Source organism: Cavia porcellus, unplaced genomic scaffold, assembly GCF_034190915.1.
Source record: "Cavia porcellus strain 051 isolate PalLab524CR breed Dunkin Hartley unplaced genomic scaffold, mCavPor4.1 scaffold_25, whole genome shotgun sequence".
Lineage (NCBI taxonomy): Eukaryota > Metazoa > Chordata > Mammalia > Rodentia > Caviidae > Cavia > Cavia porcellus.
In genome coordinates, this window is record NW_026947508.1 from 34,715,418 (window position 1) to 34,787,506 (window position 72,089).

At 44.3% G+C, this 72,089-nt stretch overlaps 1 protein-coding gene and 1 long non-coding RNA gene across 2 annotated transcripts in view; one reads left to right on the forward strand and one right to left on the reverse strand.

Annotated features, from left to right (window-relative positions):
- Positions 1–32,114: 32,114 nt before the first annotated feature.
- LOC134472837 (uncharacterized) lies at positions 32,115–55,032 on the reverse strand. Its single transcript, XR_010042813.1, has 2 exons — positions 54,717–55,032; positions 32,115–32,947 (listed from the first exon to the last, which is right to left on the reverse strand). It is a non-coding gene; the product is annotated as an uncharacterized LOC134472837 (long non-coding RNA).
- Positions 55,033–70,967: 15,935 nt separating this feature from the next.
- Positions 70,968–72,089, forward strand: part of Cited4 (Cbp/p300 interacting transactivator with Glu/Asp rich carboxy-terminal domain 4) — a 1,316-nt gene continuing 194 nt past the window's right edge. The window contains exon 1 of the mRNA XM_003461619.4: positions 70,968–72,089. This exon is cut by the window's right edge and continues 194 nt beyond it. Within this exon, the coding sequence (XP_003461667.2) occupies positions 71,238–71,789 (552 nt within the window). The 5' untranslated portion in view covers positions 70,968–71,237 and the 3' untranslated portion in view covers positions 71,790–72,089.

Consider the following 72,089-nt stretch of genomic DNA (forward strand, 5'->3'; position numbering starts at 1 on the left):
TCTTTGGTCCATTTTGACTTACTTTAGTGCATGGTGATAGGCATGGGTCTAGTTTCAGTCTTCAGCATGTGGAAAGCCAATTTTTCCAAAACCATTTATTAAAGAGGCTATCCTTCTTCCAGTGAACAAACATGTTTAGCCCCTTTGTCAAATATAAGGTGGCTGACTGTCTTTGTAGTTGTGTTTGCATCTTTTAATCTGTTCCATTGATCCTCAGGTCTATTTCTTTGCCAGTACCATGCTGATTTTATCACTGCAGCTTTGTAGTATAATTTCAAGTCAGGAATTGAGATGCTTCCTGCCTTGCCTTTGTTGCCCAGAATTGCCTTTGCTCTTCTAGGTTTCTTCATTTCTGAATGAATTTTAGGAGTGTTTCCTCTAGATCTGTGAGGTATGTTAATAGTATTTTGATTGGGATTGCATTACATCTGTATAACAGTTTTGGAGTATGGCCATTTTCACAATGTTGGTTTTTCCTAACTAAGAGCAAGGAATATCCTTCCATTTTCTAATATCCTCTTCATTGTCCTTTTTTAGATTAGTATAATTTTCAGTATATAAGTCTTTTACATTCTTAGTTAGGCTGATTCTTAAGTATTTCATTTTTTAAAGATGCTATTGTGAAAGGTGATATTTCCTTAATTTCTCTCTCAGTGAGTTTTTTGTTTGTGTACAGGAATGCTGTTGATTTTTGAATGTTGACTTTGTATCCAGCTACCCTGGTGAATTTGTTTATTAACTCTCGTAGTCTTTTGATGGAGTTTTGGGGGTCTTCTATGTAAAGTATTATGTCATCTGCAAATAGTGATAATTTAACTTCTTCTTTTCCTATCTTTACCCCTTTTATTTCTCCCTCTTGTCTGATTGCTCTGACTAATATTTCCAGAACTACATTGAATAGGAATGGTGATCGTGGACATCCTTGTCTTGCTCCTGATTTTAGAGTGAAAGCTTTCAGTTTTTGTACATTTAGTGTAATGTTGGCTGTTGGTTTATCATAGATGGTGGATACCATCTATTTTGAATTTCTGTAGGGTTTTTATCATGAACGAGTGTTGGGATTTATCAAAAGTTTTTTCTGCATCTATTGAGATGTAACCCTCATCTCTTATGTGGAAGACAAATCAATTTTTTGCTAATATACATAATGTTCCTTCTTGTTTGTCATTTACTTTGTTACATTTTTCCCACAACACAAGATCTGTCCATCATGCTCTTAATCACTTCTGAGATTTGTGTCTTGTTTTATAGATTTTCTCCACCATATCATAAGTATGAAAATCTGTTCTGATATTTTCTTCTAGTATTTTTATGGTTTTATTTTATATCTGTGCACATATAATCTATGTGAAATTTATTTTAGTGATTGCAATGAGTTAGAGGTAGTTTTTTTCCCTACTAAATAGCTCATCAATTATCCTAACATGTATTTTTCCCTTGAATTTCTGAAATATCACCTTATCATATTCCAGATTTTCTTATAAGTTTGACTCTCTTTGTATATTCTGTTCCACTTACCGCCCCATCGCTACTTTCTGAGACAGTTATACACTTTGAGCATTGAAACTCATAATATGCTCATACTGCTTTCTAAACCCTTCTCATTGTGATACTACCAGATCTGGTGAGCTGCATATCCTTTGTCTGGATATGTCATTGCCTTTTGAATAAACCCAACCAGGTGTGGGGATATAGCCCAGTAGTAAAGTATGTGTTTAACATGCACAAAAACCATGCACTCGACCACACTAAGAAAACCCAGTAAAGTCAAACCGTCTTCTCAAGGTGACCCTGCATCTCTCTGCCATGTTCATTTATTCATTGCATGAGTACTTAGCACCTACTTTGTGCCAAGCCCTGCATGTGATCAGCAGAGATGTCAGCACTGAACCCTCAAGGCTATGATTCTCAAGTTCCAGGGGCACTTTACTGTCAGGGGCTCTTCAGGAAGCTGTGTCCACGTCCTGAGTCTTTCAGATGCCTCTGATCCAGGCTGAGCCAAGGCCAATGACAACCCAGCCAAAAGAAGGTGAATTTTAAATAAAACCAATTTCCTTTCCAACATCATTAGATCCTTATCTGGTTCAGGCTGTTCCCATCAGATAAGAAAAAGCCAAACGGAAGAGGACTGGGAACTATGAGATCCTGTGAGCTTTCAGAAGTGCATATGTGTGTGTGTGTGTGTGTGTGTGTGTGTGTGTTTAAAGAGAAGGAAAGGTAAGAAATAAAAACAGAGAAGGCTAACATCCAGGAAGTCTCTGGGTTCTAGCAATGAAGAGGCGGGATGGGGTCAGCCTGTTCGTGTGACTGGGAGCATCTCATCTGCTCCCTCTGGGCTCCATTCACAAACACAGCCTGGACAAACAGGTGCTGTCCTGGGAGCTTTTCTTCTGCACAGTCTTACTTGATCCTCAGAAGGTTCCTGCAGGTGGCGTCATTCCTCCTGATTGACTCAAGAAAACCAAGTTTCTAAGGGGAAATTGACAAAACCAAGGGCATTTAGTGAGAGGAAGCAGACTCAGACTGAATCTGAATTTGCTTCTGAATCCCTTTTCCACCTGCTTTGCTATGCATTGGAGATGGTCCAGCTTCTCCCACCCCAGGTCTGACCCCTCTGAAGGACAGAAATCAGGACTCACAATGGAGTCAGGCCAGTTACGGCAGTGGGTGTCTATCCCAGGACAAACCGGCCATGCGATGGACCAGAGAGATCAAAGTCAGACCCACAGGAGGACGAGCCTTTGTTGTGGGGGCAGTGATGCATGACACTGCAAGGATGGACCAATACATGGAGCTGGGAAAAATAACTTCCCAACACACACAAGGACCTACTCTAGGTGGCTTAGAAACTTAAATTTCAAAAATAAAACTTTAAAACTCAGAGTAGACAATATAGGTATTTACCTATATTTAGAGCGAGAGGTAAAGATTTCTTAAACAAGCCTAAAAGGGATTTACTACAAAATGCAAGATTAATACACTTACTGTATTAAAGTTGAGAACATAGGTTCAACAAAGACACCTTAAAGAAAGCGAAATGGTAAGTTATGAGAGGAGAAAATCTCGGTAATATAAACAACAACAGTGTGGAGCGTTTGCTTGCTTGCTTGCTTGTTTATTTTTGAGACAGGGTCTCACTGTGTGGCTGAGGCTGGCCTAGAAATTTCAGTAAGCCTCCCCCTCAGCCTCCCGAGTGCTGGAATTACAAGTGTACCACCAGCCCAACTGAGAACTTATAAAGAACTAAATGCAATAAGAAAGAAAACTTTAAAAAAGAAAGACATGACATGAAATGAAAATGGATAAAAAGAAACACACACAGTCAAGAAGTGTGAAGAGATGGTCATGGTTGGTAGTGACCCGGAAAATGCAAATTGAGATCTCGGTAAAACACTATTTAACATCCATTCAATCTGCAGTGTTTAAAGTCTGATAACACTAAGCCCCGGAAAGAATGTGGACCCTGAGACATTCGGCACATTGCCAGTGGGAATGTAAGTCAGCAAAACCATCATGGAAAAGTCTGGCTTAGAGCTGAACATTCACACAGCTTATGACCCAGCATCCTCACTCACAGCACTGTTCAAGTAATAAAACCAGAAACCATCTGGGATTGATTGCATTATTTGTTCATAATTATTCCCCTCTTCACCCGTGCCAGGCTGTGTTGGCAAAGATTCTTCCCTAGCACAGCCGCCTCTCAGCTCACAGAGTGCAAACTGGAAATAAATGCTCATTGCTATAAGCCATTGAAAATACTGAGGTTGTTCGTCCCTTAGGAGAGAATGAAAAATATCCATCCCTGCGAGGAGAGTGGTGCATAGACGCGATAAGCTCCCACACAGCATACAATAGACAGCAATCAGGATAAATAGACTACAGAGACATGCCTCCAATACGAATCCATCTTGTTGCTCTAATAGTAATCAAGACAAGTGGATCTCACAAGATTAAATACCCTGTGCTGTCCTTTTGCAGAGTTAAAAAACAACTAACATTAAAAAGATGCTTTTATCCTGTAATCCCAGAAACATGGGAAGCTAACACAGGAAGATCACAAGTTTGAGTCCAGCCTGGGCAATTTAGTGACTTAACTCCTGTCCCCCCAAAACATTAATTGACTAATTAATTAAATAAAAAGATGAGGATGTAACTTAGTGGGAAGGCCCTGGGTTCAATCACCAGTACCACAATAAATAAATAAAGTAAAAAATAAAGATATGCTTTTAAGGAATACACATAATTGTAACAAATTAGGATATAAAATAGAAATAACGGGGCACGCTATTGGAGGCCTGTAATTCCGGCACTCAGGAGGCTGAGACAGGAGGGTGGTAAGTTCAAGTACAAGCTAGGCTAGATATCAAGACCCTGTCTCAAAAAACAAAAGAAAACCAGAAATGATGAACACATAACATGAGGTGATGGGTTCTTCATGTGCAGAGTGGGGAGGGTCCACTCATCCATTAGCACACTAGGTGGCCTGCTTAGGTCTCTTATACTTAAGGCGCCCACAAAAACAATCTATTTAAAATCAGGAGAAAAGAAAAAAATCAGAACTGACTTCTAAATTAAAAAATATTTTCACACATTAAATGCATATTTTATACAGTACCAATGCAATCATAAAATCCACATGTGTATACATAATATGTATATATGCATGTGTAGGGAGAGGCTCACAAAGATAAAAGTGTCCAGGATTCATGAAAGTAAAAATGCAAACCAGGCACAGCACAGAGAGCTTATGGCTATTTATGGGTGATGACCACAGTACTGGCTTTAGTTTTCGATAGTATTATTTAAAAAAGAAACTATACTGCAAGCATAATATACATGAACCAATGGAAAAGAGTGTGGCATACACCAAAAATTATGATAGTCTAATTTCCTGTGCTTAATTCCTCTCAGAAACAATCAGCAAAACCGTTAAATGGTGACTTTGTAAATGCTTCTAAATAAAACATATCAAAATATTCACTTAGAGATTTGAGTCTGTTTCTGTGAACAATGAACTTTTACATCAGGTGTTGTGTTTCAAGCAGCAACACAAAACTCGTGGTCAAAAGTTTAAAAATAACCACCTCTATAAATTACAGCCATTTAAACACTTACCACAACTGAAATTTTACTCAAAGAATGTAACTGTACTCCCCCCTCTAGTTTTTTTTTTTTTTTGTCATAAATGAAGTGACCTGAGATGATGTAAGTGGGTTTTGAATTCCACAGAACTTCATTGTATCAAGTATTTCCAAATACTAATGAGGCTCTTACATGCAAAAAGCTCACTGTTAGAGCAGTCAATCTGCAGTTACCTTGGGCATCATTGGAAGGGCATAGCTACCAAGAATAGATGTGGGTTTTGTGGAAGGCTGTGGCTGACACAGTCTCAGGGAGGGGGTGGGATGTGAGAGGTTCTTTAAGAAAAAGATTACCAAACACAAATTACTGTCACGGGAGAGAACATTAATGGGCCTTACTCTTCACCTTCTTGTGCCTGCAACTTTGCCATGAAACCTGGCACTTCTGAAGCAGAGTGTATTTTCACCTTGCCTCTGGGCCTAGCTGTGGGATTTGCTTTGGCCAACAGAACTGGGTGAAAGTGACAGCAGGAATACAGGTCTGGTCATCTTGTACTTTGCCATCACCATGCAAAGGACACTCCTTGGTGTACATATCAGTCCAGGTCACAAAACGGGAGACACACAGACCAGAGTCATCCAACTGGCCCAGCCCCAACAACCTGAGCGCCAGCTACTGCAGCCTAAATCTGTGGATCTGCAGATCTGTGAAAGGAAAGAATTATGGCTGAGACCCCCTGAATTTGGGATCAGTGTGTTACACAGCAGTATCACACAATAGCTAACAAGTGTGAGTATAAACGTAAAGGTCGGTTTGTAATAAAATAATGCATCATGATTGAATATAAAATTTTAGCAGCTGACAAATAGCTTGGAAGTCATAGAATACAGAAAAACCATTACATTCTTATCAATTATCTATCTGATATTCCTAGATAATTTCCTATACTGGGTTACATTTTCTTTGGTTGCCCCTTTACGTGTAACAACAATTTTGTGATTTTGTGTTTCTAGAGAGACAAGAGAGATGATTCAGCCTTCCCTCCAGCATAATATATTGAAGCAAACCACGATAATTTTTAAAAGTTTATTTTAGTTTTAAACATGTTGTGTAAATTTTTTGGATTGTTGTCAACGTGCGAAAACTCTGTTAAATTTCTTTCAGAATATTTAAAATTTTCTTGTGTAATGACTAATCCTAAATCCTCCTTTAATTGGTATTATCTAGTTTGTCATTTATGTCCTTTTGAAGTAGTACATTGTATGTTTCATGCTTTCCTAGTCAGCTCAATAATCTGTGTCAAATCAATGAAACATTTAAATATTTTTTCCAATGTGTGAATATGATCTACTCGTTTTTAAAATTACCAGAGACTCCAGGAGGCACTTCCTACCTGCTTCTCAAATTCATCCATTTCGCTTCTGGAAGGATCAAAAATATTTTAGTTACCATCTTCTTCTATTTTTCTATTGATTTCAACTGGTTTCATTTTTCATTTTTATTGTGGCTTTTATTTCATATTCTGTTAAATTTTTTTTTTTTTTTGTCTTTTTCTTTTTTATCGGTACCAGGGATCGAACTCATGACTGCCTGCTTGCGAGGCAGGGCTTATGCCACTGAGCTAAATCCTCAGCCCCATATTCTGTTAAATTTTAAGTATGCCAATCATTTAACACAAATTTAAAAGTGACAAAAATATGAAGGTAATTTAGACGTTTTTGAATCAGAAATCTGTTGATTTCTTGATTGTCTTATTTAAATTCAAATGTCTCTCCTTCAGAGAGGCCTGGGTCACTCAAATCACACAACTCCTCACTACTTTTTAATCTTGAGTCTACTGTCTTTCTCTTTATGGCACTTGAAACAATCTCAAATGATGACATGATCACTCCTGGAGTCTTCCACAGCAACTAAGGAATTGGAGGTCCCTACTGTGTCTCCAATGCCTAGAACATTGAATGAATGTTACACAATCATTTGAATACATACAATTTATTGAACGGATGAGTGAATGAATGAATCTCCTAAATGATACCAGAGTGTCCCCACTGTGATTTCTGTTAAGATGATTTATCCACCACTGGGTCGATGAAAGCCATCACTGACTGAGTCTACTGTGGCCTCCACTCTGCTAACACTACCTCCAGACGGCTCCTTTGTTCTAAAACCAATCTTCATTTGTAACATCTTTCCCATAAAAATTTTTTCAAAACCGGTCCAGCACTTTTCAGTAATAAAGCACAAGTGGGGCCAGGGATATAGTTCAGTGGCACAGCGCCTGCCTGGTAAATGTAAGTTCATGAGTTCAATCCTTGGTACCAAATAATAATAATAATAATAAAGCATAAATGATCCCTCTCCCCTCAACCTTAAGTCTCTGTCCAACTTATGACTATTTCACCTATTTTTGTTTCTTTTCTTTTCTTTTTTCTTTTTTTCTTTTTTTTTTTTTTTTGACCAGGGATTGGACTCACAACCTTGTGCTTTCTAGGCAAACACTTAGGCCACTGAGCTAAATCTCTGGCTCTTTTCTTTTCTTTTCTTTTCTTCTTTTTTGTCTTTTTTGAGACAGGGTCTCTCTTTGCAGTTCAGGCTGGCCTTAAGCTCACTTTGTAGCCCAGGCTAATCTTGAACTCACAACGATCCTCCTGCTTCAGCCTCCTGAGTGTTGGGATTACAGGCGTGAGCCACCACGCCTGGCTATTTCGCCTACTTTTGTATTCTTAATATAGTGCGATTGTGTTATTTTTATTTTCTTAATATAGTGCTATAGTGCTCTTTCTTAATATAGTGCTGAATGTGTTATTTTTACTCCCCTTGAAAGACTAACGCCATCTGCAGCCTCGAACTCGGTGTGTCCCTAACTGAAGCCCTCGTGTCCCCAGTGTCCCCACTCGGGGCAGCGCATCTCCTGTTCGCCTGCAGTTGCGCAGAGCATGACTCCCACGGTCCCCAGCACCTTTCCTGACATCACTGCCCATTGCGTGGGCAGGAAGGCACTGTGGGCAGATGGCGGGCCTAGGTAGAGCACGAGGGTGGGAAGAGGAGCAAGAGCAGTTGGGCAGAACACGAACAGGGCTCCACCATCAAATTGATCTGGGGAATTCTGGATTGAGCAAGGTTCCTCGGCCACACTGCTTCCTGGAGGGTTTCTCTGAACTCTGCATATGTGAAAGTGCCTTGGTCCACAAGACAGAGATTTATGAGCGACATTCCTGAAATGGCTTACTAACTTGACTGCGTATTTGTTATAAAGGAATGGCAGAAAAGCCGGGAGGTGGGAGGGCTGGAGGGAGAGGAAGCAGGTTCCAGATGCCCAGCTGAGGAATTCTGACCTCATCTGACAGCATGCTGGAAGAATAAAAGGTTGTTAAACAGGACAGTACATCCAGGGGCTGAGGGCTGAGTCTGTCTCTGATGCCAGCAATGGGATGATCTAAAAACAGAAGGAAGGAGCTGGGCATGGTCACACATTCCTGTAATCCCAGCACCCAGGAGGCTGAGGCAAGAGGATCACCAAGAGCTCAAGCCTGAACTACATAAGCAAGACTCTGTCTCAAAAGGGGGAAAAAAAAAAAGAAGAAGACTGATACTTATTGTGGCCTTCTAAGCTCTGTGCTGTACTAGCACTGTGCACACATATGCACCCAGAATCTTCACAGTTCTGCAAAGGTAATGTGATTTTTTTTCTACGCTGAACTTAAGGGAACTGAGGCTCAAAGATGCTTCTGAGCCACCAGTCCCAGAATGGAAAGTGGCAGAGCCAGTACTTGAGTCCAGCCAGAGAGCAAGATGGTGACCTGGCTGGGCAGGGGCACTGGGTGAAGGGCAGGATCCTGAGGCTCTGGTGCTGTGGCCTCTCCAGGTTGCACCTCCTGGAGCAAGTTGAACCTGAAGGTGCCTGATATGAAGAACCCCAGAGGGAAGCTAGCAAGCGCCATTGGGCAGCATGCTTCCCTCACAAACACACCCCCATGAGAACACAATGGGAGGCCCCAGCCAGGGTTGCAGAGGGGGACCTTTCTCTGCTTCTTTCCCCCTCTGTCTGCATATGAGGGTGGACAGTCACGTTTCCAGCCAGCTCTCACCACCCTACTGGGTGTTCTGAACAGATCTCCCCCTTCTCCGAGCCTAGATACCCCACATGTCAAGATGGCCACTGTTTCTTCTCCCAAATCCCAGTTCCCTTCTCAGAACTCCTATCCACACCAGTGCTGTGTCATAGGACCTCCAGCTCCTGCCCTTCCATAAGGAATTTGGGGAGCTGCCTGTCAGGTGTCTGACCAGCCTGGCCCCATCTCATCTCGCCTTATTTCGTCTCATCTCGTCCCATCTCACCTCACCGCTCAACACAGCTCTTCACCGCGTTCATCACTGAGTGTTTGCCAGGAGCCCGCCCTCTGCAGGCGCTGTCCTGAGAAGAGCTCTGTTGTCGCAGAGGCCCCACCTGTAGGGCAGACGCTACAATGACCCTCATTACCCCCCTCCCCACAATGAAGGCTTGTCCAAGTTCTCACCAGCGTAAGATTTGAAATCAAGTCTGTCTACACTATGACCTCGCTCCTGTCCACCCTGTTTCCTGTCAGTCACCGAGTGCCAGGGCTCAGGGCCCATGCCTGTGCCTGCCACAGCAGCCATAGGGAGGGGACAGTGCAACTGACGACTTCAATTCAGTGAGGGTGTGAGTCTTTGTTTGGTGATGTCACACAGTACAAATCGCTTTACCCCCTGAATCTCAGCTATCCCACCTAGGCAGTGGCCCTAACCAGACAGACCAGCTCCACAAAGTTTGTGGGAGAGGAAGTGACATCATGCATATCAAACTTTCTACACAGTCAGGATCCATTTCTCACGGTTTTAAATCGAGTTTCCCCCAGAATGCCCTGCATCTTCCCATGCTCAGTTCCTTAGGGCTGCAAAGGGGGGTCCAGCAAAAAATAGATAAAGTGATTTCTGAGGTTGTTTGAACTCTGACACCAGAAATGTGCTGCTCTGCGGGTCCTTTTCCGGCCTGCTGATGGGGTTGCAGACTGGCATTCACTGAGCATATAATTAGCTCGAAGAACTTCCCTGCATGCTTTCCCACCACAGCTCTGGACCCAGAGCCAGGATTTAACCTGGGCAGTTTGACTCCACAGCCCATGCTTTTAACCACTCTATTCTATTCACTGAGTTTAATATAAACCTGTGTGTAGTAGACTGTGAGATTCCAGGGCCATGAACCGTATCTCACCCAGGGTCCAGCACAGGCCAGACCCTGAGGGAGCTTCAATAACTTCATTCATTCACTTTTCACTTAATTTATCCCATCAACAAATATCTATAGAGCACCTTTGAAATGTCAGGCACTGTTCTAGGAGTTGGGCATAAGCAATAAAAGCCACACGGTGGCCCACTCGAGAAAATCTGTTCCCAAGGCAGCTACATTCTGGTGGGGATCCAGGCACTCCATCAGGAAACAAATGCACAAGCAAGAAAAATATCAGTTAACAATTCATGCAGATTTAAGAGTGACTGGGTAGCTGCTTTCAGTGAAGGGTCAGGAGTGGCCTCTCTAAGAAGCTGACATTCTAGCTAAGACATGGCTGATGAGAGCCAGCCAGCCATCTGGAAGTCAGTTTAAAGGGTGTGCAGACAGAGGGACCAGTAAGTGCAAAGGCCCTGAGATGGGAGCAAAGTGAGTATCTCTGGGAACAGAAGGAAGCCCTGGGTGCAGGGTCAGCTGGTAGAGGAAGGCACAAGACACAGACCACATCATGGAGGCTTCACAAGCCACAGGGAGGAGGTTTTTGTTTTTCAAGAGACAACGGGAAGCCATGGGAGGATTTTTAAATAGGAAAATGACATGATTCGATTTTTTTAAAAAAAAATTTAATAGGTGTTATTTTTAGCCTGGATGTAGATTTATAGAAAGTACAGAGAATTTTCTCTCAGCCCCTCCTCCAATCCTGTTTTATTAGCACCTTGCATTAGTGTGTATATTTGTTCAACAATACATTATTATGAGCTAAAGCCCATACTTTACACCAGGGCTCACTCTGTGCAGCTCACGAGTTCTGACAAACATGGTCTGAATTCCCTTGCTGAACCAGACGGGATCGCTTCACTGCCCTACAAACCCTATGGGCTTCACCTTCTCATTCCACACCCAAATTCCTGGCAACTGCTGATCTGTTTATAATCTCCTTACTTTCTGTCTTTTCTGAAACATTCAACAGTTCATCATAAAGTATGCAACCTTTTCAGACTGGCTTCACTTGATCGGATTTTTTAAAAGGACCACATTGTCTGTTTTGAACAGAACAAATTGGAAGGGAAGGAGAATAACAGAAGAAAGCCAGGGAGACGATGAATCAGGCAGAGCTCCGTGGCGTGGAAGAAGGACGTGCACTCAGGATACAGCACAGAGGGAGCTGTTGGAGCTGATGGGCAGGCTGCTGGGAGGTCACGGACAGACCTGAGTGAGGGCCACCTCACAGGATTAAACCAGCCTGAGGGGGTGGGGCTGTAGTTGTTGACACTGCCGTGGCTGTGAATACTCTTGATTTCCTCTTAGAACTGGAGACACAGGTCCAGAGAGGTCCTCCAGCACGCCTAGGACCACACAACCAAGCTCCCAGCTCGGCCTAGGTGGCAGATTTCCAGCCCCTCCTCCAGGGGTTGCCATCAGCTGCCCACTCCCTGGTCCCTCCAATGTCTTTGTAAGGTATTTTCTCTTCTTGGTGGTCATGTTGTTGCATAATCAATAAACCACTAACAGAAATAAAAGGCTTCCAGATTTATATAATGCTGACTCCCTGCCTGGAAACCCTGCCCCTTTGCCCTCCTTAAAATTCTCCTGGCTTTGTGTCACATCAGAGAGGAAGACAGCCTGGCTTTGGATCCAACAAGATGGCTTACCCTGGTAGGCTTAACCTACCCTGACTACTGGGTTAGTTCAGTTCATTTTCAGAAAGAAAATAAATAAATACATGAAAGCCATAGGCATTTGGGAGTGGCACTGGGTTTCTCGGGAGGCAACAGATCCAAGAATGAGGAGGTGAACAGACTCTTGGTATGACGGATGAATCAGGAGGTTGCTCGGGACTGCAGTAGGAAAAGCCTGCTACTACAGGGGACACGGTGGCCCCAGAGGCTGCCCTGTTCCACTACCCTCCACAACCAGAAGGCACTGGATAGGCCAAGCTTGGGCCAGCAGGTTCCTAACGCCCCTGGTCATGCAGGTCTCTGAGGTGAACACAGTGCCATGCGATAAAGCATCACAGGAGGGCTGTGACCCTGTGCTTCCCAGCGAGGGCAATGTCTTTCAGGGAGAAGGACCTGCTGGCGACCTCCAGGTGGTCTTGGCCATCCATCCTCAGCAACCTCACAATCGGACCAGAGCACTTCCCGGATGTTTCTCCTGGCCCGTGTTTCTCTTCTTGGACAGTGGACTCTGAAGGTTGTGCCCCTGACTTTATTTGGGATGCTGTGGCAGTAACATGCCAGTTGCTGTCCTCTTCCTCTAAATTAATAGCTAGGATCGTGGCCTCCCAAAGGAGTGACATGCTCCAATCTAAGTTGCATCTGGGAGTGATCAAATTCTGCTCAATTCATAGAAATGAAGGTGGTGTAAACAACTTCAGTCAGACCCTTCTTGGAAAAGCCCTCCCTTGACGGGTGTGGGCATGGCGGTGTGCACTTTTAGGTCGTGTGGGAAAAAGTAACTCCCTAGGAACAGCAGAACCATCAGATTGAGACCTATGGTACCTAGTCTGAAGATGCCATATCAGCCTTGAAGTGTTTCTGCAAGTCAACAAAGCCTCTTTTAAGTCTTCCTGCAGCCTAATGTATCCACAGTAATAATCATGCCTGACTTACCTAATGCTCAATAAGTTATGGTTGGATTAAATCAATTACAGAAAGAGAAACCCTGAATTTCATCATTTGACACATTGACTGCATTTTCCTTCTCAGCTCTGCTTGACGTGCAGATGATATTTTTTAATAGAAATATAATTAGAGCAGAAATAGAATTTTTCTATCTAGCATTTTTCCTGTAACAGTAATTGCATAATAAGTATTTTCCATGTTAGGTCATATTATCATCATTTTAAGTGGGAGTGTAATTTTCCACCAAAGAGATCAACCATAATTTATATAACCACTCCCTTATTGCTTGATACATACATTTTCTCTGTTTCTCATAATTACAGAGAATGCTGCAATGAAGTTGCTTATGATTCTAGTTTTTAGCCTCTTCCTTTTGACAGTTCACTCGAGAACGGGACTGTTGTCTTCTCTAACGCCTTAGAAAATCCTTGACCTTCACCGATCACTCTGAAGCTTTATAATTTCCAATTAGATCTGAGCATGTTGACAGCAAGATTAATAATTACAGCAGCAACAATGGCCCATTGCTGATCACTGTGTAACATGCTATGCTGGGCTCTTTTTCTGTATCTGCCTATCAAAACATACTGATTTATCTGCATGACAGGGCATGACAAGTACTGGGAAGCACTTATCCTAAAGTCATGCTGAATTTAAATCTCAGTTAACAGCCCCATCCTTCCCCAGTCCTGGGGATTGAACCCATTCACAATGAGCCCTATCCCCAGGCTCAGGATGGTAAAGGGACCTAGCAGGAGTGAGCAAGTCTCCTAGCAGAATGGGGAATGCACATCTAGTGCCTCACAGTCCTCTCCCAAGTTGCCTGGGAGAAAGGTCCCGGGGACTGGGAAGGGCCATGCTGTGACAGGACAGTCCTGCGTAGCACTAGCATGATGCCTACTTGGGCCTTCTGGTCCCTTAAGGCCCAAGACCCAAAGCAGGGCTGGAATCCAAGATAGATCTGTTGTAGGAGCTTTCCATGCTGCCCCTGAAATAGCCCAGCTCTGCCGCTCCCAGTTCTTGCTCTGTAGCGGCAGGCACATCCCAGAATAGCTCTTTCCTACTGCAAGGTGACCTAGTTAGCAGGCTTCTCTGGTCATGTGAGGTTGGCTGAGGAAGACATTCACCTGCGTCTTTCTTCCCAGAGCAAGCCCAGTTCAGCACTTTCCTCTCCCCTCTCGCCGTGCAGTTCTGATTCTTCTGATATTCTGGGCATCAGCAAGTGCTTCCTGGCCTCGGAGCATGTTCACAAACAGCCTCCCACTTGTCAGAGCTGGCCAGGGAGAGAGGATTATCTGTCCGTTTCATAGTTGAAGAAATGAAGGCACAGAGAGGGTAGAAAACATGAGCAAGGATACACAGCTCAGAGGAGGTAGAGCCAGCATCTCGACTCGGATTTCTGAAGCCAAGACCAGGTAGCTGTCTGCAGTGCCCTGAGCTTCCTGACCACAGTGCCCCTCTCTGAGGAGCCCCTGTACTAAGCTTTCCTCACCTGTCCCCTGCCTACGATCGAGCTCCTCCAGCACCTGGCTGTAGAACTGACCGCCAAGGTTGAGTTCAGCCCCAGGGATCCACAAGGCTCAGGCTGGAGCTGGGATTTGAGTTCCAGCTCTTATCAGCTCTGTACCTCAGGCCAGTTGCTTTAGCTGTGTGGAGGCTCAGTTTCTGCATCTGTGACTTAAAGTAATAATCATACCCGCACCCTAGGGTTGTTCTGAGGGATAATGAGGTAGTGTATGTATTCTTTTCATTTTATACATCCTCGGTTAGGTAACTCATTACCGTTACCATCGGCATCCTGAATGCACCCAAAAGAGAAAGTGGAAGACTGGCTAATGGCAGTAAAGCATGATTATCACAAAGGCTTTTCCAGTACCATTGCATCACGCATCTGGGGCAAGAGTTGTGTATAGAGCAACACAACCCCAGGATACAGCAACTGTTTTCAAAGCATTAGGCCCCATTTTGCAGGGTGACTGGGGCTCCCCAGAGTCCAGCACAATCTCCCCTAACTGTCATGGCAGGAAGCCATCGCAGAGGGAGGGAAGTGGAGACAGCGTGCTCCCCTGTGCCAAGCTATTTCCGGTGGAGCCTCTCATTTACTCTACAGCTGGCACAGCACATTGGCAGGGAAGACAGAGAAGAGCAAGGTGTCTGCCCTGATGTCCTTGGAGAGCAGGTGACATGGAAGAGAAGATGGAGAAGGAGATTAGCAGCAGGCTGTGGTCACTGATGATCATAACCAAAAAGTTTAAAGGCAGAAGTGGCTGCAGGCCAGTGAGAACAGAGCTAGACTGTGTATCCACTCTCCTTCTAAATCCTGTCTCCACCACAAGAGACCACAGTTAAGTTGCTTAACCATTAGCCTCAGTTTGCCCATCTGTAAAAGATGGGCACAAATCAAACTTCATGGGGAGATGGTGAGAAGCAGATGAGTTGTCGACATGCACACCCAGCACAGGGATGGGGGACCCAGGGGATGCTAAGTAACAGTCTGAGAATTGGCACTTGAACAACCTGGGCAATTAAGCCTCACAACCAGAAGTATCATCTTAGGAGTCGAAGGAGATTGTGGTCTGGAGTAAACAAGGAAGGCTTTAGAATGGTGGGGAGCAGGCTCTGGGTCCTGGAATTCAGATATGGAAGGCAAGGATAGGGAAGCAGTCAGACAGCAGCCCAGCAGGATGAGGTGGAGGTGGGGATGAGTCAGGGCATGGAGACTTTGGCGCAGTAGCCTCCTGTCCCCCAGAGAGCATGGGGATGTTACCATGGCCCTTCCTCTGTGGCCGCATCCCCCAGCCTTCTGTCACCACACTACTCCATCTCATGGCCCCTTGCTGTGTCTACTTATGTGTGTACCTCATCCCTCCCCATACCCTGAACACATGGGATTTCTTCTGAACACTAAACACATTCTTTGAGACTATACCATTCAGTCCATTGCATACACATTTATTGTCTGATGACCTTGAGGAAGGGACCCTGCCTCACCCTCTCACTTCCTAGAGCCATGGGGCCCCACCTCATGTGTTAAGTGACCAGGCAGATGAATATCAGTGGAGGGTCCGGCCAACCAGCAGATCACACAGGAGACAACTGGGTAGTTTGATGCCAAAATGGAGAAACTGTGAAGTCCAGTCTAAGGAGCTTGGGTGGCTTCTAAAAAGAACCAGAAGAACCTGTGACAAGCTGGGCACCATGGCACATACCTGGAGTTCCAGCTACTCAGGAGATTGAGGCAGGAGGATTACTGGAGCCCAGGAGTTCAGCAGCCACACTTATGAATAACAGGTACTGAGTTGGTCAGCTTTCTAGATTTAGGTGACTGGGAGATGGTCTGAAATCAGTTATATAATGTGTTCCTTAGGTCTCTGGACAGGCTGGATCTATGGATACAGACCCAAACAAGCCACATCTCCTTGTCCCAGCCATGCTCCACCAGAGTGCAGCTCTGTGCAGTGGCTGACATTCAGGTGGAGCCTTGCAGGGTGGGGCGGTTTTAACACTGAGCAACCTGGGACTAGACCTCCCACAGGATGCTGGGCAAGGAGGCCCAATTTGAGAAATGACAGAGGACACTTTGAGAAGGGGACAGGATACGGAAGCCCCTTGGGGAACAGGAGTGCTGTTCAATCCCTCGCATCCCTCCAAGGTCCCCAGGAAAGGAGCCATGGCCTGGCTGCTTCCCACCTAAGCACCTCTCCTTCCTCAAGGACACAGAGAATAGAATGTAACATGCCCAACAAAGGGGTATTCTTCGAGCCATGATGGGAATCAATAGAGGCTTGTTTTCCTGCTCCCTGGGGAGCGGGCAGCATGCTAGGCAGTGAGGGAGGCCTGGACTGATTACGGAAACACCAAGTCCCATGCCAGGTCAGCCTGGAACAAGGCAGCCATGCTTGTAGCTGGGAGCACCCAAGACTATGACTATGATCTGGACTAATGGCAAACCCATGGCACTGGTGCCACAGTAGACTGCTTGTTAGCTCTGAAAGTTCTAATTGTTTTCCATCACTGACCTGGGCCATGCTCCTGGTCACTCTGCCTGAAGGGTCTTACCTGATAGCTCTGCCCATGGTTGGAAGAGAGAGTCCCCAGATGTCCCCCTGCCTGAGGGATGGAATACCAGCTCAGTAACTTATGTGGAGGTTTCTAAGAGCACCAGGCCCATCTTCCCCGTAGGTGGGACCTCTGGAGCTAGAGGACAGGGACTTTCCCACAATGCCCGGCAAGTTGTACAGGGCCTGGTTTACCCAACCCAAAGACAGCTTGGCATTGTGAAAAGAGGACTGATTAATTGAGGAGCAGAAGACCTGATCCCATGTCCCAGTTCTTTCAGGCTTGGTTTCCTCCTCTGAAAGATGGGTTCATACCTCCCAGCACGGGTGGGACATGCCGGGTGCATGTAAAGGGGCCTCCCTGGGCAGAATGCTGAAGTCTGGACCTGCTACGGGTGCTGAAAGAGGGTCTCCACCACGGGTTCTGAAGAGAGGAGTCATCCTTATAGGCACATGAATAAGCTATTATTTCTCTCATTTTTAAAACAGCGATAAATAAAGACAATTCTGGACTTCCCTTTTTCAACTTGTCCTCTTTTCCTTTGCTGTGAGAAAGTGGAGTCCACACCGGCATCTCTGGTCTCTCCCTTCCTTCTAGCCAGCTTCTCCTAATGGGCCTTTGGGTCCACCATGCCTCTCACACCATCTTCGTTGGACACCTCATGCCCTCAGTGTTGCCAGGTGCACTACTCCATTCTTCCCTTCCAGCCTACTTTTCTCCCTGCCATGTCCTGTCGGTTTCGCCTCCCTCCTCATCACGAGGAAATGGCTGCTAGAACTTCCTTCCCCCCAGCCCCCCATAGGGGACAGCCTTCTCTTTGAGTGGTCCATCAGGCTGGGAGTCAATATATGCACCAATCGTTATGCCAGGGACAGGGCTACACTACACCAAATGACAAATGAAATCACCCATTAGCTGAGTTTGCCAGGAAGTGAGTCTCACTTGGTGACTACCATAACTCTGCAGTGGACGCGTGGAAAGGAACTGGCCCCTCGACCAGGGCTTCAGTGGCAGCAATGAAGGGTGGGAGAAGAGCACAAGCTTCAGCAATATTTAGGAAGTAGTCATAACCAGATTCAAGGAGGATTAGAGGACAAGAATAAAGGTCAGCAAAGACCCTCACAAGTAGTTCCTGTCAGCGCCTAACCAGGCCAGGCTGGCTGAGATGAGAGGAGAACAAGGAGAGCCTCTGGGCAGCTCTGGCCCCAGGGAAGCGACACAGATCACAGGCATGTGCCCTGGCTGGGCCACAGTCCCCTGGGTTCTCATCTGGGCAGGGGGACTTGAGACCAGTCACTTGGCCTCTTAGTGATTCCCGCAGGACTAAGGTAGAAGGCTTTGTAACAGTGGAGGCAATGTTTGCCCCTCTAGACAAAGCAACGGCTTTCCCTGAGGCCCACAGGAGACTCACTGGCTCAAGTTCAGTGGGATCCCCTGCTCACCCCTAAATATCTCTATCATTCTCAAAGCCCCTCATTCTACAAAGCAATGTTTGTTCGTGTTTTATGAACAAAGCATCTGGACCAAAATCACTTGACTTGCTTGCCTAAAAAGCAGGTTTCTAGGCCATGACCCAAAACTACAGGATCCAAATCTCAGCAAACAGCCCACGAACCTGCCATTCAGAGACTACTGAAACTGGGAACCATGGCCTTAAAGCCTTCCCCCCAGGTCAAAGACAAGGATGGAAGCCTGATGTTGGCAGAGTAGGTAGGTGTTGAAATCCACAATGAGTGTTAATAACTTCTGGGTGGTTCTTTACCCAGACAACATCTTATTGAGGGATCTGGGAGGCAGAGATGAGGAAGAGAGAATCAGAGGAAGCTAAGAAAAAGTAACTCAAAAAGAGAAGAGAAGGAGCCAGTGGTAGGCCATGAAGAGAACCAAGAAGTCAGCCTGCCCTTCCCATGAGCCAGCTGGCACGAGGGCTCAAAGACAAGGGGAGCCCTGTGCTCCACCACACACACCGTGTGGGTAACCCACTGATTTGGAGGAACACATGCTGGGATGATAGCAACTGAGGCACAAAAACAACTTAATGCTTGTATGGATTGATGGACTTTGCAGGGCTGAGGCATCTGTTCAGAGGATAACAATGTGCAATACAGTAACTCTGGGGGATTTCCTCAGTCTTGTTTTGATAGCCAATATTGTTCTTGCTATTTTGTTTTGTTCCCTTTTATTGTTTTGTTTTATTTCCTTCAAAATATAAAAGAGAGAGAGAGAAGAAAGGGGCTAGATGTCATACTATACAAAGGCTAGTAAGGATTTCATTTCATATTTCTTTGGCATTTCATGTCCATTGTATCTAATCCTCATTACAGTCTTAAAAAGAAAGGGTAAAGAAACCTGAGGCTGAGAAGCAAGTAAGGTGGCCTCCCAAGGTCATTACTCATCAGTCATTTATTGACACATGGTCAGCACCAATTCTGGGTGTGAGGGCTCAAAGAGGTTCAGCCCAAGACTTAACTCACACCACCAGCCGCAAGTTGAGAATCCACTCCTCAGACCCCACTGCAGACTGGATGGAGTTGTTTGTCCCTTCTGGGTTCCAGTAGGGACCAATTAATTCTCCAGCCTCCCCTCTTAAATCTATTTTCTTCTGCCTCTAATTCTAAACACTTAAATTTATGTTTGATGACTTGTGGGGTCAGTGTAACATGTTTACTTATGCTCAATGTAGAAAAGAATCTCCATGCAAAGGAAACATCTCCTTACATGTCCCACAGGCAAAACCAAGGAGAGCAGATGCAAAGATTCCTAAGATCTTGGGACTGAAGGGTGAGGCTACCAGAGAACATGAAAGAGTGGGAGATGGGAGGAGCCAGGTAGCCTCCACCTTGCTTTGCCCAGGTGAGGAGGGGACATTTGGAAGACTGAAGCAGGAGGAGAAACAGAGGTCTCTAAGGAGCATTTTGTTATGTTTTGCTCCTGACTCTCACTTGCCTTTGAGCTCAGTGCCATTTTGTTTATTTTTTTCTCAGTGCTATTTTAAAATTACCTTCAGGATGGACACAGGGTGCCAATGGAAGCCATTCCCATGGCTCTCAATACGGGTTCCATTTCCAGGTACTTTTAAAATGTCTCAGCACAAAGCGGACACAGAAAGCCCTCTTGTCTCAAAAGAGTGGATAATGAAAGCCCCCATGTTTCGCATGAGTGATCAACAAACGTGATACTGCTTTTCCACAAGACTACAGCTTTCTCTTTTTTTAACCAGTACTGGGTATTGAACTCACGACTGCCTGCTTGCAAGGTAGGTGCTGATGCCGCTGAGCTAAACCCCCAGCCCCAAGCCTGCAGCTTTCTGGTAGCAGGTTATTTTCCCTACTAATTTTGTTTTTCCTGGCTCCTTCCTTCTCCACAGAAGCATCTCTCTATGTCCTCTGAGGACCACTCCAGCTCAACACACACAAGGGGGCTTTGTGAGCTCCCAGAGAACTGAGGTGGATGGACAGATGAGTGATGGGGGGAACCTGGTGATCTGGTGTGTTCTCTTGCCAAGTCCTCATTCCCATGGTCACTGTCGCCTGGAGGAGTGATGTGGCTGAAGGCTGTGTCACACTTGAATACTGGGAAGGAACTCTCGGAGTACCATCCACCTTGACTTTAAAGTGTCATGAGCACCCCTCGCTAGATTGTCACCAAGTCTTGGATCACCCTTTGTGGGCAGTGCCTTCTCTCCTCCGACACTCTATGGATCATTCAAGAACAGCCAGTGCATCTAAAGTTCAAGAGAACAGGACCTGCTTGATTTTCATGCCCAAGATGGGGAAAATAATCTTGCAGACCATCAAGACCATGGCACCTTCACTGTCCTGTGTCACTGCTCTCCAGGGCGGCTGTCTTTTCTCCAGTGAACTCTCCAGCTTCTGTGCCAAGCAATAAGAATCTATGGGCAGTGCTCCCACCACCATGCCCAGCTCTGGTTCTCTCTCAAGTTGTGCTTCCTAGTGTCCCAGTACCCACTGTAGGAGAGAACCACTCTCTCAGTCTCAGATCGTAAAGGTTCATGTGGGCTGGGGATTTAGCTCAGCGGCATAAGCGCCTGCCTTGCAAGCAGGCAGTCGTGAGTTCTGATCCCTGGTACTGATAAAAACAAAAAAGAAACAAACAAACAAAAAAAAAAAAGGTTCATGCAACTCCTTCGAAACTATAAATCTTGAGTTGTTCCTAATTTAGAAGCCCAAAGAAGTTCACCTCTAGGGATGGAAGTGGAGGTGGTCACACATATACATCCCATCTCACCCTCTGCAAGAGAGGGGGCAGAAACTTTTGGTAACTTTTATGCTAAAATAGAAAAAATGTTTATTTATTGATAAGAAGCCTTATTTTCCTTTTTGCATGTAGTTTATACTTTCAGATTTATAGGATATTCTGTGAAATTTAGGATGCCTGGGCTATTACACTCCAAGGGAGACTCTGGGACAATATTTTGGAGGGATGTGCTGCCCAATAGCTCTTTCTGAGTGGTCACACTCTGTCCACCAAGGACCCTAAGACGCTCAGGGTTTTTTTCTGAGTAATGGCAGTATCTGTTGCTTTTGGCCTGTCTTCCTCTTGCAATAAAGTTATAAAAATAGCTCTGAAACCATGCCGATGTCAGAAATGTTTCATTAAGCTACCAAACACCTCTTTTAAGTCTATGGCAGGAGTCCCTAGTCCATGGGCTGCAGGATTCTGGAAGGCATCAGAGTTGTTGCAAGGAGTTAGTGTCTACTATGCATACTGTATATTTATTGATTTTTTTAAAATTTTATTTAAGAGGAAAAAGAGAAAAACACAAAACAAAACAAAGCGGTGTAAGGTTACACATAATACAGAACTACAAAAAAAAAAATAACAGTAAGAAATCACCTGTTAATAGATTACATATTATCATCTTGGAAATAGTTGCTCAAATCACAGTATCAAAGAATACAAAGTGGACATTCAAACAGAGAGACTGCAAACAGCTGTGTTCAATGATCCAAAAACATTAATATAGTCAGCTATTTAACACCCCTAAACATACTTGCTGTTATATCCGTTAGAGCTCTTTTTTTTTTTCCTCCCTCTCTTTTTTATAACAAAATTTACACATTTTAGATTTTATTACTCCTTAGTTCTTATTACTTTTGGGGGGGGGAGATAATAAAGTCGAATATGGCAAAACAAAGCTGTCAGTCAAAACCAAGGATAGACATAGCACATGATGTAGAACAGAGTACAAGGTTATCCATACTGTATATTTACCTTAAAAGTGTTGATGGAAAGCTGCCTGTGTTAAAAATCTTAGCCTCACCAACATTTTATCTGTGGGAGCTTAAAATGTATTTCTTGAAATCTCTGAGCTTCAATTTTATTGTCTAAAGAGTAAAGATACCTAAATCACAGAATTAATATGAAGATTAAAATAATTAATACATATAAAGTGCTTAGCTCTGTGCTTGACATAGTAACCGATTAGTAAATGTTTATTATTATTGCTATTGCTATTAAAAGTTTTATTAGTCATCAAATGTTTGTTATCCAGGTACTACTCCAAAGATGTTACATTTGTTATCTCAGATCCTCACATTTCTATTTTATATAAAGTAAGCTTAAGTGATTTACCAAATACTAGACTTGTATTCAGTACAGGCTTTCCAAACCAGCTCTTTCTGGCTCTAACACTTGCTTTTCCTGAGCCAAATCCAATTGTATCAACACCACAACATACCTGGGTGTTTAATACATCATGTGCATACACAAAACTGGGATATAATCAAAGTATATAACAACTATCCCAGCACGAGACCAACCATCAGAATGGACATCACCAGCCTTAATCTGGGAGAGATAAGGCAGCCTCCCATTTTCTACCAGGTATGGCTGCATTGGTCACTGGACAATCATTCCAAAGTCCACGCTCTCAACCTTACTGATACCAAACCAGGTAATGTTTTCTTTTTCTTCATTATCTAAGAATTGCTATTCTAGCCATTCTCTTTTCCCTTCCAGAAATACAATTTTAAATTAATCTGCAAGAGACCTTTTCCCTTGCAGCAAGATTGGAATAAAACATTGATAGGTACTCATAACAGAAATGTCTGAAAGGGTTTGTTTTGTTTGGGCTGTAGAGAGCTGGGAAGAGGTTTACAAAGGCTTGGGTAGAAATGGGCTTTGGAGCAGGCCAAGAATAGGAGATATTTACCAATGAGGGCAAAAGCATCTTAATAATTCAATGTCAGTGTGACCACAGTAGGAGGTTCCAGCACTGAATGAGCCCTGAATGCATTTTAAATTCATCTAAATGATGTAGACTTTATTACAGTACAAAAACTGATTTTGCAATAACTTATTGACATTATGTATTTTCTCAAACAATGAATGATGTGAGTTTTTATGTTAAAAATGTTTCTCGGGGCTGGGGATTTAGCTCAGTGGCATAAGCGCCTGCCTTGCAAGCAGGCAGTCGTGAGTTCGATCCCTGGTACTGATAAAAAAGAAAAAGACAAAAAAAGAAATGTTTCTCTATTGTGCATTAACAATTGCCACAGATAAGACCCAGTGATGGAAAAAGTGAGTGAAATGTTAAGAAGAACTAGACTAAAGAAGAAGAACCACATTGATGTGATCTTTGGTTACTGCCTATGAGATGGGTGCAATCCTGTTAGTGAGAAATCTTTTAAACAAATTGTTTAGGCATGGCAATAATAAACAGGCAAGTAGAAAGAGGAAGACAGGCACTATACAAGGAAGAATCTAAGATAGGATAGTAGACTTCCATGAATCCCATGAACTCTGCAGGGGGTCCTGTTGTCCTGCCTGCATCTCAGAATCTACCTCCTGCAGAGCTGTAGCTACATTACCAAGATTATCTGGGATAAAAGTACGGTATATTTTATGAAGTTTAATGCATATGCACCTTGGAAAGACTGCTTGGGGGAAATGGATCCCAAGCACTTTTATCTTTCATTCCATCTGTATGACCACTGGGAGTTTGGCAGTCTCTAGGTGAGTATAAACAAGGTTTACCAAGGGATTAAAGCACATATGACCAAAACGTGAGCTTCAGAATGGAAAGAGAGATTGGGAAGGAAATTGCATCCAGACACTGTTCTTAGGGGATTGAAATAGCAATTATAGCCACAAAATTATAAACAGCTGTCTCCTAGACCTGTCTGTAGGTTAGCCAGAAACAATCAGCAGGAGTCAGTGACTGGAGACCCTTTTTATGTTGGGTTTCTATTACTATTACCTTAATATTTTTTTTGCTTATACTTTTCTGCTATGTGTTCAAGATCACATTAAAGAGGACCTGTGTTAATCAAAATTAACCTCATTATCTATCAAGATTGGTCAAATTCCCTCAGACAGTACTTTGGGAACTATGTGCAGAGCCTGTCAGCTCCTTTGTCAGAGTTAACTGCCAGGATGAGTCATGGTCTCATTTGGCTATGTGGCTTTCCATGGAAATTCTCCTTTAGCACATCAAACATTGGTTGACTCTTGCCTTCTGGGATCCAACAGTCTTCCCAGTCAGGATGTTGGAGGACTCAATAAAACTGTAGGATAATACAGAAAGGTCCTCTCGTGTGTGGGTCCTTGTTAACCTTGGAGAGCCATATTGGCTGTCCTCTTGGCTAATTACCTTTCTAGCTTTAGGCTCCAACACTCCGTTGTTGAACACCCAGGAAATCAGTATGGCAGTGGTAGCAGGAGGTTTAATCTTATGATCTTGATATCAAGCACCTAGAAATATATAACATGACCAAAAAGTGTTATTTCCTTACCAATCATGGTTATCTTAGAAGTTGAATCCATGAGAATGTTAACAGATAACAGTTACAAAGCTTCACTGGGAAAACCTGAGATCACACTTTAGCATAACAATCATGTTGACAACATTAAATGACATGAAGAAACCTTTACCTAAATTTGTCATCTTTCAACAGTGTGCAATCTAAGAAGAATGTATCTTATGTGACATTTCCTGGACTGCACAGTGTTTGAAAATCTGTTGCAACACATACACAACAATGCTGACTATCTCATGCACATCTTTTTTATTTTAAAGAGAATAAAACAAAAGAAAACAGAACAAAGCAAAGCAAAACAGAACAATGCAAGCAACATAGCACTTCACAAGACAACAGAACACCAACAGTGGCTACCATAATGTCTCTTGTTTTCTTTGAAATAGTTGACATTACCTTCACCCACAATAATAGCAAGCATATCAAAATGGTATAAAACCATTCAAAAGAATGAAAGCATTACAGGACTTTAAAACCAGATAACAGGAAATGAACAGTGGCTACTATAATATCTCATTTTCCTCAAAAAAAGCTGTTCATACCATCACCCATAATAAAATTAAATAAAACACAACAGGATAGAACCAATCAAGACAGAAGAACAAAAGCATGAAGGACTTCAAAGCAAGACGATAAGAAATAAGCAATGGCTACTATACTATAATGTCTCATATTCTTTAAAATAGCTGTTCATACCATCACACATAATAAAATCAAACAAAATAAAACAGAATAAAACCAATTAAACAAATGAAAGAATGCATATAAGACTTCAAAGGAATATAATAGGAAACCAAGATTACCATAATATCTCCCCCATATTCAAAATAGTTGCCCCTATCATCAGACAGAGTAAAAATCTAACAAAACAAGACAGAACAAAGCCAAACCTAACAAAATTGTAAAAACAATACAAGAGTTCAAGATAAGACAATAAGAAATTAACAGTAGATACCACCTTTCCCTCCCAGGTGTTTCCTCCCCTATCACTCTTACAATAACTATTTTGCTTTTGGACCCCATTAACTCCTTCTGTCTCTTATGCTAGGGTTCATGCATATGAGTTCGAACTGTTTCACCCATGAACATGATCTCCAGTTGGGTCCATTGGGTCTCCAGTTGGGTCCCCAGGAGCCTTGAGATTATTCTACTTTATAGCTGGGTAGCTTTCCACTGCATGAAAACACCCTAACTTCTTATCCATTCTGTGGTTGATGGGCAAGTTATTCTTGCTTTTTTTTTTCTGGTCTCTTATCACTTGGACCAATTGTTTTCTCTTCTTTGGTTTTCAGTCTATGAATTTCCTTTCCTGTTAAATGTGTTTCTTGTATACAGCATATCAGTGGATCTTGTTTCTTGATCTACTCCCCCTGTGTTTCTTTTTGTTGCTAACCTGAGGCCATCTACATTAATGGTTACAACCAGCATACATTGGTTTGTCTCTGCCCTGCTATCTTCCTGTTGATGGCCCTCCACTTTGCCCCTTCATTCAGCTGTCTGTCTCGTTTGGCGATCTTCCTCTGCTGCTGTTCCTGGAACCATGGTTATCTTTATCTCTCTAGAATATCATTTAGCACTCTCTGTAGGGTTGTTTGGTGGCATGCAGTTGTTCTTTATCATGAAAGTATCTTATTTTTCCATCAATTTTGAAAGATAGTTTTGCAGGGTAGATCAATCTGGGCTGGAAGTTGTTTTCTTTCAGGATTGGAAACACTTCAAACTTCTTGACTTGATGGTTTGTGTTGATAAGTCTGCTGTGATTCTGATTGGTTCTCCTTTATAGGTGATCTGTTTATTTTCTCTAACAGCTTTTAATATTCTATTCTTGTGCTGAATTTCTGGGATCTTGATTATTATATGTCTGGCTATAGATTTACTTTGGTTATGGCTAGTTGGAGTCCTGTAGGCCTCACTTATCTGCATGCCAGATCCATTTTCCATGTTTGGGATGTTTTCTTCTATTACTTCTATAAATAGCCTTTTAATTTCATTTGTGTTGATCCCTGCTTCTTCACCAACATCTGTCACTCTTACATTATGCTTCTTTGTGTCATCTTGCAGCCATTGAATTATTTCCTGATTCCATATTGTTTTTATGAGATCTTTCCTTTCACAATCACTAGCTGCAATCCTGTCTTCAATGTTTGAAAGTCTATCTTCAGTCTCTTTCAAGCAGTTTTGCCAGCTTTTGATTGAATTTTTAATCTCCTAGATCTTGCATTGTAACTCCTGTCTATATTATTCAGTGTTCTCATCATTTTCCTATGCTCCTCTTTTTTTTGTCTTTGTCTTCTTTAGACCTGCTGAACAATTCTCTGTGATATCTTATTTTACCTGAGACATTATTTCTGATTTGACTGCTTTTACAATCTCATGAAGTTGTTTCCTTACTTCAGTTGCTACCCTCTCAGAGATTTCAACTGTGTGACTTTTGTTTTCTTCCATGACGGTATCTCCCAGACTTGCTCAGTATGGGCTGGAGGTCTGAGATTGCCTTTTGCTCCTTTGTCTTGACATTCTCTTGGGTTCCTCCCAACAAGCTGGTTGTGGGGCCCCAGGAACTTCCCACACTGGCTGCCCCTCCATGGTGTAGGGGGTGGGATGGGCATCTGGGTTCCCCTAACCCCAAATTTACAGGGAAGTAGCAGGGCATGCAGCAGGCTTCTTCAGACCTGTGCAGCTACACTGGGGCTTCCCTGATGATCAGGGGTGTGTGGAGGTGGGGCTGCTTTTCTCAGCCTATGTGTCTATACTGGGACTCCCATGATGGTGGCAGACACATATGTATTTGTATGTGTATTTGTCTGATTCTGCCTTTGGGTGATGACTGCCTGAACAGTTATCTACTTTCAACAGTGTGCCAAGGGCCTCCAATGGAGGCCTACACATGCACAGGGCTCACCTGGCTGTGTATCCCTGCTCCTGCTGGCCATAGCAGGAAGTAGCCTTCCAGTGGCAGCTCCCTGCAGGTGGAGGTGGATCTGCTGGCTCTCTCTCATGCACATCTTATCACAAGTAGCTTGAAAACAAATAAGGGAAATTCTGATGCTTGAACCTAAAAATTTATCACCATAAATAACTTTAACCTGGTTCCTGTGACTGAGGTTCCAGTTGTTGGAAATGAATTTGTTGCTGAGTGTAGTGGTGCACTCCTGTAATCCCAGCACTCAAGAAACTGAGGCAGGATTGCTGTGAGTTTGAGATCAGCCTGGGTTACAAAGTGAGCTCAAGGCCAGTCTGAACTGCATAGTGAGACCCTGTCTCAAAAAGAAAAAGAAAAAAAAAAAAAATTAATTTGTTTGTTTAGACTCAAATGGAACCCCATAAGCAGCAAAAGTGAGGCTTTAATAAGTTTGGCTATTGTGAAAACCTAATCAAACAGCTTTCCATGGAAATCTCAAAGAGAATCAAAGAAAGAAAAATAAATTGTTGAGCTCAAAGCAGTTCTTGAGCTTCTGTAAAAATACTGGTGAAGGTTTCTTTTCTTCTCTAATTAATCTGTCTCAGTTTAGCATAATTTACTGGCTTAACTTTTGTTGCCTTTGGTCTTTGTTTTTTACAAAATAGACCTAACTGGTGTATCCTATTGCAGTTCCCCTTCTGGGGCCTTATCTCTAGGGTGGGCAGAGAAAATATTGAAAGAAATAGAGTGAGACAGAAAGTGGGAGGAGCTCTGTGTGAAAAGCAAAAATAGCTTGGAAATAGGGTCTTTGTGTCACTGCAGGTACTTATCAAAAACACAAAGAATTTGGAAATTAAATATGCCAAATTCAGGCCATTGGATGAACAAAATATGAGATGATTAGGCTGACTATCCCCTTTTAAACCAAGTGAGAGAAAGAATTTTTTTTTTTTTTTTTTTGAGACAGGGCTCACTATGCAGCTCAGGCTGGCCTTGAGCTCACTTTGTAGCCCAGGCTGGTTTTGAACTCACAATGATCCTCTTGTCGCAGCTTCCTGAGTGCTGGGATTATAAGCATGTGCTATCACACTCGGCTGTAAGAATTTTTAGAAGAGTATCTGCCCTCCTCCTCCAGTCTCTCCGGAAGCCCACTGCAGATTTTTTCAGAAGATTGGGCAAGTATAGACATTTAGGACCTTACAGTGACTGATCTGCCAGAATTTGAAAATTTGGGAACCCACAGTAACTGGTAAGAAAATGGCTGGGATCCCCAGACAGCACTAGGGACCTGGAGATTCTCTAGTGGATATGGCCTGGCCATTTCAGGGAATATTTTCCTGAGAGACTGGGCGGGCGTCCCTACTCCAATGTCTGTAGAAGTCCACAGCAGATTCTGGCTCTGTGGGACCCCGGGAGTGTGGAGTGGATCCACTCTTCACAGGCTCACCTGGGAGAAGGTAAGGAGCAATCTTTACAGCCCTGGCTAGATAATGAAGTATCTGGTATTGAGCACAGGGTTAGCAGGAAGTGGCAAATGACCTCCTGGAGCCCATAAGGAAGAGAGAAGAAAGACAAAGAGAGAAGATTAGGCACCATTGGAAAGCATTGGGGACCCAAAAGGAAGAGGTGGGGGATATTGGAGTAGTCCTTTTGACCCCTCTCTGTATAGGCCACCAAATGTTAGGAAAAAGGAAAAGAAAGAAATAGGTATGAGCTCCATAGGATAGGTTTATTACAGAACAAACTTGAGAAGGACCACCTAGCACTAGAGATCAGATCAGCTGCTCTCCTACAGACATAAAGGCAATGGGGTCTTTTGTAGGGTCATGGGCAGAGGGAAGTCAGAGAGAGAGAGGCTGTAGCTCTCTGCTAAGAACAAAGCTTGAGAGAGCACAAATGATCATGGTTGCCCAAGGACAAGGCTTGGGAAAGCACAGGGAGATGTGGCTTCTACTCACAGCAGGGCTGATCATGTTATGAGTTCCCAAGTGGGTAGGGGCATTTAGAGGGCTCTCTGATCAGGATGGCTGTAGTTGGATTCCTTCATCTAGCCCCAAGCACCCCTCTACCTTCCCTGTATGGAAGCTTGGGCAGGCACTCTGTCCAACTTGGCTCTGCCAACTGTTTCCATGGTAGGCTCTGACAATAGGGGGCACCAGAGAGCAAGACTAGTCAAGGAAGGACCCCATCCTGTCCACTAGGTATTCCTCCCCGTGGGTATTCCTGCAACAGCTCCTCCTCCTGGCAGTGGTGATTGGCTGTAGCAACCACAGGCTCCAATTTCCAGGCTTTTCCCACGTTCCCATGGAGGCCTTTGGACACTCCAGCTGCTGGGCTCCACAGGCACATTCTTCCAGGGTATGAGTTCCAGCTGCTGGACTCCATTACCCTGACTCCATTTCCCCCTGTTCTCCCATCCTCTGGTTGGCATGCTTCCTGCAGTTACTACTGTGCTGTCTCACTGTTTGCTTTCCCAGTTGTCAAATACCACTGAGCCAATTCTTTATATTAGTTTGTCTCTAACAACCACAGTATGATTTCTGTTTTCCTGATGAGACTGACTTAAACAAGTGCCTCATTCCCCAAGGGCTTTAGGGGCCATAGTTAAGTTCAGCAGTTTCCAGTGGGTGTGTCTTTGTACAGATAAGACCTAGTGGTGACAAGCTTAGGGTCAGAGGGAGGATTTAGTGTACACAGGCTTGATGACACACACCACATAGTCTTCAGGAGTGACGCACACTTGGGCCCAAAACCAGGCTGGACTAGTTACACCAGCAGAAAAGCAATGAGGAGGAACTGACACAAAGCCCAAAGAGGGCGAGGAAGCCAGCAAGGCCTTCAAGCCTAGAAGCTTGGACCCAATGCCATCCATAGGATACAAATATAAGGCTGTCACTAGTAAATCAGGTTGCCAGAACTCAGTAGGGCTGATGGAACCCACTGTGTGCAAGCCCTATTCCATGTAAGAATAGTTCTTCCTTTCAATAGCCCAGCAAGCTGCTCAATTTACAGATGAGTAGACCAAAACTCAAACCACTGGGCCCTGGACCCAAAACTAAGTGTGAGTCAAAGTATGATAGGCCTAGGTCTGTTTGGCTCCTGGTCTCCTTAAAGACCGAGAAACAGAGCCTCAGAAAAAAGAGTGCATCACCTCACACAACCAGCAAGTGGCAAAGACATTAGCCCCTTAATCCTTGGTCCTTTGTACTTTGATGAAAGAATTCTGCAAAAGACACAGGCACAGAACTATAGACAAAGTTTAGTGTAAAACAGATAAAGAGACATTTACACCTTCAAGGAAAAAGGCAGGAAGTGCCACAAAGGCATTTGCTTTAAGTGGGAGTTTGAATATCTTTTTAGGCACACAAGAGTTACCCCTTGGGACCCAGGGAATTATGATGATTACAATGCTTATCAACATTTTTCGTAGAAGTTGCTTTGGAAATGTCTTCCTTGTCCTTTTCAGATAGTCAGTGTCAGCTCAGAGACCTTAATCCTGAAAGATATTTACAGAAGAAACTCACAAAGAAGTTCTAATCTAAATCTGGTCTCAGCTCAAGGCAGGAGGGTTTTTAAAGAATAATGCTCTCTTTTCTGATATCCGTGGGCCATTAGGTATGGCAACCAAGTATGCTGTCTGTCTTGTTCTGGAAATAAACAGTTCTGTGTCATCAAGAATGTACACAATGTATGATCCTGAAATGTCATTGTGCTTTATGGGATTGTTTTGGGTCTAAGACCTAACAAATGATTATGAATGTGTTATTCACTGAGGTCTTTGTTTCTTCATTTAACTGTAACTGGCAAAGTGTGCTTTTACGGATGACCTTTGTCCTTCTGGCCCACTAATTCCTGCTGGACACCACCAGCTTTCATCTTGGGGGTGAGGCACCACTGGAGAGAAAAGCAACCCCATGAAAGCTTCCAACCCAGAACTGATTATTTTTCCAAAGGAGAGTAACTTTTGCCATTTAATTTTTTGTTTTGTTTTGCATAAACGGTTTCAGATTTATAGAAAAGTTGTAAGAATAGTGCAATCAGTTCTAAGATACCTTTCTCCAAATTCTTCAAATTTACTATATTTGCTTTTTCTACATGTAAGAGTACGTATGCCTGTGCATCTCTTCCAATGTTAAAAGTTGTCAGTATGATTCCTCCCTTTTCTTCCAAGATACATCATGTATATTTCGTACCATCAAAGGGGTCCCACATAGCCATGGTACAGTTATCAAAACTGGGGAATGAACATCAGACAAGATGAATCTAGACCTATTCAGATTTTATAGTTGTCCCCAAATGTCCTTCAGAGAAAAAAAAAAAAAAAGCAAGACCACCCATTACATTCAGTTGTCATAAAGAGAATAAATTTTAAACCAGAAATACATTGGGGGAAGCAGAGCTATAATCAAGTTGACAGATGTAGGAGAAAGTTTTATTTCTGCAAATCTGAATCAAACTGTCAATGCTAACCCTGCTGCATTAGCAATAAGTAACAGTATTAATGATGACGATAATAATAATAGTTTAGGGCCCTTTCTGCCCTCTGCCTTTGTCTCTGTGACAAAGAGATAACAAAGTCATGCAGTAACAACCAGTTACACTGTGAAAAATTTTTTACAGAGGTGCTGCAGCACGGTGGCAAAGACAACAGGTTTGGAATCGGTATGTGTGCAGATAATCAGAGGAATTGAACTCAGCATTTGGAAGGACCCCCAGTCAGATGAGGCGATGCCTGGCAGATAGTGTGGTTCCAGTATCAAGTGGGTGTCTGTCTCTCTGAGAACACACCGCTTCTTACCTCCCTTGGCTGGCCCTGAGCTGTACTCTTGCTGTGAGAAACTAGCTTTGCCTCATGCTGGTGGTGTGAGCTGGTGCAGGGCTTACCTTTCTGAGGCTCTGTTTCCTGGTCTTTAAGGGGAGGTTAACATGATAGGACCTGGACCCCAAAGCCCTAGGCCGATCATACTTTGACTCTGTGGTATTAGTTCTGGGTGGTTTGAGTTTGGATCTTGTCATTTAAGCCCTTTACTGGGCTATTGTGCAGAGGAACTGCTCTCATATGGAGTAGGGCTTGTACACAGCAGGTTCTATCAGCCCTTGTGAGCTGGAGCGTGCGATTCTTCCTCTCTGAACCTCAGTCTCTTCATCTGTAAGGCAGCTCCAGTAGTACCCACCTCCGGATGTTGTGAAGAATAAGAAGTGGAAAGACTTGATGCTGGGAAAATCCTGGTACACTGCTGTGTAGTAGAGTCTGTGATTGGCAGGAACAAAAACAGAAAGTGCCTTAGAATCCAGGTGCCAAGAATGTGGGTAAACCTGTTCCTTCCACTGCTCCCCCAAGCTCTAAATCCTCCTTGGTCTTGCTCCAACCAGCTTCCTTCCCTCCTCACCTGGATGCATCTAATGCTGGTCTCCACCTGCCTGTCCTCTTCTTGGAAGCCACTCAGTCCCGCCTCCGAGAAGGGAAGAAGAATGTCACCTTGTCCTAGACTGACAGAGCTACCTCTCTGCTGGAAAGCCAGGAAGGACCCTGCAGTCCTGGCAGGCTTTCCCCGAAGGAGCCCCTCCTCTCCTCCAGCCCGGCCGGCTTTTCCCTGTTTTAGCACCTACCACGCTCAAGGTTAGGAAGGAGAGCCGAGACACACAGTGGCAAAGGCTCTACCTGGGAGAAAGAAAGTCAAATATAGCATTTATAAGATCAAGAAAGGAATGAGGAAAGACCTCCAGGGCAAGCGGCTCACAGCAAGAGCACAGCTCAGGGCCAGCCAAGGGAGGTAAGAAGCGGTGTGTTCTCAGAGAGACAGACACCCATTTGATACTGGAACCACACTATCTGCCAGGCATCGCCTCATCTGACTGGGGGTCCTTCCAAATGCTGAGTTCAATTCCTCTGATTATCTGCACACATACCAAGCAAATGCCAGGAATGCTGTAACTCCAAAGATATTTATGGAATGAGTACGCTAATAAAGGTGGCGTTAAATCTTCTTGTTTATCAGAGGAGGCATCTGAGCTCTAGCAAAGGACAGAAGGGATTTCCACCCCTAGGTCACTTCGTCCTGTCCACCTTCCATTTAAAAAGCATCTCCCTCTAATACTCAGTCCTCACTCGGGCCAGAGCTTTGCCAAGAGGACTGCATTTGAGAACCTCAGTGAGAGCCAAAGACCCCATCTGGTCCCTTGAGGCCTCTTTATAGCCTCAGAAGCGAGGTCAGAGCAACCCAGAGAAAGAAGAGCAACCAGATCCCAAGAAGTTCACCTTGAAATATAGATCCAGCTGTTCCTGAGGCTAGAATTTGATGACCCGGAAAAAGAAAAAACAGCCCAATAAAGAATTTTTGTTTACCTAGTTAAAAAAAAAAAAAAAAGCAGTGCCTGTGGAGGTGGAGCCTGTGCCAGACAGATCGTGATGATTCTCTGACTGGAAATGGAGCGACTGGGAAATACCTGTGAGTCTATACAGAAACAAAACCCAAAGGTTCCATTCTTTTCCATTATCTATTTATTCATTCCCATGACTCCTTTATCAATGTGGAGTTTCCCAGTGTCACTCTTTCCTGTATATTTCAATCATTTTGCTTTATCCATTACAACCTATACATGCTTTGGGGGGGGTGTTTTTGTTTTACTTCATGCTTTTCTGTATCTGATTTGGGGGGGGCATAGCTGGCAGTGGAACCAAGGGCCTCGCACATGCGCGAGGCAAGCACTCCACTGCTGAGCTGCGGCCTCAGCCCCTATGCTTGACCATTTTACCTAAATGAATTGAGCCTCAGCCTAAGCAAGAGTTTGCCTGTTCAGTATGTTTGTCTGACCGGTACCCCTGAAACCTTCCGCTGCACCACTCTTGGGCACATTTGCATTCATCCATCTCTTCTCTCCCACATCTCAGAGTCCAAATTTGAGAGCTGAAGGGCATTTGGATCCAGGGACCTTCCAATTCTAATATTCAATGTCTGTAGAAACACCAAACAAAGGAAAATATAGACAGAAGCTGTGGAGAGGAACCCAAGACCCAGAGAGGCAAATTTCAAAGGCAACAAACATAGCTGTCATATTTCCAAGGCTGAGCAGTGACTCAGGAAGGCCAGATGGGAAATCGTTTGGGGTTGGCCTATAAACCATCCTTCAAAGACTAAGAAAAACAAGTAGGCAAATCCCTAGGAGTCTTAAGCAGTTACACATATTTCATTAGGCTTTAAAAATCTTTCAGACAACCTAGCATCTCCAATAAAATTTTACCAGCCAGGTGTGTGTAATCCTAGCATCCTGGGAGGCTGAAGCAGGAGGAATGCAATTCTGAGCTCAGCCTGCGATCTTAATGACTTAATGACTTTGTGAGACTCTATCTCAAAATAAAAAATAAAATAAAAAGTGCTAGTGATATAGTCCTACATTCAGTCTCCAGTACCGAAAACACAAACATAACACACAAACACACAATGGAGTTTTATCTCAAAGAAGCTCAGCACTCAGAAATGAGTGGGCATAAAAACGATCCACCTAGAGCTATGGATTTAGCTCAGTGGTACAGCACCTGCTTAGCAAATGGGAGGTCCTGAGTTTGATTTCCAGTATCCTTGCCACAAAAAAAAATTATTTTAAAAATCCACTTAGCCTCCTCCTAGTCCCCAGGCCAGATCAAACTGAAGCATCTCCTTCTTGAGTTCTTGAGTACCTGTCCAGGCCTTCCTGACCTTACCCATGGGGGTTCATGGGTCCCTGTTTATTCTCTGCAGCCCAACCTTCCTAGTCCAGCAGACTGGGCCGGAGGTGGGCACCTGACTCAGGTATGACCACTCCAGAGGCCAGCCTGGGCAAATTGATCCCTGAATTTTGGAATTAGGATAAGAGCCTGGATAGCCTGCTGCAAGTCTAGGGTGGGCAATGACATGTAGACTTCCCAGGAGACTCTCTTGGACAAGAAGGAGTACCAGTGATCCAAGGGAAGGGCAGGGAAGGGCGGACATTCACGGAGAGCTATCTGTACTGAAGATGAGCAGTCCTGGAGTGAGCTTGTCCTGTGACTTGCCTGCCCTTGAGATCTAGGAGAGATCCCTGGCTCCTCATCTGGAATTGCACTTTTTGCTTAACTGGCGGAAGTGGGCTTCTGTGTCATATAAGCCAATCAATCACTGATATAGTGAAGCACATCTGATTTGGCAAGTTGGGGTGGCAGTGAAGACAGCACTCTTACATTAGATTGGTGGTTTATGATTTTGAAGTCCATAACACAGAAGTCATCACTTCAGCCAGAAGTGACTTGCCTCAGACCTATGGATGCCCAACACTCCTTTCAAGGGTTCCTTCTCTCAAGAGCACAGACTCTTCTTTGGGTCAGGCAAGACCAGGGTCTGCATTTCCACTTACCCATCGATTACCACCTGTCTGACCTCCAAAAAGTTATTTAACCTCTTTGAGCCTCTTTCTTCATATCTGCAAACATAAAGCAGGGCAGTGTGGACTTTGAAGCCAATTTCTGGCTCTGCCTCCTACTGACTATGACAGACATAACATATAGGAACCACCAGGCTTGAGTAAAGGCAACATGGTATGGAATTTATTGTGCCTGGGTGCAGGCAGACAGTATGATATGACCGTCTGCCCCAAAGTGTCCCTTTTATAGGGATGGAGAGAAGAAGGCAGGAAGAAGATCCCAATAAACATCTGTGGTCAAAGTTCTCTGGCAATCTTGTACCTCAGTGGGCAGAGTCCTTGAAATGTCCAGTGTAAATTCTCAGGTGTCTCTAGATGTCCCAGGAGCTGCAAAATTCCTTGTCCTATCTTATCTCCTTTCCTGTGCTTGCCAATGACAACTTCTTCAGTACTGAGTTGAGTTCCCTTGCAGAGAGTAATGCTTCCACTGGCAATCAGGCTGGAGGCTGAGGGAGTCAGGTGCGGAGCCTTACATTGATGACCTTGGAAAATGATGTTACCCCTAGAAACTTCAGTGGGGCTAACAAATAATTAATAAATAATTAAGTGGTTCCGGTAAAGTTTGCATGAAGCATGTGGATGGTTCAGCACATTATCTGGCACATAGTAAAAGTCACCAATATGTGGTAGCCATAATGACAATTTATTATGTAAAGAACCTAGCATGTGGCTGGACACGTAATTACTAATAAAAATTATGTATTATAAAGTGCACACTAATCACTGCAGAGAGTTTGACTTGACCTGGATTAGCAGGATCATTTATAAAACAAAGTCATTTCCGTGGAGTGACACTTTTAAGTGAGTCAATAGTAATCACCAACAGAGCTAATGTGATCTGTGTCCATATTGAGAAAAGCATTGTTGGGCTGGGGGTTTAGCTCAGTGACACAAGTGCCTGCCTGGCAAGGGGGAGGTAGAGGTCAGAGGTCATGAGTTTGTTTGTCCCTAGAAAATGAGAGATGTTAATCCTGTGCTCCTTGCCCTGATCAGACAACCTACTGGTAGGGGGGTGGGAGAGCCTGGAAGAATACACGCAATCCTCAATTTTCTTTCTTTTTTATTTTTAAAAAAAAGCAAACCAGAAAAAAGGGTAAAATTTATACAGAATTTCAAAAAAAATTAAGAAATCATCACTAGTTGATATATTATGTATTTTTATCTTAGAATTATTTCAAGTTACAAAATCAAAGCATAAAAAAATGAACAGATAAACAATGACAGCACAAACTATCAAAAACTTAGTAGTAGGGTTATCTATCTTGCACACTGAAACATACATAGTTATATCCTTTACAGCATCTTCTTTCCCTTTCATTATTTCAATATCTATCACACATTTTGGATCTTATTACTCTTTCAGTTTTTTTTATTATTATTGTTTTTATATTAGAGGAACAATATGATATTTACAAATGTGAGTCTAATTTATTTCACTTATGAGAATAATCTCAAGTTGCCTCCATTTACCTATAAAAGTCTCCAGGTCGTCCTTTTTATAGCTGAGTAATAGTCCATTGTATAAAAAATACCACATCTTTTCATCCATTCTGCAGTTGAGTGGCATTATGGTTGTCTCCAAGATTTAACTATTATGAATTGTGCTGCTATAAATATAGGTGCACATATATCACAGTGACATGACCTTTTTAATTTTTCTGGGAAAATAGGAAAGGAATAGTTGGATTGAATGGAACTTCCAATCCTAGTTTTTTGAGGAATCTCCATACTGATTTCCACAGTGGCTGCACCATCTACACTCACACCAACAGTGGAGAAGTGATCCTTTTTCCCCACAGTCTCGCCGCATTTGTATCGGTTGATTTCTTGATGGCAGCCACTCTTTCTGGAGTGAGATGAAACCTCAATGCTGTTTTAATTTGCATTTCTCGAAAACCAATGATAGTTAACATTTTTTCATTTATTTATTTGCCATTTGTATATATTCATCTGAGAAATGTGTGTTCATTTTTCAGATGCCCATGTTTGGAGTGGGTCTTTGAATTTGAGGGGCGTGATGTTTTTCAATTCTTTGTATGTTCTGAATATAAGTCCTTTGCCTGGCTAAAATTTTTCCCAATTCTATGGATTTTCTTTTCACTTTGTTGGTGATTTCTCTTGAAGTACAAAACTTTTTAATCCCAGTTGTTGATTCTTTGAAGTATTTCCCCTTGCAGTTTGTGTTTTGTTCATGAATTCTCTGCCGACCTACCTCTATGTCTCCAAGATTTCTGCCTACCTTGTCTTCCAGTAGAGTTAGTATTTCTGTTTTAATATTTATATTATGATCCATTTTGACTTTAGTTTAGTGCATGCTGATAAACATAGATCTAGTTTCAGTCTTTGGCATGTGGAAAACTAATTTTTCTGGCACCATTTATTAAAGAGGCTATCCTTCTTCCAGTGAACATGTTTAGCCCCTTCGTCAAACATAAGATGGCTCAGTGTCTTTGTAGCTGTGTTTGCATCTTTTAATCTGTTCCATTGATCCTCAGGTCTATTTCTTTGCCAGTACCATGCTGATTTTATCACTGCAGCTTTGTAGTATAAATTTAAGTCAGGAATTGAGATGCTTCCTGCCTTGCCTTTGTTGCGCAGAATTGCCTTTGCTCTTCTAAGTTGCTTCATTTCTAAATGAATTTTAGGAGTATTTTCTCTAGATCTGTGAGGTATTTTAACAGTATTTTGATTGGGATTGCATTACATCTGTATAACAGTTTAGGGAATACGGCCATTTTCATAATGTTGGTTCTTCCTAATCAAGAGCAAGGGGTATCTTTCCATTTTCCAATATCTTCTTCAATCTCCTTTTTTAGAGTAGTATGATTTTCAGTGTATAGGTCTCTTAGATTCTTGGTTGGGTTGATCCTAAGTATTTCATGTTTTTGGATGCTATTGTTAAAGGCATTATTTCCATAATTTCTCTCTCAGTGAGATTGTTGTTTGTGTACAGGAATGCTATTGATATTTGAGTGCTGACTTTGTATCCAGCTATGCTGCTGAATTTATTAACTCTAGTAGTCTTTTGATGGAGTTTTTGGGGTCTTTGATGTAGAGTATTATGTCATCTGCAAATAGTGATAATTTAACTTTTTCCTTTCCTGTTTTTATTCCATTTATTTCACTCTCTTGTCTGATTATTTTGGCTAATATTTCCAGAACTATATTGAATAATGTGCATCTTTGTCTTGCTCTTGATTTTAGAGTGAAAGCTTTCAGGTTTTGTCATTTCAGTATAATGTTACCCGTTGGTTTGTCATAGATGTCGTTTATCAGACTGAGATAGTTACCATCTATTCTGAATTCCTATAGGGTTTTTATCATGAACAAGTGTTGGACTTTATCAAAAACCTTTTTCTGCATCTATTGAGATGATCATGTGATTTTTATCTTTGTCTCTTGATATATTGTATTACATTTATTGATTTGTGTATGTTAAACCATCTCTGCATTCTGGGGATAAGTCCCACTTGGTCATGATGTACAATCTTCTTGATGATTTGCTGCATTCTATTTGCCAGTATTTTATTGAGAATCTTTGCATCAATATTGATTAGTGAGATTGGCCTATAGTTTTCCTTTTTGGTTGGGTCTTTCTCTGGTTTTGGTATCAGAGTACTACTTACCTCCAGGAATGAGTTAGGGAAGATTGTTTCCTTTCACTTTCATTGAAGAGTTTGAGAAGTGTTGGCATTAAATCTTTTCTAAATTTCTTATAGAATTCAGCCATGAATCCATCAGGACCTGCACTTTTCTTTGTTCGTAAGTTTTTAATCATGTTGTCAATTTCAGTAGCTGATATTGGGTTATTTAGAATTGTTGTATCTTCTTGATTGAGCTTTGGTAGTTCATATATTCTAGAAATCTGTCCATTTTCTCTGTGTTTTCCACCCTATGTGAGTAAAGACTTTCAAAGAAGGTATTCATGATCTTTTGAATTTCCATGAGATCTGTAGTAATTTCTTTCTTTTCAGTCCTTATTGCATAGGTAAGAGTTTTTTCTTTCTTTTTCTTGATAAAGTTGGCTAGAGGTTTATAGATTTTATCTCAAAAAAATCCAGCTCTTTGATTCATTAATTCTTTGTACTGTTTTATAGTCTCAATTGCATTAATTTCTGCTCTTCTAATCTTTATAATTTCCTCACTTCTATTAGCTTTGGGTTTTACTTGCTCTGCTTTTTCTAGAAGCTCGAAATGCAGCATTAGGTTGTTTATTTGTGCTTGTTGTTTTCTTGATGTACAATTTATTGCTATATGTTTCCCTCTTAGGACCACTTTCATTGCGTCCCACAGGTTTTGGTATGTTGTATCTGCATTTTCATTGAATTGTAGACATTGCTTAATTTCTTTAATTTCACCTGTAACCCACTGATTTTCCAGGAGTTTGTTATTTAATTTCAATGTATTTATGCAGGTTTAGCAATTTCGTTTGCTATTAATTTCTAATTTCAGTGCACTGTCAGATAATATGCATGGGATAATTTCAATCCCTCTACATTTACTTAAGAATGTTCTATGGGCTAATACATATATCTATTTTGGAGAATGTCCCTATGTAGCTGAGAAGAATGTATATTCTGATGTGTTTGCCTGGAGCATTCTGTCAATGTCTACTAAGTCCATTTGCTCAAGGGTTTGATTCAGTTCTGTTATTTCTTTGCTGACTTTTTGTCTAGTTGCTCTATCTTTTGTGACAATGGGGTATTAAGGTTCCCATTACAATTGTGTTGTTGCTTGTTTGGTTTTTCATATCTGTTAGTATTTGTCTTATATAGTTGGGTGCTCCTGAATTTGGTGCATATATGTTTATGATTGTTAGCACTTCTTCTTGAATTATTCCTCTGTCAAGTATGTGGTGACCTTCTTTATCTCTTTTGCTCATTTTTGGCTTGAAGTTCACATTGTCTGCAATCCTTGCTTTTTTTCTGGGCTCCTGTCACATAGAGTATTGTTTTCCATCCTTTGACTTTTAGTCTATGAGTTTACTTTTAAGTCAAATGTGTTTCTTGTATACAGCATATTGTTGGATCCTGTTTCTTGATCCATTCTGTCAATCTATTTCTTTTAATAGGTGAATTGAGGCCATTTACATTGATGGATATAACTGATACGTACTGGCTAAATTTTGTCATGTTATTTTCCTGCTGTTGGTTTTCTGTTTTTCCTGCTTATTTAAGTGCTTTCCCTGTCTGGTGATTTCTTTCTGTTGTTGTTCTGAAAATTGTAGTCATTTTTATCTCTATCTGATATGTCCTTTAGTACTCTTTCTAGGGTTGGTTTGGTAGATATGAATTTCCTCAGCTGTTCTTTGTTATGGAAGTATCTTATTTCCTCATTAAATTTCAAAGAAAGTTTTGTAGGGTACATCAATCTGGGTTGAAAGTTGTTTTCTTTCAGGGCTTGAAATATTTCACTCCAAGCTTATCTTAACTTGAGAGTTTGTACTGAAAAGTCTGCCATGATTCTAATGGGCTTTCCTTGATAGGTGAGTTGTATCTTTTCTTTAGTAGCCTTTAGTATTCTGTTTTTATGCCGTATGTTTGGGATCTTAATTACCATTCTATATGCCTCGCTTATCTGTATATCAGATTCTTTCTTCATGTTTGGGAAGTTTTTTGCTATTACTTCTGTGAAGTTTATCGATATCGTTCACAATGACTCCTGCATCTTCATTGATGCCTATTAGTCTTATAATTGTTTGAATCATCCTGAAGCTATTGAATTGCCATTTCATGCTGCCTTATTTGTGCAAGTTCTACCCTTTCATGATCACTAGCTGTAATCCTGTCCTCAAGGTCCAAAATTCTATCCTCAGCTTATTTAAATAGTTTTTCCAGCTTTCAATAGAAGTTTTTATTTCTTGGATATCTCTTTGGTCAATTCCTCAGTTTTTCAAGGAAAATAAAATTTGTTTCTTGATAAGTGTGCTTATTTGGGGGTAGGGTGTTGTTTTGTTTTGTTGGGTTTTTGTTTTAGACAGGGGACCTCACTACATAGTACAGGTTGACCTTGAACTCACTTATGTAGCCCAGGATGGCCTCAAACTCATGATGTTCTTTCTGGCTCAGCCTCCCAAGTGCTGGGATTATAGATGCGTGTCACCACGACTGGAAGGTATGCTTATTTAATTAAAAGTTCTCTTTTCTCCCTTATTAGTTATACCTTTCTTAGCCTTTTCTTAGTATGCCTTTTCTTAACATAAACTACAGTAATCAAAACAAGGTGTTGCTGAGGGAAAGACAAACAAAACACTAGAGCAGAACTGAGAGTCCAGAAACACACACACACATGGAAAAATGATTTCTAACAAAGATGCAAAGGCACACAGTGGAGAAAGAACAGTCTTTCAACAAGTCAGCCTGGAACAATTGCTTATCCAAGTGCTAGAAACAAACAAAGAATTATTTTTAATTTAAAAAGTTCAATGTACTGATAGAGTATTTATCTAACATGCACGAGGTCCTGGTTCAATTCTAATACTGAAAAAATTTTCAAACTAATCATTGTGTCATATATGAAAATTAACTCAGGATAGATTTATAGACATAAGGGTAAAACTTTAATCCATGAAACTTTCAAAAGAAATACAGGAGAAAATATATATAGCCCTGAAGTAAGCAAAAGTTTCTTAGCTACAACACCAAGAACATTGTCCTAAGGAAAAAAACGATAAAATGGACTTTATAAAAATTAAACTATCTCATGGCCTAAAAACCTATCAGTATTAGAGTTATTAATATCATATCTGTTGTTTACTAACCATGCACTATAATTGTTTAGTGATTTGATGGACTATTTTAATAGCTTTCTTGATATATAATTGAAATAACATGTAATATGCCCACTTCAAGAAATTAAAAATGTTAGAGATAAGTGGAGGAAACTTGAGACCATACTGATAAGTGAAATAAATCCAACTCACATTTGTAAATATCATACTGTCTCCCTACTGTAAAAAAAAAAACTGAAAGAGTAATAAGATCCAAAATGTATGATAGATATTGTCACAATGAAAGGGAAAGACAGTGCTCAAAAGAAAAGAACAACTGGGATAGGGGAAAGGAGAGAAAAAAAGAATGAAAAAGATTATATGTGTATACATACACACACACAAGACAGATAACTATACCACTAATCTCTGTTAGTGCATCCAAAGGAATGGTTTGTGCTTTCATTGTTTGATTGATCATTTTTTGTGCCTAAATCTTGTAATCTGAACAACTACTTCTAAGATAATCATAGGCAATACATTAATTAGTATTAGTTTCTTATGATTTTTTTGAAATTTTTTATCATTTCTATTCTTTTTTCTGTTTTGCTTTTTTAAAATAAAATTAATTTAATTTAAAATGTCTTTTCTTTGAAAAGACTGGAAAAAATATTTGCAAATGACAGCCAATAAAGTACTTGTACCTAGAATATAGAGAACGCTCAAAACTCAACAATTAGAAAATACATAATTCAATTTTAAAATGTGAACAATATTTAAACAGACGCTCCACCAAAGAAGATATATGGATGGCAAGTAAACACATGAAAAGATGTTCCACTCATTAGTCATCAGTGTTTAGGTAGGTGCAAGTTAAAGCCACGAGGAAATGCCACTGCATATTAGAGTGGTTAAAGTTTTAAAAGACTGATTAGGGGCTGGGGATTTAGCTCAGCGGAATAAGCGCCTGCCTTGCAAGCAGGCAGTCGTGAGTTCGATCCCCGGTACCAATAAAAAGGAAAAAGACAAATATATATATATATATATATATATATATATATATATATACATAAAAAGACTGATTACATCAAGTGTTGGCAAAGAAGAGACAAATTAGAAACTCTTTCATGCTGCTGATGGGGATGCAAAATGGTGCAACCCCTTTGGAGAACAGTCTTGTAGTTTCTTTAAACTTAAGCACACGCTTAGCATATGACTGGTTTTTCCAATTGTAGCAATTTACTGGAGAGAAAGAAAACCATATGCCCATCCAATGATATGTACATGAATGTTCACAGCAGCCTTAGTTAGAATAATCCTAAACTGGAAAGCCAATTGTCTATCAACAGGTGAACGGATAAAGACTTTGTGGTATAGCTATGCCATGGATAGTATTCAGCAATAAGAAAGAATGAACCCTTGATAGATGCAATAAGATAGGTAAATGTCAATATTATTATACTGCATAAAAGAAGTCAGACAGACAGTATATATATGCTATGTGATTCCACTTATATAAAATTCTTAAATAGGGAAAGATCAACAGTCACCTAGGGATGTGGGAAGGAGGCCAGAGAAAGGATTACAAAGAAGCTGGACGAAACTTTGGAAATGATGCATATGTTCATTATCTTGAATGGGGTGGTGCTTTCATAATTATACACATGCATCAAAAACTTAGAAAATTCTGTAACAAACTTACGCAGTTTATGATATGGAAATATCATATAAAATTACACAGTTTATGATATGGAACTAAAATAATTCAATAAAGCTGTTTGGGTTTTTTTCTTCTTCCTCCTCTCTCCCTTGATTGATTTTCATTTATCATTATCTTTCTTGTACATATTTATAGATTATAGTTTGTAGTTGGAAGTATGTATAAATGTGTAATGATCAAATTGGGGTATTCAGCATTTCTATCTCAAACATTTTTTGATTAATACATGTACATTTTGGGGCCGAGGATTTAGCTCAGCAGCTCAAGCACTTGCCTGGTAAGTACAAGGTCATGAGTTTGATCCCTGGTACCAAAAAAACAAAACAAAACAAAACAAAAACACACACACACACACACCAAAATCTAAATACATGTACATTTATAGGGCACAGTGTGATATTTCAACACATGTATATAATATGTACTGATGGTAACAAGGTAACTAATATTTCCACCTCTTCATCATTTGTTTGGAACCTCTGTACTCCTACCTGCTAGCTATTCTTAAAATAGGTAATAAGGGGTCTGGGGATTTGGCTCAGCGGCATAAGCGCCTGCCTTGCAAGTGGGCAGTCGTGAGTTCAATCCCTGGTACCGATAAAAAAAAAAAAGTAATAGGTTATTATAAACTCTAGTCCCCCTGCTATTCTGTAGAACACTAGAATTTGTTATCTTGATACCTGTCCTCCAATATCCCTCTATCTCCTTTCCCTTGACCCTTCCCAGCTTCTAGTATTCACTATTTGATATACAGGTTGACTTTTTCACTGCCACATAGGAAAGAGAACATGTGGTATTTGTCTTCCTGTGTCTGACTGGCTCCACTTAATATAACTGTGCCTGGCTGCGCCCATTTGGCTGTAAATGGTGTCATTCTTTCATGGGTGAGTAGTAGTTCACTGGGTATATACCTTATTTTCTCTACCCATTCTTCTACTGATGGACACATAGGTGGATTCTGTATCTGAGCTATTGTGACCACAGCTACAATACTCATGGGTGTAGAGGACCTCTTTGATGTGTTGTTTTCCTTTCCTTAAGCTATAAACGCAGAAGTGGACTTGCAGACCAAGATAGTAGGTCTATTTTTAGTTTTTTGAGGAACCTTCATACTGTTCTCCATAACAGCTGCATTGCTTTATATTTATACCAATTTTTAAAAAATAAAAGCCTTTCCTATGATGCTCGCTGTCTTAACACACCCGTCTCACTGAGCACCTGCATCTGCTAGGTCATAAGGTCCAAGTGGCTGCAGCCTGTAGCACCTGGAACCTTCTCTTTCTCTAGGCTCCACTCCAAGTAGAACCCTCACAAGTAACTTGATAAATGGGCAGGAATATCAACCTATATATAAAACGCAGAGCCCCAAATTCCACAGCCCCATGAAATGCCATGCTTCTTTCTTGGCAGGAGGGCGTATATGGTGCAGCAATTTGCCTCCTGTTTCGGAGGAGATAAAATGACATGACCTAGAACTCTGAATCCTTGAACATTGCTAAGATACCAGTACCTGAATCTTTGGGAGGTTCATCTCCTAGGTGCAGCATAAGTGCATCCTACCAGATGATAGTTTTATTCTGAATCATATGCATGTGATGGACCAAGGGCTGGCGTAGGGTCTGTGGAGTGGCAAGAAGGCCAGGCTCCCTCACACTGATTTGTGGACCAGAGCCACATTATGTCTTCAGGGACTAGTTGTTAAACTCAGGGTTAAACCACACCAGAGATCTGGATTTTCCCTTTCCTGCAAGCTCAGCAACCCTGGTAATCTGTCACAATTCCATTTGGGGAACACCAGAAAGAAGACAGAGTCAGCGCTGGTGATGTTACTACGAAGTCCTACCTGAGAGTATCTTGCCTCCCCCTTGCTCAAGGAGCTTTCATTCTCTGATTGTTTTAATTCTAAACTGATTGAGGGGCTCTGGAACTTACTGAAGAGAGTCCAAACTGCATAGAATCTAATGGAACAGCCAGACTCTGTATTTTCACTTGCTCATCTAGCAACTCCAGGACCTAGACTCTTCATATCACCCTACTCGTGGAGAAATGAATAAATTGGAACTGACAGGCAGGGGAGGGACCAAAGCAGAAGGAATAGACAGCTTCAGTCATTATGCTTCAAAGTCAGCTCAGGCAAGGTCCTGGCAGGCTGCTGGGAGGTTGGGTTTGGGTCATCTTGCCCAGGATTACTGTGGGCATCAAGTCCATGGTAGGGAAATTCATCACTCTGCACCAAGCCCTGGAGCATTCATCAGAGGGCTCTCACAGCTTCCTGCTGGCTAGGCAGGGCTCCAGGAGAACAGAGAAATGTCCTCAGCAGCCACCAAGCTAGAGCAGATGGAATGGGCAGGCCTGAAGCCAAATGAGGGGACAGGAAAGCAGAGACGGCAGCAGAGAAGAGACAGTGGCCAAGGGGAAGAGGAGATTGGGTGACAGGGATATTTAACTGCTAAGTTTTAATCCTCCTCAGTGGCTCTGATCAGGAAGTTGCCAGGCTCCAGCCTTTCCAGTCTGAGAAAGGAAAGAGGAGGGTCCTTCCCCAAGCCTCTGCCTGAGGTGGCCTATCCTGAGCACTCTGTAGACATCATCTCTTTCCAGACCTCACAGTTGCCCTAAAGAACTAAAGAGAAGCAGCCCTAAAAGAAGCAGCGATCTCCTCCCCATTTTATAGAAAGGAACCTGAGATTTGGGGAAGAGAAAAGATCTGCCTACAGCCCACAGTTGGTGAGAGTCTGGTTTCCTAGAGCAAAACCTAGAGTCCTGGTTCCTAATTCCCTTCTCCTACGCTTCCCAGAACTGGGATTCGGCATACAGAACAGTAAGGCTGCAGTTGAGAGGTATGAGCTGCCATGGAGGCCGTCATTAGAACAACACTTGTGGTGGGTGCCGTGGAAAACCTTCTACCTAGAGAAGCCCCTTGTGCATCAGAGAAAATTCCCCCATAGAATAAATCTCCTTAGTGTTGCCAAGTTCCTGAGCACAGCAGCAGCTTTCGAGGATTTAGAGACGTGAGCCAGCATTCAAACAGAACAGGGCAGAGGCTACAGGCCACCCCTTCCCCCACCACCTACCACCCCTCCCCTGTAACCCGCACCACATGCACAGTGCTGGTGCCTAGCAGTTCTCACTCAAGGAAGAATTTGCTTTGAGCTGACATTTAGTGAGCACTCACTCCGTAGCAAGCATCTCTTTTTAGTGCTCTGAAGCCTCTGTCCAGGGACTTTCTTTCCAACTGTTCTGGGATGCCCAGAAAGGAAAAAGTCACAGGCCCTGAAGTCAGACTGCAAAGGTAATTCAGGATGGACATACCTTTCCTTCTTTTGCCCATCTGGGATCTCTTTCCCTGGATCCAGGGACTGGTTAAGGGACATCTGAGAACTCCCAGAGACCAGGAGTACAATTACAAAAGGGACGGGCCATTTCAAGGGAACACCTGACTCTCTCTCTCTCAAAAGGTAGGTCCGTAGCCCCAGGCCTATGGCCCCAAACAGTTCCTTCTCTTGTGGGCCACTCAAGAGCTCCCTCGTCCAGTAGGGTCCTCCCTCCAAAGCTGCTTAATGGAGATGCCACCTTGTTCTATTAAAAACAGACAATTCCTGACTTACACACTTTTGACTTTGCAATGCTATGACGGCCATATGCTGAATTCATAGCATGTTGAACTCAGCTCTGTTCTTCAGCTGGCTCTGCACAGTACAGCTCTGGACAGCAGCAGGAGCACAGTCCAGCTCTGCCCCAGTCCCAATGGGAAGCAACCGACACAATACAGGATTCTGGTTTGCTGAGCTATGACGCGTGGCTAGTTAAATGCATTAACCATGTTATGATGGGTTCATCAGGATGCGCTCCTCTGTATGGCAAGGAACATCTGTACTGAGTAAGTACAGGAAATATTTTACAGTATGCACTTACGTGATAAACAGGACAACTAAAAATTGAACGCTCAGCTTCCTTCCTTCCCCTAGCCCAGCTCGACTGGGTCACATGTGTACCTTTCTGTCTTCTAGGGCCTCTCTCCTTCGAGGAGGAACCAATATTCTGAACAATATATCTATAATTCCCTTATTTTAAAAACTATTTTCTCATACACGTTTATATCCTTTAAAAATAAATGTGTTTCTATTTCTGTGACCCGAGCACAGTAGTGATACTGAATGCATGTTGCTGTAACTTACTCTGTCTTTCAATGTTATAGCCCTGAGATTCCTGGGTATCATTTTCCATAATTATTCATTTTCACTGCTGTGTGATGTTCCACCACAGACCATGCCTCAGTTGTTTCTACATTTTGCTGCTGGCATATACTTGGGGTGCTCCAGGGTTTTTTGTTTAATACTATTTTGAGATGGAGTTTTACTATATTGCCCAGGCTAGGCTTGGACTCCTGAACTCAAGGTGATCCTCCCCCTTCAGCCTTCTGAGTAACTGGGAATACAAGAATGCTCCATTGGATCTAGCTAGTGTCCATTTTTGACTATGATCATTTCTGCACATCCCTCTCAGCGAAAAGCTTCTCTAAACATTATAAGGCAGGTGCTCCCTAGCTTTGCTAACAACGCCAAATTCTTTTCCAAAGTGTATATCCTGTCCTCAAGGGGTTCCCAGCTGGTGGGGAGAACAGGCCTTAACCTGCCTCCTTTAATTCCCACCACAAAGCCACATATAAGTAGCTACCATTAGCCTCAATTTACAGACAAGGAAAACTCGGGTTCAGGGAGGTTAAGTAACTAGTGCAAGGTCACACTGTTTGTTAAGCCACAGTGCCTATCTGACTCTAAAGTCAACCATACTTTCCTGGCCCCAGTCATCAACTGCACAGTAGAGTTACATTTCTGAATGTTGGCAAAAGGAGAAATTTTATAATTTTTACTCTTTCCTTCCCAGAAGTTATAATTCTTATAAAAGCTTTTTTTTTAAAATTTATTGCCAGTATCTACAAACCCAGCTGAATAAGAGAACCTGCTCTCCCAGGAAGCCCACTCTGAGCCCAGCACCACCACACACTCTGGGACTCCTCTTGGCTTCAGAGATGTGGTTTCCAAGAAGACAAAATCTGTGGGGGCACGGTATATACCAGTAATGATCTGAGGGAAGGAGAAAGAGATTAGAAAGCCAAAGAAGAGAAAGCATGTTTTAAAAAAACAAAATGAAACCCTATTACAGAAAATGCCTTGTGCAGAGTGCTTGTGCTGGGCCACGCACAAGCTATGCCCTCTACTGCACTCTTCATCTCCCTTTGCCACTTGGGTCCCACAAGATGGTGCCACTTGCCACCTCCATTGATGTTTGCGGAGTCTGAAGCTCAGGGCTGCACACCAAGGAAATGGCTCTGCATAACCACACTACAGCTGAGGGGCCGCTTCCCCACGTTCTACAGACACAGAGGGGCTCATCAATGAAGAATTCTAAAGTGTGCCATGCAGAGCTTGATTGTGGAGACTTTCCCACCTCACTCTGTCCGTTCTCTGGGATTCCATCTGAGGGGCAGTAGAAATGAGTTGGATGTGGTGGCTCATGCCTGTAATCCCAGCATTCAGGAGGCTGAGGCAGGAGGATTGTTGTTGCCATGGCCTCTACCTCCACTGCCCTGGCCCCTGGCCTCTTCTTGCTCACAGTATTCTTGGGTTCCTAGAAACCCTTTGACACTTCACCCTGGCAGAACAGGCTCTGGGAGGCTGCCCTGCATGACTGGACATTGCCTATACCGGTGACCCAAGGTCAGCACCAGCTGGGAATTGGTTAGACATGTAGCTTCTTGGAGTCACCTACAGATCAACCCAATCAGAACCTCACATGTGGAGCTCAGTCTCCTCCATTCAGGTCACAATAAGTGCTCTGGGATATTCTGTGTGCACGTTCAAATCTGCACAGTCCCTTTCTGCTGGGCTCACAGTGCTTCAGCTTAATCAGACTCAACATCTTGACATTTAAAAGGAGGTTTTGGTGGTCCAGAAAACTCCTTTACTCCTCCCACTGGTATAGGTCTTTTAACTGAAATTCTGGATTCTAGCACCACTGTGCCTGATCTACTCTTCCAAAATACCCATTCAGAAAGTCAAAGCTGAGGACAGGCGGCCTGTCCACTGCTGGATCTGTGTCCTTCAGAAGCAATGAATGTCTCAGCTTCCTGGCTGAGGAAGGCCAGAAAAATAGCTGAGAATTAAAAATACATGAAACAGGATTTCCAATGTCTCTTTCCACTACATATATGATGTTTTCATGTCACTCCTGATAGGACCCACAATATCAAAGCCACCTCCTGGTGGAGCAGTCAGCTCATGAACTCTGAGCCCAGTCAGCTAAAGCCACCTGCAAGATCCTTGTCTTCAGCCAGTCCCTCCTCTCCGGACCCCACTGCTGTCACTGCCTACACTCTGGCCCTGTCACCCACTAGTCCGACTACTTTGTAGTGTACTTTCCTGGGCAAATTTCCTGGGCAAATTGGTGCCTCAGGTTCCTCCTCTGTAAGATGAAGATTTTCTAGTCAATATTCAAGAGAGATGGGACACCTACAATATCCTAAGCACTAGGGATGCAAAGAAAGAAACACCTCTGTCTTCAGGGAGCCGATATTCTAGTGGGGTCCAAGGAAAGGAGAGGAAGGGAGAAAGGCAATGAACTGAAAGCAAAATATAATGCAGAAGATACATTACACATGTGTGTGTGTATATATATATATATATATATATATATATATATATATCAGACACCTCTAACCCCAGGACTCCAGAGGCTGATGCAAGAGGATTAAGAATTTGAGACCCTGTCTCAAAAAAAAAAAAAAAAAGAAAGAAACAAAGATTCACTTGCTACATATGGCAAACAACAAGAGAAGGAGGCAGAGGACCAGGGAAGAGAAGAGCATTGCTAATTTCACTGGGTGGTTAAGGAGGGTCCTACATGACATAAGGTGACATTTGAGCAGAAATTTGAAGGAGAAAATTACACGGGTACCTGGGCAGGTGGCATTCCAAGCAAGTGCAAGAACTCTGAGGTTAATGGGCACTTGGAGCATGGGAAGACTGGCAAAGAAGTCCCCGTGGCTGAAGCAGAGTGAGGAAGAAGTCAGACAAGTGCCCAGGGAGAGGCGGGCTAGATGGCATAGAGACCTTTTTTTTTTTCTTTTTTTCTGGTACCAGGGATCAAACTCACAACTGCCTGCTTGCAAGGCAGGTGCTTATGCCGCTGAGCTAAATCCCCAGCCCGATCGCATAGAGACCTATCTGCTGCCGTGTTGACTCTTCTTCCAGGGAAAATGAAGACAGATATGAGCAAAGGACTTGGTCTGAATTTGCATTTAAAGGGACAGAGGTGGGGAGCCTTGGGGTTATTGCAGTCTTTCGGGAAAGAAACAGCAGGGCCCTGCAGCTCTGGCAGCAGGAGGGGGAGAAGTGGTGAGAACAAGGATTCCTGCTGAAGTTAAGATCAACAAGATCTGCAGAAAGACTGGGTGTGGGGAATGAGAGAAAGGGTAAGGGCTAAGCCGTGGGGGGAACAGGGAAGACTTCAACACTTTCAGCCTGAGCACCTGGAAGAGTGAAATTGCCCCCGACGGGCTGGGGAAGCCTGAAGGAGGTGCAGGTCTGGATGCAGATCATTTTCACACACGTGAAGATGAAGATGCTAAGAGATGAGATCTCTAGGAGAGAAGCCAATGGACTGTTGGACGTACTGGCTCAGCGCAGAGGTTCAGGCTGGAGATAGAAATGAGACTTTAGTGCATAGGAGATAGTATTAGAAAGAGATCATGAGAGCCTCCTCTTTATATGGGTACTGTGTGAATTAGATGAATTCAAACAGTATGCTTTACCGAACGTGTGGCCACATCTGTAATGCCGGCACCCAGGGGCAGGAGATTGCCGTGACTTTGAGACCAACCTGAGCTACACAGTGAGTTCAAGGCCAGCTTGCATTACAGAGTGAGACCCTGTCTCAAAACACACACACACACACACACACACACACACACACACACACGAACAAACAACAACAAAAAGACCTGGGATACAGCTCAGTGGCACAGCATCTGCCTGACAAGCATGAGGTTGTGAATTCAAGTCCTGGTACAAAAAAAAAAAAAAAACACAAAAACAAAACAAATAAACAAAAAAACCAGTGTGCACCACATAGTAGGCACTCAATAAAGGTTAGCTATCATCACTGTCACTTTATGTCACATGCTCCCCCACTAGTTTCCCACCATGGCCAGCTCCATGCCATCCTCCACAGTGCCAGTCAGAGTGATCTTTCTGAAGCATAGATCTGACCATCCCTCCCTGTTCAGACCTGCACTGGACCCGTATTGCCTATGGGACAAAGCACATACTTCACAGACTCCCCTAAGGCGCTTCCTGATATGGTCAATGCTACCCTCACCAGCCTCAATTTCTGTGGCCACCTCCCACCTTCTCCTCCAGCAATAATAGCAAACCCTTTGTTCACGTCTTGGTGTCTTTGAACATCTGCCTTGACTTGTCCTGCAGCAAACCTGTGTGTGAGTGAGTCTCACAGGCCAGAGGAAGCCTCATTTCCCACCCAGGGGCTGTCCCTTCCCTGCAGAGCTGCCCCCATGCCCATGGGTGCTCCCAGAGGAGGAAGACTGTGCTCCTCCCATCACTAAGCACTGAGCCCCCAGAAGGAAAGGAATCAGGGGACAGTAAATGAACAAAGGATCAAGACCTGACTCAGCCTGGTAGATGTTATTACTGTTAACCATGTGTTAGCTGAGAGAGACTCAGTGAGGGGAAGTCACTCAGTTGGTAAACACTGTGGCCAGGAGTGGACTCCCAGCCTGTCTGAGTCAAAGTTCTGTGCTGAGATACCGACACACACACACACACACACACACACACACACACACACACACAGAGAGAGAGAGAGAGAGAGAGAGAGAGAGAGAGAGAGACAGAGACAGAGAGAGAGACAGAGAGAGGGAGAGAGAGAGAGAGAGAGACTAACAATCTCAGGCCACTTGGGGGTAACGGAGTCCCTTGGTTTCCAAGTGTTTCCTACTACGAAGGGACCCTGGCTAAAGTATTATTCATTTGTTTATTCAATAATTCATTCATTCAGCCAGGTGTGGTGGTATATGCCTGTAATCCCAGTGATCTAGAAGGCCGAGACAGGAGGATAGTGAGTTCAGTCCTAGCCTGGGCAACTTAATGACTTAGCAAGATCCTGTCTCAAAATAAAAAACACAAAATAAAAAGCCAGATATCATAGTACATTTCTGTAATCCCAGCAGTTGGGAGGCTGAGGCAACAGAATTGTTTGCAAGTTCAAGACCAGCCTGAGGAGGAAGGTCTTGGGTCCCAGAATTGGGACCACAAAGTGAGCCCAATTCAGCCTGAACTGCATAGCAAGACCCTGTCTCAAAAAGACAAAAATAAATATTTTTTAAAAATACAAAAGAGCTGGGTATGTAGCTTAGTGCAAAGGCCCTGGGTTTAACCCCAAGTACCACAAAATAATAATGATAATGATAATAATTCAGTCATTTATTTTCATTCATTTACTTCTCATTTTTTCAGTCATTCACTCACTCATACACAACCAGTTGTTTATATTTGCAATGTCTCCTCCCAGACTCCAAGCCTACTCTCTCAGAGCTCAGAACCTGGAGAGAGGCAGGCGAAGGCACAAGGTGGCATAGTGTGGGAATGGAAGACGCTGGGAGGTGGCCGGGTGGCCCTGGAGGAAGGATCTCTGGCGTGAGTCCACAGCGTGTGTAAAGACCCAGTCCCGTGAAACACACTGCAGGCAGAGGTGGCAAGGACTCATTGCCAGGAAAAGGTTGCCAGGGTCAAGATTAATTTGGAAGTCAGCTATGGAGCAAGGTTAAGGGTTTGGGCTGGATTTGGCTTTAGGCATTAGATCTTGAAACCAGGTTATTTGTTTCTAACCTGCCTTTTCCAGAAGGATTTTGGTGACTTGCATCAGTGGTAAAGATCTGGGTTTATGATGTGCCCTGCCGTGAACCTAAAGCTCAGCATGAGCTTTTAGCGTTAGGATTCAGGGTGCAGTAAATTCGAGATCCTCTAGGGAGTAAAACCTCCATCTGCTGGGTGAAGCGCCTTCATTTCATTCTGCGCACAGATCCATTGACTGTGTGGCCCTGGACTGGTCACTTTACCTTCTGCACTTTCTAATGCCCACCTGTTACATCCTGCTCGATCAGAATGCAGTCTGTGCTCTGGGCGCCTTCTCTGGGTCAGGCAGCGCGGACAACACGCCGGGGTCCAGCGGGAGCGGCCTCAACTGCACTCCGAGCACACAGTGGGTGCTTGTTCTCCAGGACTGTCTGTCTCTCTGCCGCTGCCCCCATCTCCCGGCTCACCCCAGGAGCCCCCTCGGCGGCTGCCCGGGAGTGCGACCCAGCTGTCCGGAAGGGCGGGCTGGCCACCTCCGGCCCCGCTGCCCCTGTCCTGCCGGGCTGCCCCAGGCGGGCGCAGCGCAATTACCCTAATTACAGCGCGGCCACGCCGCCGAGAACGCCCCCGGCCGGCCGAGCGTGGGAACCGCCGTGCCCTGCGCCCCGGGGGCGGCGGCGGCGTCGGGGACCGCGCCCTCCGCGCTCACGCCGGCGCGCTCGGGACCAGGCGGCGGGGCGCTCGCGGCCCTTTCATCTCGGGCCCACTCACGGCCGGCCCCCACTCCGGGCGGGGAGCAGCGGCGGGCTCGTAGCCCCAGTCGCGGGCGAGGAGGTTCCCACGGCCCCGGGCGCGCCGCTGCTCCACCCCAGCCCGCGGGCTCTCGCTCACCCACTCCCCGTTTATGCACTAAATAAACATTTTCTGACCGCCTTCTAGTGACGGTTTGCTTCTGTGAAGATGCAGATAGGAGCCCGAGCCTCACAAGATGGTCCTCAGCGTTTGTCCTGTCCTGCTCTGTGCCCCGCCCGTGCCAAAGGGACACCAACTCCCCGCCTGCAGTTACCCCACAGCGGTGGACCCCCATTTCACGACGCGGAGGCGATGGGCCTGGCCAGTGTCACACAGCGACAGAAGCGTCAGATGTGTGTCCTCCAAGCAGCCCTCACCACTCCAGCACTGAAAATGTGCAATCAATGTGTGTGTCACCAAATAAAACTGACCACAGCTGGCACTGCGAGAGCACTTCCGCTAGGCCAGGCGCTGCACTGGACTAAGTGCATTCCATGCATTGTCTCATTGAATAGCTGCGCCAGCCTCGGGCTGGGCCTTCTGATTGGATTCCCATTTTACAGATGAGGAAACTGAGGCTGAGAGCGTAAGTTACTTCCACAAGGCCACACAGCCAGAAGCGGCAGGGGTGAGGTTTGCACCCAAACTGATAAGAGCTAGTGAGACTGTGCCCTGAGCATTGCGAAGGAAGCACCACTTTGCCCGCCAGCATCTTGTCCAGCCTCAGGCTTAAGATAGGTAGTGATCTGCTTCTCACCCCAGTGACTGGGTCAGAGTATTCCGGGGACAGTTTCAAGATTTGGTGCTGAGAAAAGGCAGGAGATGGAGAATAGCAACCTGAATGTTTGTACTCTGGGCCTCAGTTCCTCATCTGTAAAATGGGCATGGTTGTCCCCATCCACCTCCCTTGAAGCACTGTTGATTGTTGTTCTTTGATTCACTAATCTTGCTCATCCACTTAAACATTTCTAGTTTCCTCATGTGTTCCATTTCGTCATGGGGAATTGGAACACATGCCCATCGCATCCTAATCCTCTTTACTTCCCCTCCAGCCTCCCGCCACCTCCAGATCCCCTTCCCATCTCCCCAGTCTGTCTCCCTGCTTCCTGCAGTCTTACATTTTGCTCCTAAATTGTTTACACTTTGGTATAAACAATAAAAGAAACCACGTGATATTTAACCTTCTGTTCACTCACAGGTTTCTTGAGTGCCAACTATGCGCCTGCCTAAGGGGAGGGACGCACCACGCCAGCTATGGCACTAGGAACAGCAGGGGATGAGCTACCTTGGTGAAGCTGAAGCCCTGTGCTCAGCTATTTCCAGTGCCCTGGCTCCAGCCCCAGGCAGCTACACCAAAGCAGTCCTACCTCTTGCCTGGCTGGGAAAGCTGAGGCTCAAGGGCTGGCAGTGGCTTTCCCATAGCAGCTGCCGTGGGTCAGTGCCCAGGGCCAAGGTAGTAAAGCCCACCTCTGGGCACCAAATCCCCAAGTGACCTTCAGCAAACCACTTTACTTCTTGGAACTGCTTCCCGTCCTTTCTGGGGGTGGGGATGTGGTTGGGTGAGCTCCAAGCCCTTTCCGTTTCGGGAGGCCTTTCCAGGAACTCCTGGGGGAAATGGACGTCCCTCCCCAAGGGCACAGCGCCTGCCAGGAACTTGATCACTGCTGGGTTCTTGGCAGTAGCCAGGTGAGGACATGCCAGAAAGCACCTAGAAAGGTCAGCCAAAATGGGCCTTAACCCCAGCAGGTCACTGACCTCTGTAAGGCTCAGTTTCTTCATGTTTAGAACGGAGGCAGCTCCTCCTATCTCCCACTGCTGGACAGTGAGATTCTGAAGATCACAGGACAAGACTAGCATGCAGGACTCACTTACCCTTTTACCGACCCCTGTTTTCTGTGCCCAGTGGCCTGGTCTCAGCAGAGGTCCCCTTTCTGGTTTCCTCATTCTCCTCTGTTCATCTAACCCCCAGTGGACATGCACCAGCTGCTGATCATCTTAGGAACTTAGATGAGACAGAAAGACTAAAAAAAAGGGACCTCCTTTCTCATGTAAGAACACACAGTGACTCCTGAGACCTCAGAGTGGAGAGAGGAGAAAGAGCCGCAGTGCCAGGACCTCGGGGAAATAGGAAACCAGCCCCCTCCCTACGCTCCTGCCTGGATGTCATTTCCCTGCATCCCTGGATCCCAACCATCACCACCCCGGGAAGCCTACCTCAGTTTCCCCAGGCAGGGTGAACTGTTCCTTCCTTCAGGAAATCTGAGCACAGCCTGTCTTCCCCAGGGCTCACCACAGCCAAGCTAGATCCAGCTTAGTATAGACAGCAACATGCATGGGGAAAAGGGAATCAGAAAGGAAAGGGCTGGCCTGCGTCTGTGTTCAGGTTTGTGGAGTCACCAAAGGAATTGCTGCCCATTCTGTGCCCAGGCATTCCCTCCAGGAAGAAAGACGGGGACAGAGGGAGGATATCTGCTGGGGTGGCCCATTCTACCTTCTTTCCTATCTACCCGTCTCCTCTGTGGCCCATTTTATACTTTGATGGTGGCTGCCAGCAGGCCACCTCTGCTTGCACGAGATTGCTGGGACCAGGGAGTTACCAACACAAGGGCTCACAGGTGTGGACCTCAGCTTTGCTAGGAATATGGGTCTCCTTGAAAAAACTCATTTCCTTGACCGGAAACCTTGATCTTCTTCCAGAGGTAATCCTAGGAGGCATAAATTCTAAGAGTTCTGAAACTTCATATTGAGAATCATGGTCTAAAACTGGTCTGTCAAATATGGTAGCCACTAGCCACATGTGACAACGAAACACTTGTCATGTGGCCAGTTAGAATCGTGCTCTAGGTATTGACGCACTAAATTTCAAGATTTAATGCAAAAAAGTGAAATATCTCATTCATTTTTAAAAACTGTTTTTGTTTCATTAGTACATGTTTGCAGTACATGCAGTTTACAGTCTGGAGAATGGGAACATGTTCGTACTATGACTTTTTTTTAATCCCCTTCCCATCTTCTTCCCTCCTCCTCTAATTCCCCTGTTTGATTTTCATTCTTGTAAATATTATTAATATTAGCTCATGTTATGACATATAATGTCTATGTTTATTGAGATCTAAAAAAACTTTATTCCTCTCATTTCTCCTTCCCGTCCTCTTCACCCCTCACCCTAACTCCCTTGGGCCCCTTTCCTGTTGTGAGAGATCCATCCTCTTGTCCCCTTCTATCCATTCTTTTTATTATTCTCTTTGTTTATACTTTGCACATCTCAAGTGAGAGACACCATACAGTATTTAAGCTTGTGTGTCTAGTTTATTCATTTAACATTGTATTTTCCAGATGTATCCATTTTCCTACAAATGTTTCAAATTTGACATTCTTTACTGCTGAGTAGTACTCCTATGTATATATTATATTTTATTTATCCAATCCTTTGTTTATGGGTACACAGGTTGATTCCAGGGTTTAGCTATTATGAATTGTATTGCTGTAAACATTGGTGCACATGTATTGCTGGATGATGTCTTAAGCTCCTTCAGGTGAGCTGGCAGATACCTGGGTTGTGTGGAATTTCTAATTTCAGTTCTTTGAGAAATCTCCATATTGAGTTCATAATGACTGTACCAGTTTATATTTCTACCGACAATGTAGGATGTTTCATTTTTTTTTTACATGACAGCAGTTGTTATTTCATTTCTTAATGATTGCCACTCTTTGTAGAGTAAGATGGAATCTTAACATCATTTTAGCTTGCCAGAGATGTAGCACATTTTTTCATAGATCTGTTGACCGTTTGTATTTCTTCCTCTTTAAAGTGTCTGTTCATTTCATGTGTCCATTTCTTGACTGGGTCTTCAATTTTGGTGATTTAATTTTTATGCTGATTATTTGTTGCAATCATATTATTTTGGACGAAGTGGGTTAACTTGAACTTGTTATTTAAGTTAATTTTACTTGTTTCTCCTGACCTTTTAAAATGCAGCTATAAGAACACCTCCAATTTCAAACGTGACTCACATGTATCTTTCCCTTCCCCAGCACTGACTAAGGAGCTGGAGGACCAGCTATGCCTGCACTTTCTGGCCCCAGACAGCCGTGGGCTGAGAAAGCACTTGGCTGTGACACTTCATGAGAAAAGATGATGCTTCTTTCCCCCAAGAAAAAGGCACCCCAATTTTTCTCTCCACCCTTGAGTGGCTTGTCACAGGAGACATAATGAGCAAGCACCGTCTTCCAGGGCTGCTTTCTGTCCACATGAAGACAGAACCCAGACATGCTCCCCGAATTCCTCCCATGCTTCCAGCCAAGCTGAGGTCATGCTATCTCATCCAAAGAAAGTCTCTTCCTACATGATCTAGACTGGTGGTGAGAGGAGGGATCAAGAGGCCACAGGGAATCCCCAGTCCGCATTCCATAGACCCAGCCTGGACAGCACCAAGCTGGACATTCAGGGAGCACATGATTCCTCCCCAACACAGGGCATCTACACACCAGCCAAGGAAACAGGCACAACCCTAAGACAACTACATGGGATCGCACAGGCCCCGTCAGCAGGAAAACAGCAGGTCTCTGGCAAGATATGAGCCAAGAGGTAGGAGCCTCGTTTCTCTCACCCCACCCCCACCAATGTTCCTTTCTGCATTCTGAGATGGAAATAAAGATGGGACCCTGTGGTTAATGGCAAAGCCTGAGCACTTCTTCAGCTCAGCACGCTGCTTCTTGTGTAACAAAAAGTCCCTCCTTCCTGGACTTGGAAGAATTCCTTCCATTGAATTGAAACCTACTTCCTGGAAATACCCACACACTGTTTTTTGATTCTTTATCAGAGATCACCCAGGCCCTTCCACTACCTTTGCCTAATGATAGACATTTAGAAGGTGGTAGAATTATGGGCTCCTAGAGGTTCCCCACTTCCGGGTTACCATGGAGGGCCTCCATCCTGCCTGCCTCTCCATCCATTGGATGCCCCCAGACCTTCAGAGATGCGTGATCATTAAGTGTAGATTCTGCCACTGGGCAGCCTGAATCCTGGCTGTACCTCTTTCCAGTTGTGTGACCATGGCCAAGTCCCTTCAGCTCTCTGTGCCTCAGCTTTCAGGTGTCTCACTGCAAAGCACAGATAATAATAGCTTTGACAGACTGTGCTATGAGGACAAAGTCAGTTAACACCTGCTAACCCTTAGAGCAGTGCCTATACACAGTTTTGACAAGCATGTGTTGTCATCTAGTATGTGTCTTGGGATTCTGCTCTCCCCACTCCATCGCCAGCTAATTGGTCCAAAGTGTGCTTGACCCAAAGTGGACAGTGAGACTCTTCCCAGGGAGTTTTAGACCTGGAGCACAGAGAAAGGAGTCACTTTTTCCCATTAGCTTAAGTCCCAAGGTATAAACTCAGCCAGGTTTTCTGCACCATGAAGACAGTCCAGGTCCTGTGAAAGAAAAGGAAGCTAATGTGTAGGGAAAAGCAAATGCAAAAGACAGAGGAAGAAAGTCCTGGTTCCAGCTGCTCCTAAAGGCCAGCAGCATTCCAGCCTTCTAACAGTTCATTGTTTATTAACTTTTGCCGTGTAACACTAATCTCAAAACTCAGGGCTTAAGTTAAGAACCATTTATTAGTCCATGATTCTACCTGCGGCAGTTTGGCAGGACTCAACACAATGATCCTTCCGCTGGTATCCCTTGGACTCACTCATGTGGCTACAGTCAGTTGGGAGCTCAACCAAGGTTGGACGGCCCACGATGACCTTAAGGTGAGCTATTTTATTAAATGCCTACCATGTGCCACGTACTGTGGGGAATACCAGAGTGGAGACAATTAAACTGTAAGGATCCTGCCTTTTATTGAGTTAGCCAGAGATAAAAATTTTAGGTGAACTAACTCACTTCTCCTAATTACCTGGTCAGAGAGTTGATATTATTATTACTCCCACTGCACAAACAAAGATATTGAGACTCAAAGAGGAGGAATAACTTTCTGAGTTGTGAGGATCAAAGGCAGAATTCAAGCCCAAGCCTCCCAAGCATCTGTAGGGCCTATACGCTTCCACTGTACCATCCTGGATCTTCACACATAAAAGGAGACTACACTCATTCTGCTTAAGGTGTTGTTACAGGGACTGAACAGGCACAACATCCAGCAGTGCATAATTCAATGGCGTTCCCGCAGTACATGTTCTCCACACCTGCTTTGTGCTGGGCAGAGGTAGGTGCAGGGGATAAGGAAATGACTCAGGCACAGGATGAAGCAGCAGCAGTGTGGAGGAGGAAATGATTAATCCTGCCTGGTTGGGGCTCAGCACTGGCACATTCACCAGCCTCACTCTTCAGGCACGGATGATGCTGGTGAGAAAACGCAGATCGCAGCAAACTCCCCTTCCCACAGTTGTGCAAGACCTCAGAGTCCCAGTTACACAGTAATCAGAGGTCAAGGTCACTAGCACTGGGAGACTCAAGGGCTCCTGAGCCACCCTGCAAGCCTGTCTACAAAGCTGGGCACGGGCATCTGCTCATAGGTCATCTGCAGACGCCAGGCTAGGAGCAGCAGCTTCCCAGAGGAGGTGACACATCTGCAGTCTTCTGAAGAAGCTTGGGGATTCCTGGGCGCAAAGCAGTAATTTCTGCCAGTCCAAGGCTAGGGTGCTCAGAAATGCAGCATCCCCATGCCCAATGGCAGGCCTGAGCATTAGGGAGGCAGGGGGCATAGATGGACCCAGATCTCACACTTACCTGGTCCCTCTGCAAATTCCAACTCCACCAGTTTCTGGCTACTGCCAAAGTTCATGACTTGCTCTTCCTGAGCAGGCTTCTCACCACCCATAGAGTAGGAATACAACCCTCCACCTTAGCCAACGCTTCCTGTGCTTCTCAAGCTAACTAAACTATACCACCTCTACATTAGAAGGAGACCGGGACAACATGGACCCCGGGCTGGAGGACCACGTCAGGTCTGGATTTCACCTTTAAAACTATCAGGAATCCACACGACTTCCTCTCTGTCCCTCCTCGCTGGGGACCTGGCCAAGATCCCAACTGCCTATATGAGGGGTAGGGTGAAGATTGAAGAAAAAACAGAAGCAAATTTAGTAATGCACAGAAAAGGGGCTGGGTAGATAGTGCCTCAGGATGGGCGAAGACGAAGACCTCTTGGGCTGGCCCACTTTGATTTTTTTCCAGTGAGAAGTACAGGAGGAGAGGAAGGAGGAGGGTACCTTTTCTGGAACAGTGTGGAACTAGTGGTAGAATGGGTGAGTTTAACATCACAAAAGGAACAGGATAAGATCCTTCCCCATTCCTAGGTCCTCCCTATATTGTCCCAGCGAGTCTCCCTGTCTTTTGAGTGCCACCATTCTATGGGTCTTCCCACCACGATCAGGGGAAGTGCAGCTTCCGCATACCTCCCAGACCGCGGGGCAGATCACAGCCGGTTGCAGACCTCCGAGCCCTTTTACTACAGATTCTGGTTCCTGACCTCGTCTCTCATTCCTTTTTTCCAGTTGTTTATTTCATTTTCCTGCCCTTGCAGACAGATTTCTTCCATTCAGCTACTCCCAGGGGCTGCCCTCCATACTCCCAGCTTTGTGTGTGACTGTCCCTGCCTCGCTCACTCTGGCTGCCATCTCTCAGCCCTAAGCCCGAATTCCTGGAAAGGAGAATCTAGCTCAATTTAGGCCTAGCATCCACCTTAGTCTGATCAGCTATGTAGGTTACCTGGCAGCTGGGGTTCCGTGAATAAAGTGAGAAGAGGCTGCCTCTCAGAAACAGTGGAGTCAAGATCAAAACAGACCCCCAAGAGCCCCAGCATCCTGTGTGTTTAGTCCACACAGACAACTCTAGGAACACTGGTGACCCATTTTTCTCTTATCTATGTGCTCAAAAGTATTATTAATAGCTGGATGTGGTGGTGCATGCAAGCAATCCCATTTTTTGGGAGGCGGAGGCAAAAGGATCCCTGTGAATTTGAGACCAGCCTACAAAGTGAGTTCAAGGCCAGCCTGAATTGCATAGCAAGACCCTGTCTCAAAAAAGCAAAATAAATAAATAAATAACCCTACTATTAAATCACAGTCAGCTCTCTGTATCCATGGATTTTTGCATTCATGGATTCAAACAACTACAGATAGAAAACCTTTTTCTAAATTTTGTCTCCATAGTACATATGTGCAGACATTTTTTCTTGTCAATATAGTGTATAACTGCCTGTTTAATATTTAGTATTGGGGACTGGGGATTTAGCTCAGCGGCATAAGCACCTGCCTTGTAAGCAGGCGGTACCGGTAAAAATGAAAAAGACAAAAAAAAAAATATTTAGTATCATATTAGGTATTAAAAGAGATTATTTAATATGATAAGAGATGATTTAATATTATAAGTCATATGCAAATACTGCACCATTTTATATAAGGAACTTGAGCACCCGTGGATTTTTTTTTTTTTTTTTTTTGGTCTTTTTCCTTTTTATCGGTACCGGGGATTGAACTCACGACTGCATGCTTGCAAGGCAGGCACTTATGCCGCTGAGCTAAATCCCCAGCCCCAACCCATGCATTTTTGTAACTGAGGGGGATCCCCAAACCAATCTTTCAGATACTGAAGTTCAGCTATATGCTTTGTAATATGCGCTATTTATATAGTGTATATTTTTCATATGCTGTAAGTACCGTATATACTACAACAAAACATGGTTATTACTGTAAGAATTGAACATATATAAATATAATAAAACCGCTCAAAAGTGTAATACATTTTGAAAAATCAAAATCTACATTTGCTATTTGCCTTACATGCTGACTTTAGAACTTAATGGCCCTGCTCCTATTAACTCCTATAGCGGCTTCATTGTAGGGGCCTCTCCTACCCTCCCAGCCCTCCTCTTGCACAGGTCACAGGGATCTGGTCCTCATGGGGCATCAGCACAAACCACCCGGCTGCCCTTCCTATCCCCCTGAAGCTCCACCCCTTCCCCTGAGTCAGCTCCTCAGGCCACCTGGCCTGCTGCTAGCCCGCCTGTCTGATGGCACATCACCCTCCGGCCCCAGGGCATTCATGATTTCTTCAGACCTGAGCTTTTGCACACGCTGCTTTTTTTCCATAACAGCTTCCCTACATTCCTGATGGGGTTGGTTCCACTCCCTCAAAGTCCAACCTAATGTCACTTTGCAGGGACGCCTTCCCTGGCCCCTCCTGCTGGTTCAAATCCTCCTGCTGTTTACCTTCCTAGCTCTTGACAGTTTGCAATAGTTCTGTTTTATGCACTTGGTTCTTTCCTCTCTTGTCACTGGAATTCACTCTATAATGTTAGGGAGCATTTGGTACAAAGTAGGGGTTCAGGGGCTGGGGATTTAGCTCAGCGGCATAAGCGCCTGCCTTGCAAGCAGGCAGCCATAAGTTCGATCCCCGGTACTGATTAAAAAAAAAAAAAAAAAGACTACAATGTAGGGGTTCAGTGAAGTATTTTGTAGTGAACGAATGAAGGGATAGACGGAGGGTCAGTTGTCATATCCCAGCATCCATCTCAAATCCACTCTGTCATTTCTACTGACAAGAGAAAGCCAACCCCCTCCTGCCCAGAGCCCTGCAGTGGTCCCTCCTGATCCTCAGAGTCAGGCCCACAAGTGCTCACATACACAGCCTGGTGCCAGAGGTGCAAGGCCCAGGCTCAAATTTGCACCCACACCACTGCCAGCTCTGCAACTGGAGCCAAACTCAGTCTCCTCTCTGAACCTCAACTCCTTTCTGAAAACTCCTTTGTGAAACTCTGCTGCCATGATTCTGGTTTTTGTTTGTTTGGGTTTGTTTGTTTGTTTGTTTCTGGCTTTTTGAGACAGGGTCTCGCTATGCAGTTCAGGATGGCCTTGAGCTTAGTTTGTAGCCCAGGCTGGTCTCAAACTTGCAACAATTCCCTTGCCTCAGCCTCCCAAGTGCTAGGATTACAGGCGTGAGCCACTATGCCCGGCTTCGCTGCCATTTTTCCCGCATGAGAAGCCTAGAAAATTTTGCACATGGTTTCCAATATTCTGAGTGGTGACCAGTACCTTCACCTTAAGGCCTGCTAGCTCCAACCAGGTACCTGGTACTTTCTGAACTTCCCGTGTGCATTCACGCTTTGGTGCTTTCACTCAAAAGAAAACCCACTTTCCTGTCTATTCCTGCCCATCCATGAAGTTACACTCTCCGCAGTGTCTTCCCTTCCTCTGGGCTCACTTCGTCTTTCACGTCTGCTTTGCACTTGGAAACATCTCTCTCTACATTCTGAGCCTCTGCCCTGGGTCCAAACTGCTCACCCCAGTACCTTGCCAAATGTCCCATTTGGTATAGGGCAGGCCCTGTGCCTCTCTATTAGGGCTTCAGAATGCAGAGACCCCCCTCTATCTTTTAATGTGTCACCATTTATTGAGATCAAGGAGACCATAAGGCACTTGATAACTGATTTTGCAGGCCAGGAAATCAATGAAGCCTGCATGCACTCAACACATACACCAGCCTTTGAATCTCAGGATGGAGGGAACCAAAACCTAACTAGAGTGGCTTAGCTAAACAGGGAATGTTTTTCTCAAATGGCTGAGAAGATCAAGGTAGGAATCCCAGAGTGCTAGAGATTCTGTGGTTCACAGAGGTGCAGTCTCCAGTGAGATTTCACTCTGCCATTCTTAGCATGGACCATGATTTTTCTTCTCCAAATCAATATTTTCCTTTCTTTTCTTTCTTTCTTTCTTTTTTTTTTTTTTTTTTTTTGTACCAGGGTTCCAACTCATGATCTCACGCTTACCAGGCAGGTGCTTATGCCACTGACTTAAATCTCAGGTCCTCAGTATTTTCGTGCATAGAAATAACAGTGCTTCCCCCAAGGATTATTGTAAATAGGATATGAGTTGATATTTGTAAAGAATGATGTCTGGTGCACCACAAGCTACCCATCTTTGTCATTCTGCCCTCAGACTGAAAGGGGAGGCTACCGCTCCTTTAGCTGTCACACCCTCATCCCTGGCAGGAAGGGAGGAAAGCAAAGCACAGAAAGTGAGTGCTGGCTCAAAGCATTTTTGTTTTGTTTTCAACCGAGACTGCATTTATATCACATTAACATGAAACACTTTAAAACGAGCAATTCGGTGGCATTTAGTACACTGACTGTTTTGTACATGCACCAACTCTAGCTCCGAAACATTTTTTACTATCCCCAAAAGGAACAGGACCCTCGAACCCACTAAGCAGTGGCTCCCCACACCCTTAACCCCTGACAAGAGGATTTACCTATTCTGCATAATTCCATCACTATTCAGAGCTTTCCAGGAAACCCTATCCCATTTTCTTCAGCTCATGTCAGACAATGGTCTGATTTGATGCTGAGCATACTGCTTCCCTAAACAAAATCACCATCTCTTCCTTTTCCATTCTAACTTAGAGCGCCTACAGCCATATTTTACTGATGGGAAGACACATGAATTCTTTCTTACATTTTAACTTTTTTAGAACCAGAATCTTAAATTAATAACACCTCATATTTAATGAAATTCAGTGTGTGTCAGGCACTGCTTTAGGCACCTCAATTAAAAGCGCCAAGTTCCTTGCGCTTGTGGAGTTGACAGTCTAGTGGTGAGGAGATAAGCAATTTCTCATAACAAATAACTGAACTGGTGTGTTAGGAGATGATAAATGCTTAGGAAAAAAACAAAAACTAGAGCAAGCAAAGTCTCATTCCAGGGCTGGAATAAAGACACGTTGTTATATTAGTGATGTAGTTATCTATAGCTGTGCAAAAATTACCCCAATACTTATCAGTTCAAAACACAAACAATTTTGGGCTGGAAATGTAGCTCAGTGGTAGCACAAAGTTTCATAGAATTCATAAGGCCCTGGGTTCAATCCCCAGCACAAAAAATAAAATAAAACTAAACTAAACAAACACATATTTTTAACCTCAATTTCTGTGGGTCAAGAATCCAATGGTACCTGAGCTAGGCCATTTTGGCTCATGTTGCAAACAGCACGTTGGCTGAGGCTGTAGACACCTGAAAACTTGACTAGGGCTCAAGGCTTTGCTTCCAAGATGGTGCACAGTCACGGCTGCTGCCAGAGCCATAGCTCCTCACTGGCTATTGGCAAGATGCCTCGGTTCTTTGTCATGTGGCCCTCTCCTCAGCCACTGAGTATCCTTACAGCAGATCAGCTACCTTTCCCCAGAGCAGGAGAGAGAGAGACAGAGAGAGACAGAGACAGAGACAGAGACAAAGAGCCCACAGTGCATTTTATGACCTAGTCTTGGGAGTGACACCATAGCTTCTGCTACATTCATGTTAGAAGTGAGTCATGAAATCTATCCCACATTCAGTAATAGGAGACTTTAGAGGAGTAGTATCATAGAACTTTTCAATGTATTTTGAAAACACTAAAATTAAATAAGATGGTCAGGATAAGAGAAAGGTGAGTTTGGGGTGAGAGAATTGGCCAAGCAGAGATGGAGAAGGTGAATGCTTCAAGCAGAGGAAGCGGCTAGAGCTACCAGGCCAGGAGTTCACCTGCGTGCTGCTAACATGGGGAAGGAAGGAACTCGGGAGGGGGGGTATGGGAGGGCAGCACGATCCTGCCCCAGTAGCTGTCTGACATTGGGCAGGTCACTTCCTCTTCTGAGTCCCTTGTCTCCTCTTTTGTAAAGTGGGAATGACTGGGTGTCCCTTATCCACAATGCATGAGACCAGAGGGCTTCAGAGTCTGTTTTTTGTTTTTGTTTTTGTTTTTTTTTAAATTTCGGAATATTTACATAGACTTTACTGGCGGAACATCCCCAATTCAAAAATCAGAAATCTGAAATGTTCTGACACCTGCAATGTTTTGAGCGTTATATTGGCCATGTCTGCACAGACACATCTGTTATTTTGCTTTTGTTGTTGTTCATTAGTTTTCTTTTTTGAAACAGGATTTCACTATGCAATTCAGGCTGGTCTTGAACTCAGGACAATCCTCCTGCCTCACCTACCGAATGCTGGAATTACAAGCATGCACCACCACGCCTTACTGATACATCTGCTCTTGACCCAGGTGCCACATGGCTAAGATCTTCTCCTATTACCACCCTGTACAGTTCTATAGTCCTCCTCCCCAAATTCCTTGCTTCTCCAATTTTCCCCATTGCACTTCTCACTTTCTAACATGTGGATCATGGGTTTAATTTTTTTGTTATGTACTATATGTCCCCAGGTACTAACAGGGGTTCTTCAGACTACATGAGTTCCTGAGGAGCCCATAGATGCCTCCCTCACCCTAAATTCATTAACCCACTGAATGCATATGTGATAGTTTGTGGGTATGACATCTGTAGCTTTCATTAGATTAAAGAATCACATGACTTTAGTATATGTGCTACCAAAGTGAGCATAGAGAATCACATGATTTTAAGAACTTAAAGAGCATACTGTAGATGCTCAATAAAATGCTTTTAAACAAAATTAAAAGAACTTTTAAAATATTCACACACACACACTTTTTAAAAGAAAAGTTTTTTGGGGGCTGGGGATTTAGCTCAGCGGCATAAGCGCCTGCCTTGCAAGCAGGCAGTCGTGAGTTCGATCCCTGGTACCAATAAAAAGGAAAAAGACAAAAAAAAAAAAAAAAAAGAAAGAAAAAGAAAAGTTTTCTTATTGTGCAACAGTTCCCAATTTCTGGTGTCCTTGGGTCAACTACGTCAGCATGGCAGGATGATTTTTAAAAACACAGAATCTTCAGCACCTGCCTGGCAAGCATGAGATCATGAGTTTGATTCCTAGTACCAAACAAACAAAACAAAGCAAAACAAAACCCCCACAGAATCTTATGATTTAAACATATCCACAGATAGTCAGGCATGGTAGCACGTAGCTGTCCCCCTAGCAGTGAGTAGGCTGAAGCAGGAGGAGCACATGTTCAAGTCCTATTGGAGCAACTTAATGAAACTCTGTTTTAAAATTAAAAAAACAAAAATAAGAAGGGCTGGGGACATCCCTCAGTGGTGGAGTGCCCCTGACTTTGATCACCAGTACCAAGAAGAACAAAAAATGGAGTACCCTCAGACAGTCTGAGTTGGGTGTTAAGGTGGGACTGAAGATTCTTTTTCAATCCCCCCCCCCACTCCACTTCTGAATGAGTCCAAGAAACACGGAGTTCTGTGTGCAAACTTAACTAGAAAGAGATCCAGGAATCCATTCCACAGTGTGGCTTTTACACTTTGCAAAAATGTAATCATACCTGTGATCCTTTGTGACCTTCTCACAAGTTCTCTGGGTGCCCAGGCAGGGATTACTACCTCCCTTTCACTGATCACAAGCTGAGGCCCTGGGGAATCAAGTGACTCCCCCACCTCCACCCCAACAGCACCAGCTAAGGGTCACATGCCTGCTGGGGGCAGGGCTTTGATTAGAACACGGACCTCTGAACTCTCACTCTAGGCTTCTAGCATCTACACCAACCAGATAAACCCAAGTTCCAGGAAGCCCATGACAGAGGCTGGGGGAAGGGAGTGAGAGGAGGGAGGGAAAGAGGGGTAAATAGGTGGAGGTCACAGAGCAAGGAGCGTATTTCCTGATCACAGGGAACGATTCCAGTTGTCTGAGGACTTGGAGAACACACAGCTTTCACATGCTAACCTGTTGCATGGGACCTGTGGATATCCACTGTCTCTTGCGTGTCTGTCTCTCTCTGCCAAATGGGGGTGAAAACTCACACCTGCTCCCCACAAGATGCTGAGAGAATGTAATGCCTTCTAAAATTCCAGGTTATGGGGCCAGGGATTTAGCTCAGCAGCATGAGCGCTTGCCTGGCAAGCGCTAGGTCGTGAATTTGATTCCCAGTACCAAAAAGAAAAAGAAAAAAATAAAATAAAATTCCAGGTTATTATCTAGGTCTAGGGAAGGTGCGGAAGCCTTTCCAACCCCCAAGGTGGTCAGAGATGGAGTAATCTGAACTCTCATTCTCGGATAGACCACTCTGAGATTCCAGGTGCCTGGCACTATGGTGGATACCACACGGGCACGTTCCCTGCTTTAAACTCCACCACAGTCCAGGAGGGTCCGTGCAGCTGATGCCAATATCTTAGAGGTGAAGATATGGAGGCTCCAGGGATTGAGGTGCAACCCATTCCATCATGTATTTATTCACTCAACTTTTACCAAAAGAGCTGGGCCAGGCTCTCGGCCAAGTGCTGAGAAGAAGATGAACAAGTCCTTCAGGAGCCGTGCCCATAAATTATTTTAATAACAACCCCGTACATGCTTCAACAGACAAGGTGCAGTGGGAGCCAGAGAGAAAGCAAATGGATCTCTGGAAACTGTGGGGACAGTGAGCCGACCTCCCAGGGGACCCTGCATTGCTGAGGTGCCCTGTGTCCTGTGTAGATGTGGTAATCACCATAAGACCTGGGTTCAAGTCTCACTTTGGGCAAGGCTTTGCTGTGTATTTCTAGGAAACCGCTTATGCTCCTAACACTCACTATCTAGTTAGAAAATTAAGAGTTTAGGTGGGCCTGAGATCGCTGCCACACCCCTATTTCACCTTCTGGTACATTCACGCTCGAGTTCACTCTAGCCTGGAGTCTAAAACCACACTGAACTTCTAGTGTCAAACTCTCCGCCCCACTGCAGCAGGACGGTGCCTGGGCGCTGGAGGCGGGGCTCCGTTAAAGGGCGGCACTTAGCAATAGATGGGCCTCGCGCCCCGCCCAGAAACGTTCATCCAACCAATGACAGGCGGGGGCGGGTCATCCCCGCCTCTAGTATAAAGAAATAGCTCGCCTGGAGAGCGCGGTGCGCGCGTCTTGGAGCCAGACTGTGAGGCACTCACTGGTCTTTCGCGGAGCTACAGTACCCGGGAGATCGCAGGATCGTGGAACGCGGCGCGCAAAGCGTCCTGGGCTGGGCCGACGAAAGGGTCGGATTCAGTTTCCTCTGCCTGGCTGAACTGCAGAGACCGCACGGTGCCCGGGGCTCCCGCCTCAGAGGAGCAGCTGGCTCGGGCCCCGGGGTCGCCCGCCTGCGCCCACCCTCCGTCCGCTGCCATGGCCGACCACCTGATGCTCGCCGAAGGCTACCGCCTGGTGCAGAGGCCGCCTCCGGGCGCTCCCGCCCACAGCCCTCACGCGCTCCGGACTCTTCAGCCATACGCGGACCAGAGCGTGGACAGTGGGCTGAGGCCGCAGGGGGCTCCACTAGGACCGCCCCCTCCCCAATCCGGGGCCCTGGCGTTCGGGGCTTTCGGGCCACCATTCTCCTTTCAGCCCTTTCCTGCGGGGCCGCCACCCGCCGCCGGCAGCGCGCACCTGCAGCAGGTGGCCGCTTTGTATCCGGGTCGCCAGACCGCTCCCCCGGGCGCCCCCGGAAGCCCCCCAGGCCTGCAGCCCACGCCCGGCGCCGCGGCCCCTCTGCAGCCCGCACACGCCCTGGGCAGCATGGACGCCGAACTCATCGACGAGGAGGCGCTGACGTCGCTGGAGCTCGAGCTCGGGCTGCACCGCGTGCGTGAGCTCCCGGAGCTCTTCCTGGGCCAGAGCGAGTTCGACTGCTTCTCGGACCTGGGGTCGGCGCCGCCCGCCGGCTCTGTGAGCTGCTGAGAGGCCTCGGCGTCCTAGAAGAGAAGCGAGCCTGAGTGCCCGCTGGATCCCGCAGCTCGCGACGTGGCCCCGCACGCGCCCTCCGTGAGGGCGGTGGCCGCAAAGAGTGCAAAAGCCTAGCGGTGGGCGCGATGCCGGGCTTGCCGCAAGGCCCTGCCTACTATGGTGTGAATGTGACTTCACTTCTCTGACCGGAGCCTCAGCGGTAAAGTGAAGTAGACTGTCGAGACTCGACGTTCTTAGCTTCTGGGTCCTGTCTTTTTCCTACCCCTCTCCAACCCCCAATCTGAGCCATTCAGG